The sequence below is a fragment of the Gymnoscopelus braueri genome (genome assembly GCF_963280865.1).
Source record: "Gymnoscopelus braueri genome assembly, chromosome: 1".
NCBI classification, from domain to species: domain Eukaryota; kingdom Metazoa; phylum Chordata; class Actinopteri; order Myctophiformes; family Myctophidae; genus Gymnoscopelus; species Gymnoscopelus braueri.
The window spans coordinates 38,896,424-38,968,512 of NC_137603.1; the positions used below are offsets into that span (position 1 = coordinate 38,896,424).

Sequence of the window (72,089 nt, forward strand, 5' to 3'; positions counted from 1 at the left end):
CCCTGACCATTATAAATTAATAGGAACCCAACCTAGTGGTGCTACCACAAAGTTTCAAGTGAGGGGAACTAGCGGAGGAACACGTTGTCTGACAGTTGGAGACAGCAAAGTGAAAGTGAGATAAAACAATTAAAATGACAATCACTCAATTAGTCTTGAGCAGGAAAACAAATGACAGATACATTTCTGCATCATATAATGACATCTTTGACTGCGGCCTACGTCAGAATGCTGACATCTGCCATCGTGCCTCCAGAGCATTTGAGGTGAGGAAACACGAAAGTGTTACAGAAAAAGACACAGAGAGAGAGACAGTGAAAGGGAGAGAAAGAGGGATTTTAAGGGGGTTCAGCAATGAGTATGTTTTCATTGAACACTTGCTGTGTTTATGAGCGTGAAAGTGCCATAGTGGAAAGGAGCGGCAGCCTGGTTCATCCAGCCATGCTTTATTCCCATGGTCAGTGGAGAGTGGTCGTGTTAATGGGCTTGCGGCTATTTTTCTCAGGAGCATGTCACTGCAGATCACAGAACAAGGTCACTTTTTGAGTAACAGGAGCTGTGGTTAGCTTGATGCACAAATGTCCTCTCTTATCATCGAAGATAATCTAAGAGATTTTTTTTTAAGAGACAGGAACTATGGTGGTAGCCTCAAATGCCATGCCAAATGAAGAAAAATTCAAAGGGAACAGAAACTTCTATTCAACCCCCCCCCCCCCCCCCAACACACACACACACACACACACACACACACACACACACACACACACACACACACACACACACACACACACACACACACACACACACACACACACACACACACACACACACACACACACACACACACACACACACACACACACACACACACACACACACACACACACACACACACACACACACACACACACACACACACACACTGCAGCCTCAGTTTCTCAGTACTCAGCTGCTGCTCCAGGTCTTGTTATGGGGCTGCCTAACCACTTCCTCATGCTGCTGGAAGAGAGGTCAAAGATCAGACAGGTCCTCTGACAGACAGAACAGCCTGCAATAACAAGACTGATGCAAGACTACAAACTGCATGCTCCACTCTCTCACAAATTCTGTCTGTAAAGAGTACATTGAAAACTGCATTCCCTACTCGCTCACATTCAGTCTCTGTAAAAGGTCATTACACACTGGGAGTATGACGAATAAACAATTCAAAAATGCGTCTGCAAATATTTCACATCAAACTATTAATTTGGTGAAGCCTCATTCATACAGGTTTATGCTTGTACTCATGTCACAAACAATTAATTACACGCAATAGTACATTGAAAACTGCATGCTCTCCCCTTTTTGATTGGATTGAATATTTTAGTAGGCAAAAAATGTAAAACAGCACAGTTACATTTAAAATACTTTGTCTAACAGGTCCGTTCATAAAAGTCCTTGTGGACTTGTTTCCAATGAGGGCCTTGGTATTCAATTCATAGGCATATATAGTGGCACCACAGTTCAAATATCATTACAAAATAAACAGCAAAAAAAAATAACACTATGTACAACAAAAAAATAAAAAAGAGGGGGAAAAAAAATATGTACAAGAACAGGGGGGGAGGGTCTGCTGTCTAACATTCACATTCTTTTTCTGTATCTACCGCTACTGCTGCTACTTCATCTACTACCGTCTCTCCTACTACTAGTAATGCAGCCTCTTCTAGTACTACTACTGTTGTCTCCCACTTGTAGGCTACTACAACTTTTACGAGTGTCTCTCTGACTACTATCCATCCTACTACTCACTATTAGCGTCTCTCTGACAACAACAACGACTACTACTACTACTACTGTCACTTCTACTGACCCACAACCCCTTACTTCCACATTCCATAAGCTATAGTTTCAGTGGATTTGTCTCAGAACTTCAGAAGTTTCATTGTGGTGGCAACCAAAAATACTGTACATCGCGAACATCAATTTAATGAAAATAGCATCATGGGTGAACGAAAGACATGTAGAATCTTCACTCCAAATTATCCCAAGTGTCACAGTTCTGGTTTCAAAACATCTTTCAGGAAAGAAGCTGGGCAAGTTGCACAATAATGACGACAAGAAAACTATTTAGGATTTAGGGCCTGCAGCAGTGCTGGTAGATGACTTCCTCTCGTCTTTCAGCAACCAGATCCAAGCACACCGCTGTCTGAAGGGGAGCAACACTAACACTGTCAGAGTAATTAGCTCACTCACTTGAATAGCAGATCTAAAAGCTCGGATCTGCTATTTTGGCCATGCAACACCATCATAGGATGGAGCATAAATCAGGCATTAGTGTGAATACCCCCCTTGCAGCAGACACAGGAGTCAGGACCAACAACAATGATACACGTCTGCCCTCTGCTGGCTAAAATGAAATGTGCAGGAATAAAAGGAGTAGTTCACCCAAATATTTTGTCATTATCTACTCATGCCAGTTGTGCAAGTGCCTTATTCCAGGTGAAAAATGTGCACAGTTTCTTTGGCCACACAAAACAAGGAGTTTGCCAGCAGACGTACAGTAGTAACAGCTTTGTCCAAAAAAGTTGAAGTCAATGGTGACCAGTGACCAGTGACCATTTAACCAGGTGACCATTTAACAAATGTAACCAAATGGACCTATGGAGACAGTAGCCTACATTTACACTGAGGATTTTACTGTATAGAGTTCATAAAATGTTTAATAAAATTACTCCTTGTGGAACATAGTCAAATTAATTCCGTTTGGCACACTTGCATCTAACCACTCATCTAACTATGTATGAAATCATTCAAGTAATCTCACAAAGACAGGTAACAAGAAATTAAATGTTTGAATAGTTTTATTCTATAAATGTAGCTTATTTTAGAAATTACTTATATTATTGAAGACATTTACTTTATGAAACCTTTTAAGGATTCAATTATGTTTGACTCGAAACATTCTGACATATTTATAACGTTAAAAACAGCTAAACTAGACTTTGTAGCACATTCTTGAATACTGATTCAATCCTAGTGAAAAGTGACTCAGCCTGTAATTGGCTAAGATGAGGTATGGGAGTGCTCGTTTTTCTTCATGTGATAAATGATTCCATACGCCATGGCTTACCACCTCGGACAGCACGCTTGTCAACACGTGAGGCCATCGGATGCTTGGCATGGGCACTCGCTCGCCTAGCAGCTCTGACACTCAGGGAGCCTCAAGGCCTCGCTGTCGGTACGTGTCAAGTGATTTAAGGAAGTGGAGTTAACCAAAACAAGCGCTCCTCATCCCCAGCCATCCTAGGAAAAATAATATAGCTTACAGCACTCAGTCCACGGCGAGACATGCCACTCGACCAGGTCAAAAACATCTCTAACAATAGAAGCACTGACACATATTATAAATAGTTGTACTGTGTACTACTGCGTTTACAACTTTACTGCAAAAGCCTGCAAGATTTACTCATATTGAGTCATCCACATTGAAAGCAGATGAGCCAAACATGCATTTGGCAAATTTTTACCCTGAAGTGATCTTGATTATAAGCAGTCCACTAAAGATTACCAAATGTTGCTCCCTTTCGAAAGAAAGGACAAAACGAATAAAGATGTCATCTCCATTTTATAGCCTGTTTACATCTTGAGAATTTCTAGCCAGGTAAAATTTTGGTTTTATGTCTTTAATTGGATAGTGTAACAACACAGCCTTGTATAACTCATTTCTAGTCTCAAAAAACAATCTCAACACACAAAATTGACTTTGGACTAGGAGAGAATCAGCTTCTATCCAATAACTTGACGAAATAAATAAAAACAACTTGGCTGAGATGGGGAAGAGTAAAAATCTGTATCCCTAGCATCCACACTACTCCAGCGTTTTTGAACCTCTAAAAAAGAAAAAAAAAGAAATGCTGAAGATCCCATTTTAGTTTGAAATGGAGACTTTTGAAATGATGACACCTGGAGTGGAGTGAGTTATTCATTTTAGAAAAAAGTAACCATATGGTTAACATGAAAATCATAGACGTGTCCCAAGAACAATTTCATTACAAGAATAATTTCTACAATAATGCATGCCCTTTTTAGGTGAACAACACATGGATCAACACATTTAGCAGTTTTCTAGAGATAATCAGCGGATACAGACGTGGCATAGACCGGATCACACTAGTCAATTCGGAATGAAAACCAGGCTTTCTGCCATTATGTGTGGAAAGCCTGGTGATGGGAGGTTAATCCAGCCCTCCATAGTTAAGCATCCATCCAAAGTTCACCTTAAATTTCTTTGTGGATTTCACCTCGACCTACCCAGTGTACATGAATGGTCATGTCATATGCGTTCTCAGGCGTGTTAGAGACTATTTCTGAAACAGTTTACAGATCTATAAAAAAAAATAAAGAATGAATGTATGTATGCTTTGGAAAATGGTCAGAAATAATGTAAAGTATACATGATTTGAACATGCAGGGTATTATTATCAGGCCTAAATTTACCCTTCAACTTCATGTTTATGCCCAAGATGACTGGCTATGCACAGGTTTTTGTAGCAATTGTAGAAATATTAGGCTTTAATGTCATTTAAAATGATTATATGTCACCCATTCTTGGGAATCGGGACAAAATCTTTGTTTTATTTTTTTATATATTCTTCAATTATGCCGGGGAAATATATTCTAAAAGATCAAAGTGTTGACTATTAAACCATGTAATGGGCCAACCTCCCAGTTTTTATTTTTTAGATGTCAACTCCATAATATGGCATCTGACGGAGTTGACATCTGACGGAGTCTGACGTTTTGTTTTTTTCATTCCACAGCACAGTCCTAATGAGTTGACAATATTTTTCAAAGTAGCTTAGGTTCTATCAATGCTAATAGAATTACTTTATTATTATTTTGTTGACATGTTATGGTTGGGACACACCAGATAGTAATATTATTTAGTGCATTTATCAAAAAATAGAAAGCTTACCAGAGCTTTTGCAGCTTTCCCTCCATTCTTTTTAATTTGTCCCAATTCTCATGAATGGGTGATGATGTTGGCCCTATTTATAAAATAAATGTAAATATAAAATAAAATATTTAAAAATATATATATATATATTCTCAGGTTCACAGCTTCAAGGTAACTCTTGCGGTTACCCTGAAACTGTGATAAAACAATTGTGTGTAAACGGAGAATATTTTTGTTGTAAAACGTACAAAAATGAAAATGTATTACTGTAGTGTGGAAGAGTCGCACAATCAAGATGAAGTCATTTTAAAAAGCCTATTTTATTGTGCCCTTTACTGAGTGTTAAGTGCTATGTCATTCTTCTCACCATGGCTGTACGCAGAAGTGCGTACAGCCTTCACACGGGTCAACATCCACAAGGCAGCCGGACCTGATGGGATTCCAGGCCGGGTCCTTAAGACATGTGCAGACCAGCTGGCGGGTGTCTTCGCTGACATCTTTAACCTCTCCCTCTCCCTGGCTGTGGTCCCTGCAGGGTTCAAAATGTCAACCATTGTGCCCATTCCCAAAAAGGCCAAAGTGACATGCCTGAACGACTGGAGACCTGTTGCTCTCACCCCGATCGTCAGCAAGTGTTTCGAGAAACTGGTGAGGGAATACATCAGCTCCACGCTACCTGCCTCGCTGGATCCGTGGCAGTATGCATACCGCAAAAACAGATCCACCGACGACGCTATTGCCATGGCTCTCCACACCGTCCTCTCGCACATGGACAACAAGCTGCTGAAGGACAAATATGTACGTATGCTGTTCGTGGACTACAGCTCAGCATTCAACACCATTGTCCCAGCAATACTTGACAAAAAGCTCAGAGACCTAGGGCTACACCCAAGCATGTGCGACTGGATACAGGACTTCTTGTCCAACCGACATCAGGTGGTGAGAATGGGCAGCATCACATCCGACCCCCTGACCCTCAACACCGGAGCACCCCAGGGATGCGTGCTGAGCCCCCTCCTCTACTCCCTGTACACGTATGACTGCATAGCCACACATGTCTCCAACACCATCATAAAGTACGCGGACGACACGACAGTGATAGGCCGAATCGTCAACAACGACGAGTCTGACTACAGAGAGGAGATCAAATCACTAGCACGCTGGTGCCGGGAGAACAACCTCTCTCTTAACGTCGACAAGACCAAAGAACTGATCGTGGACTTCAGGAGGCCGCGGAGAGACCATGCGCCCATCCTCATCGACGGTGCTGCAGTGGAAAGGGTCAGCGAGTTCAAGTTCCTCGGAGTACACATCGAGGAGGACCTCAAATGGGAGACGCACTCCACACACGTGAGGAAAAAGGCTCAGCAGCGACTGTACTGGCTCCGCCGCCTGAAGAAGCTCGGAGTAGGACGTCGCATCCTCAGGCTGTACTACAACAGTTCTGTCGAAGGCATCCTAACAGGCTGTGTCACGGCCTGGTACGGGAACTGCACTGCCCGAGAAAAGATCAGCCTACAACGAGTAGTGCGATCGGCAGAGCGGATAATGGGAATCGAGCTCCCAGCGCTCCAGGAACTGTACAAAAAGCGGTGCGTGCTCAAAGCCAAGCGCATCATCAAGGACAAGCACCACCCAAGTCACAGACTGTTCAACCCCCTACAACGACCGCGACCGGGCAAGGGGCTCTACCGCAGTATCAAGAGTTCCACCACCAGGTATTGGTGTAGTTTCAATCCGGCTGCTGTCAGAATGCTGAATGGGGAATAAGCCTGGATGAGGCATAGGCCTTGTTCAGCAGCCTTTTCTTTTCTGGCTCTTCCTGAACACACCTGTGGATTATACCAGGGACAATGACTTGGACTTTAGCCCCCCCTCGGACACACCTGTGGACTACACCAGGTACAAATGACTTTTTGTTGCACTCTCTCATGGAGCTACTTGCGGATTATACTAGGGTCAGTCCACTCTAGGTGGACACGCACTGACCTTTTGCACCTTAATCCCTTGTATAACGCACTGACTTTTTTTTGGTCTTTTTATTGTGCTCCTTTTCCTCTAAGCACCTTAACGTCCATTGTCTATCATGCACAGTATAAGTATAACATGCACAGTATACAATACATTGCTGCTATGCTCAGGCACCTTAGTTTAGTTTTTTTTAGTTTTTATTATCTCAGGTAATTTGTAAATATGTAGATAACTTGTCTGGCCTTCTGTTGCTCTCTTGTTTTGATCTCCTTCCCACTTACCCCCCACCCTCTTCTTCTCCCCCCCCCCTCTTCTTTCTATGGAAACTAACGTTGCGATGGGAACGATGTACAAAAAAGAATTTCACCCACTCTTTTACCTTGTAAACCTGTGATGTGACAATAAAACTGATTCTGATTCTGATTCTGATTCTGTCCTGTGTAACTCATTACACCCTCATTACAGCTAATTTCAAACAAAACAATGACACCATATGGCGTGACATAGTAGCAGCAATTAAACATGCACACCAGCTGCAATTTTCAGCAGTACTATAATATGGCCATCATATTCATATCTTGAATGCTCAGCCTTAGCTGTTATGCCAAATTAAACTCAATTGGCAACAGAATAAAGCCATCCTTAACTCTAAGTACAAAATGTTGAAGATATAATTATTAAGTAGGGCTACACCTTACATCGAACAAAGTGATTTGGGAAGTCTTCCCAACCACAATGACTGACAGCTGAGACATTTCATTCATGAATATTAGGCTAACCTCTACCAGTATTACAATAATACTCATACGTTATGAGGAAAATATGAACATTGATACGAACAAACGTATGATTGGAGTTTTGGGTCATAATTAGATGTTTGAATTTTCTGTGTTTTTTGGCTTTGATAAGATTGGAATAAAGTTAGATAACCAGTTAGATAAACCACAAAATATTTCCCAAAACATGAAAACTACTGCACAGTGGAACAATTGAAGTAATTATGCATTATATACAGTATTACTGTGTTCTCTCAGATTCCTGAAGTTTCTTTTTTATAAATTCAATATTTTGTGTAGAAACATAAATACAAAGTATGTGGATGCATTGTGAAACCGCACTGTTCTGTCCTCTACTCTTCCTCTTTTTTATATTTTGGGGGCTTTTCTGATTTATTTCGATAGGACAGTGAAGAGAGACAGGAAACAAATCCACCGAATCGAACCCAGGACACGCTGACAGGCATCAATGTCTATATGATATGCGCCCACTTGGCATTTGTGATTGGCCCAGGCAAATTCCTCTATCCAAATGGCTGCTGCAGGGTAAACCACCAACCACAACCATACTCAATCTCTCTATCTCTCTCTTTAACCACTAACCAGGTCACATCTCACATTATATGACATGGCAGCCACTGTGTCTTTTGCATTCAATTAAACAGCACCACAGCACAAGAGACACTGGTTGCACTGATTTCCCCCACCAACCTGCCATTCTAAGACGCCACATCAGATGGAGCGGCTCCCTAAAGTCAACACCGCACTTGATCTTCCATAGTCACAACTTTTCATCCAGTTCTCCTCCAGGAGTCACACACACAACCTTTTCCAACCACACTAACAAGCTCTTGCGAACACCCTCGGGCCAAACCCAATGTCTTAAAGATGGCTAAAACAGCCAGAGCTGGCTTCAGCTACATTTCCAAGAACCAGCAACCCAATGTTCAGCCCACAGTTTTATCCCATTAAACCACATATACAAGGCCTCATGTGTTGTGCCACGGGAAGACATGTGAAACAGCGGCAATTTTCCGTATGAGAGCGACAGATTATTATGGAAAAAAAGTACTGGGAAGGATGAGAGAGGGAAGAGGAGGGGGTTGGTGGTTTCGATGCATCTGTTTCTTGGTACATCTATGAAAGGGAATGAAAAAATTCAACTGTAGATACACTGAGCATTAGTGGTTAACCAAGTACTAATGAGGTAAAAAGGAAAACATTGAGCTCAGATGAAACCGTTTAGCATTGTGTTTCAAGGAAAGAAGGCCAACACTCACGTAAACCCCCTTGGGTAATTACCAAAAGGATGAGGGGAGGAGGGGGTTGGACCTGTTTCCAATCTGTGTGTGTGTGTGTGTGTGTGTGTGTGTGTGTGTGTGTGTGTGTGTGTGTGTGTGTGTGTGTGTGTGTGTGTGTGTGTGTGTGTGTGTGTGTGTGTGTGTGTGTGTGTGTGTGTGTGTGTGCGCACATGTGCGTTTTTGGGCAGTGGACTGAAACCACTTTAAAGTGTGCATATCTGTTTTAAAGCATGTATTCCATCTACGCAGTTCCACACCTTTGATACAGCAAACGTTTGGGCCACTCGATGGAGTGCAGCCCACAGTGTACTCTTGGCACGTAAAGGTTGAGTGCCTTGACGGGGTTTAGGCTCGAGGGCTTTCAATCCTCTGATCATTTCTTCCCTCATCTACCCACCCCCACTACCACCACAACCACAACCGCCGCCACCCCCAACCCCACCCCCTTGCCCTAAAGCTCTGGAATAAATCTTGAGAAATGAGAAGGCCTTCCGCCCTCGCTCTTCTACTCGAGTCCCAGGTGTGTAAATCCCAGGTCAACCTGGGATCAGACAGTTACTGCCAAAGTGTTAGAAAGAGGAAGAATGAAATGATGGCAGAGAAAGATGGGGGAGGGAGTAAAAGAAAAACAAGAAGGAAGGGAGACTGGAGAGAGAGAGAAAGAAAAACGAGTGGAGAGAGAGAGAAAGATAGAGATAGAGAGACAGAGAAAGAGAGAGAGAGCTCAGATAAAAACAGCTGAATTGGGAAAGTGAGCCATGCTGAATCCATCCAAGTCAAATCAGCACCATGTGTCCTCCAGAGCCTTATTATCCCATAAATGAACTTTATTGAGGCAACAAAGTGTTTTGGAACTCTGCAAAAACATTAAAGGGGCCAGCCTGGGGCCAAGAGTAGTACAAGCCCTCCAGGGACTAATGAAAGAGAGGGGCCCCTGGCCTCATGTTCACTACCCCCAATGTAGCCCTCACAAGCTGGCTGTCTGGCCGGGCTGCCTGAGTAATGGCCTATTAGTGACGGGGAAGTGGGTAGCAATTACAGCGGGGAAACAAAGATGGCAAAGACTTCTTGACCGGATTAGCCAGAGAGGCAAAGAGGAAGGGAGGATGGGAAGGAGACAAAGAAAGAGTGGTTACGGTTAGTAATAACAGACAAACAGACAAAACCAGTAAAGAGATAGTAAGACAAGACAAGAGGACAGAGAGAAAGAAGAAGAAGCTAAAAGGAGTCCAGAATATGGCATCTGGCCTGAGTGAGATAACAAATTGGTGTATTTGTGTGTGTATGTGTCTTTTGAACAAGAGGTATGGTATGTGGGGCAATGGCGGTGAGGTTGTTGCAATGTTAGTAAAGTCGGCTGACCTACTGGGTATTTGGGATTTTAAAGAGGTGGGATACTGGGGTGGGTGGGTTGGTTGCGGTACCAGTTGAGCATTGATAGCAAACCTAATGGCCACAGAAGTATTCTGTATGCGGTACTGATTATGGGCCTGGAAATGAGATTAAAGAAGGATCTCCCAGCAGATTGAATTGTATTTGCCATAATTGCTGAGAACAGCTTATTCAGTGCAGACCACAAATAATAGCTCCATAAAACCAAAGGAAGAAGGGGGGAGAGGGCCTGTCACTTGAAACCAGTGGGCTTTTCTTAGAGCAATCAAATCCAGGACAAGTCTTGCATCAATTAGAGGATGCATTATAGGATGTGTGTGTGTGTGTGTGCGCGTGTGTGTGTGTGTGTGTGTGTGTGTGTGTGTGTGTGTGTGTGTGTGTGTGTGTGTGTGTGTGTGTGTGTGTGTGTGTGTGTGTGTGTGTGTGTGTGTGTGTGTACAGAGGTTGCGGTAAGATACGTATAACCTTGAAGCATTCTCAGCACACAAAAATAGTGTGCATTCACAACTTCACGTCATGCATTCATTTACTGAGTTGCATTCTATTGTTTTAATGGAATATTGTTCTGTATTCCACTACTGTGCACGCCCTGAAGACCAGAGTCCAAGATGGCCTAGACCTCTCTGTCATGGGAGAAACATCTCTCAGCATCCGGTTACAAAGAGCTTTAATGAAAAATAAACCTTGAATAGGAATCAAAAAGGCAACAGACAAATGAATTAAGGCAATGGCTCAAAGATAAAAGTGAGGACAGTGTGCCAAAGAGGCTCTCACTCTCATTCCTGGGTTGATTGTACTTAAAGTGAAACCACATGAACTAGCCTATGCTGTTTCCTCTTAAAACAGAGATGGGAGAAGGGGACAGAAGGAAGAACTATTAAAGTGTAAACGGTTTTTCACCCACAATCAAAATGCATTAGACCAAAATATTTTACCAAAATATGATACCACAGAACAATATTTATATAGACGTCAAAAAGGCAACATAACCAACTTAGGCTTTCGCTTAGTGCAGCATGAAATTGTGTAATGATATTAAAACAGTACAGATGTAACCTAAGAATACAGTAATAAATTAAACACATTTTGACACGGTTACAAACTTTTTGTTGTAACTTCATCGGCCAATGGTTTTAAAAGTGGGGTCCAGGGACCCTCAGGTTCCTTGAGGGGGTTCTTAATGGACCCTTACAGGTCCATAACCCCTGAGTGTTACATTTGTACACTCTCAGTGTCCTTTTTTTTATTAATTGTTTTAACTACTGGTATAAGGAATGAAACAACAGAACAGTGGTACACAAGAGAGAAATGTTGGCCTAACTGAGATTAGAACAAGGTTCCCGCACATTTTTACCAATGAATTTTCAAAACTTTTCCATAACTTTTCTAAAGTATTTCCACCCATTCCTAGGCCTGTAGCACTCATATGGTGCAATAATGGCTCTTACTTCAGTGTGCTATGCCCCAAGAAAGGCTCGACCTGCAAGCTCACATATCATAACAACAGTGCATGTTGTTAGCTTGTTGATCTATTCTTTTTGTCACGTGATGTCCTGTCACGTGACAGGCCACTCTCACGCGTGATTATGGATCCCACCAACGCTCCAGGATATAGACCCGCCTTACCTGTCTGATTGGCTCCCTGGCAGGCATAGTTTTACTGAGGTTAGGGTTTGGGTTAAGGTTAGGTTTAGGCATAGTCTTAGTGAGGTTAGGGTTAGGCATAGTTTTAGGCATAGTTTTACTGAGGTTATGGTTAGGGTTAAGGTTAGGTTTAGGCATAGTTGCAAAAATGAGAAATGTCAATCAGAGCGACTACTGACCAATCACAGCGGGGTTTGCCAAGAGCTGGCGTGGGATCCATAATAACGCCTCTCTCACAGCTCGTGCAGCACAGCACTAAATTTTACCATATTACATATTTCACGTAATGTTAGCCATGCTTTGGGACATGTTTTTCTGAAAATAAGTAGCCAACATTTTCCAAAACATTTGATTAATTCCAAACCTTTTCCAGGCCTGGAAAACAAGTTTTCCTAATTTAAAAATATTTCCAGAAATGTCATGACCGTGGGAACCCTGTTAAAATGGCAAATTTTGCCATAGGCAACAGAATGTAGGGAAAACAGTATCTCAGCCTACTGTATGCATTTTTGTTTGATCTTGCCTACTAGGCAATTGAATATGGCCCCAGTATCCAGAACCTGTATATTCTACTTAATATACAGCTCCATCTTGTGGACAGTTTGAATCATTACATTTTCTATGAAAAAATAATGCAACATTAGGTGACCCTAAGTAAAATTGTTTTAATCGTTAAGCTTTATCCACGTGAATCTGAGTTAAGAATAATGGCTCATTGACTAATGATGTAGCCTACATCCCTATTTGGCATTTATGGAAGTTGAGCAAAAAGTTTTCTCAGATAATCATAATACTAATATGTACACAGTTTATACAGTAGGCTACTAGTACTTTAATTCACGCTTACAAGAATGAAAGTATTTTTGTTATCTAAACATCTGACCTCTTTTTTCACGTTTTTCCCCCCGGGTAGGCCAACTTTACTTCTACTCCTCTACATCTCAGAGGCAAATGTTGTACTTTTACTCCACTACAATTATTTGAACATTTTAGTTACTTTGTGGATTTTGATTATTATACAAAACATGCAGTAACTACTTCACGCTTTACATTTCGGCCAGTTGAAAATAGCCGATCTACAAGCGCACAATGCATTGTGAACTTTATTAACAGTTTGCAAAGACAAGCACAGGGAAATACAGTTCAATACAAGGTCTGTTAAGAGGATTTTAAACACAAGAAAGCATTATGGCTTGTTTCCATTGTGGTCCTTTGTATTCAATTCATCGAAACATTTAATGACAGACAAATATACACTACTATGCAAAAATATCATATAAACGGGTAGAAATGGAAAATAAAATATGTACAGTAAACAGGAAGGGTAGGCTTTGACGTTTTACAGGGGCCAGATCCGAATTGCAGCCACCTGTAAAGTGCTCTTTTAGAGCGGTTTTGAAGGATAGTAAGGATTCACATGTTTTTATAACGGTTGGGCATTCCACATTTTTGTGGCATAGCAGTAGAACGAATGTAACCCCTTGTTTGAGCCAAATCTGGGTTGAATGTATTTGTGGAGCTCCCTCTGGTGTTGTGATTGTGGATGTCATTGACGTTTGTGAAAGTAGTTTGACAGATACATGGGTGTCTTTGTCGTGTAGTGTATCTTGTAGACCAGGCCCATTGCAAGTTGCTGTACTCTGTCCTCTACCCTGAGCCATCCCACCATAGCAAAGTGAGCAGTTAAAGTTAAAGTTAAACTAGAAAAAGTGCTCCTCGGAGCACAGGTCTCCGCCAGGTCCGTTACGTCAGGTACGTTATTGTGGCCTCCTGGTGGCGCTATAACAGGCCAATGTGAAAAAGGGTGGCATTTCTTCCTTGGCCTAGTGGGAATGTGTTTGTGAAATTTCACGGAAATCGCAAGCTGCGTTCATGATTTGAGGCATTTTGTCAAAACGGACTAATCCTGCAAATTTTGGAAGCGAACCTTAGCCAATGAGGATCGAATATGGGGAATGGGACAGATCCGTGTTGATCACATGACTATAGAGATACTGTGTACCGATTTGCATGACGTTTGGATAAAATCTGTAGGACACTGCCAAAGGCACCGAGAGCTGCCAGCCAGCAAACTGGTGCTGTGGGAACCAACACATGGGCACCGGTCAAGAGGACGCCCCACACCAACATATGTGGACACGCTCAAGAAGGATGCAGGAGCCCATAGCACCAATGAGCTGGCCAGATGTATGGAGAGTCGGGATGACTGGAAGCAACGATGGAGGGCTCGTCTGAGGACGACCTAGAGAGTGTAGTAGGAGTAATGTAAAAAAAATGGGTTTTGAACAAATCGGCCTCCAGGTGGCGCTATAACAGACCCATGTGAAAAATTTGAGGCAGAGGTTCTGAATTGGCATCCAGGGAGTGTGTGTGCACATTTTCGGAGCGACCGGGCCAACGGTGCCGGAGATTTGGTGCTAACACACAGACAGGACACACTGACGGACACACGGACACACGGACGGACGGACAGGGGCGAAAACATACTCTCTCGCCATGCCTTCGGCCTGGCGGAGACAATGAGTTGTAGATGTAAGGCCAAGCAGTAGCCTGACCAGTTTAATTTGGAATGTCTGGAGCCTTGTTTTTAACGCCTTTGTGGTGCTATGGTACCATGCGGTGCATGCATAGTCGAAGTAACATTGGATGAGTGCTCCTGTTGGAGTCGGCAATGTATTCTTACTGACTAGTGAGGAGATCCTGTACAAAAGTCATGTTCTTTGGTTGACTTTTTTTCACTGGAAAGATTTGCCTCTAAAATGCAACCCAGGTAGTTAATTTGTTTCCACTTTCTTGTGATATTGGTGGCAGGCTTTGATTGATTGATTGAATAATTTATTTAGAAATTTGCAGAAAAAAAAGCACATGAAAGTACAGTTTAAATACAAGGTCAACTAAATAGGATTGAAAAGCCCATGAAAGCCTAATGACTTGTTTCAAATGGGGTCCCCCCCGTACTCAATTCATAGTGACATTAAATGACAGACAGATATACACTACTGTTCGAGGGGGCGAAAAAGGGGGGGGGGTTAGGTTATGACTTTTACAGGGGCCAGTTTTGAATGGCAGCCACCTGAAGGTACTCTTTTAGGGCAGTTTTGAAGGAGATTATGGTTTTACTCTCTCTTTCACTGCTTTTGGTAGGGCATTCCACATTTTTGTTGCATAGCAGGAGATACTTTTTTTGTCTTGAATTGTCAGAAGAGAAGGCACCAGTGGTGTAAAGTAACAAGTACATGTGCTCAAGTACTGTACTTAAAGGGATTGTAGGCAATTCAGAGATAAACAAAGAAAAAAACTCTTTCATGACAAATTGACCACATATATGAAGTTAAACAACTAAATTCTATCCAAACGCTATCTGAAAAGTAAATTATGTGCCTCAAAAACGAAGTTTGAGAGCGTTTTCAAACCGAAAGTAAAAAGTTCACACGGGCACGGACGCGCACGGATGCGCACATGCGTGCGTTAATTTACGGCCTGACGCACACATAAACAGTAGGGAAAATACGATTTCAGAAAGAGGACTGTGTTTCAATGCAGGAAAACACCCCAGCATCATTATATAGTGGCTGATAGAGGGGAAAAAATGCAAAATATATATATATATAGATATTTTTCAAATGTAGGCTTAATGTTGCCAACAATCCCTTTAAGTACAATGTTTAGGTACTTTTACTTTACTGGAGTATTTCCAATTTGATTTAGATACTTTTACTTCTACTCAGAGGCAAATGTTGTGCTTTTACTCTACTACAGTTATTTGAAAACTTGAGTTACTCGATACTTTGAAGATTTTGATAATTATTGCAAAACATACATCAACCACTTCAGCCCTATTTAAAACAAGCTCACAATGCGTCGCTTACCCAGAAAAGTCTTCTGACCAAATCTACTGCCTCCACACTCCAGCCCACTTGGTGGCGATAATGCACCTATAAGTGGTTTGCTAACCGCCAATAAACAACAGAGAATATGAAGCAGATTTTCGCTCCATACTAGTACCACGGCAGGTTGTGATCAGTGTGGAAACATTCAGGTAACTGGATTTTACTCACATTTATTATTCAATCGTCTGTTTTGCCGACTCATTCTTGTGATGTCATCTAGCACCGTTGTGATACGGCATCTTCAGTCAAGAGTAGCAAGTACTTGCTCTGTATACTTACAGTGTATGTGGAATTTGACGAAGTTGGGTTGCTAGTAGCAAGATTAGCAATTGGCTACATTAGCTGCTCCATGGTTGACATGTCGCTAAACACAAGCAAACTATTGTTAGCTGCTGTTGCCATCCAGGTTCAAGCTATTAGCCATGTCATTTTACTGTCTACGGTAACTTGTCTTGATTACCAGCGCTGAAAAAGCTTGCCCAGAGGGCTAAATGTTTGGTTAGCTTCAGGCGGATGGGAACATGCAGGACGAAGATGTCAAGGATAGGACAGTTTCGTCACAAAAGATCCGGAAGTTGTGTAAGCTAGTGGCGCGGTTTTGCTGTGCACTTCCTGTATGATGGTGACGTCATGGACGGATCCCTGGTGTGTTTGTTCTGGGATGAAGTGCTGCTCAGAATGCTCGTAACAAACATGTTTCCTCCTACCTTGCTCCTACGCAAAACTTAGTTCATAATGGTTAACTAACTATAACTTTGTTTGGTTTGATGGGAGCCGTCGTAGTCTAGAATTAAATTCACGAAGTCAAATGACGTCTTTAAAGTCCTAACAGTAATTTGGCTTAGCTCGATAAAAACGTGTTAAGGCTTCGCACGAGCGTAATTATCCCTCCACAAAATGACGTAGTTTACATTCAAGTACAGCAAACGTTTAACAACTTATTTGTTTACCAGCCCAAAACACAAAGTGTCAGTTCCATTTCAGTGAGTGTGGAAGCGAGTTTGCTTTTACATAGTATTAGTTTCTGTTCTAACATTATCCAGCTAAACACTGGGAGCAAGTTGCTGAAGGGTTAATGATTGGTTGCGCGACACCTGCGTGCACCGAAAATAGCAAATCTACAAGCTTTCTTCACTGAGCATGCGCAACAAGAATGACAGTGATATAAGTCCATGTTGGTAACATTTGCAGGCATGAGCATTGTTCTGTTGGATTCTTTCATCGTCTGAAATGAAAAATGTTCCCACCACACTTTATTTACTTTTATACTATCAGTTATTCATATACATAATACAGTTTTTGTTTCTAATAAAATAGAACATTCAATAAAAACTAAAAGCAATGTTGTTTATTTAGAGTAGAGATGAGAGGAAAAACCCTTACATTCTGGTTAAATCACTAAGTCCGAAAAAACGTGTTTCTTACTATCTGTCCTTTTGTGACAAAAGGAATCATCTATGTTTTAACGAAACCTCCTCCTTTTCATGTTAAAATATAGCTCGGTACCAGTACCACTACCAATGGCGGAAACTGGTGTGTGCGAGATAGATGTGGCAACAAGAAGAATTGTTGGAGGTAGCGAGTCGCCATCTGAGCTGGACAGCCCTTGTCAGGTAGGCAGCATTAAAATGTTCTGTCTTGACTTGTGATATTCTTGTGACGTATATATGAGGGGCCGTGTCCACAGAATGCGTTGAGTAGAGGAGTGCTTTGAATATCATATCCAGAGCGCTCCCATGAAGTGTTTGACACCCACAACGTTCGAACCTATCACCGTTGCTGTGCTCAAACGTTGTCATCTGCATTATTAGCACAAATAGCCTAGCTGAGAGACACAGACGAGAGGATCAAATAAGTGGCGCTCATCTCCACGCCCAGGGCGCTCTGGCAGAAAATGCTGAACGCAGAGAGTGCTGAAGCACAATGCTCAGCCGCTTGGGAAGAGGAGCGCTCTAGTGCGTCTTTGACATGGAAATGCATGGAAGCCACTGGCAGCTAAAAAAAAACGCTTTCTGTGGACACGGCCCCTAACACAGCATCAAGTCTTTGTCACGTGCAGTATCTTATTCTCTTGTTAACAGAGTAAACAGACCACTACTTTCTTCACCTAAAGTGGCAAAGGAAATGTCTATTAACACATTTGGCTTTATGTCTCTACAACTAAACTGCTGTGGTGAGGTAGTAATCCTATCGTAACACAGGCAGGTTCATGCTTGTTCCAGCTGAGTTTTCCTCAGGGAAATGTGAAGATTTTTTTTCTATACGTTTGCGCTGACAGGAGGATGTGGGTGACTTCAGACTGGGGGTGTGCTGCTCTGAGGATGTAAGGGGAGAGACACCAGGCAGGGAAGACAGTCCCAGCGACCTTGGAGAGGTAGAGCTGGACCCTGGAGGAGGTGTCAAGACGGGGGACGACAAAGCCTTTGGTAGGATTGCTTGATAGCTACAACCGGTTCTCTTAAATTATTTGTGAGCAATATGTGGACACTACCTCTTCAACAGGAGATATGATATATTTGAAAAGAATAAAATGCAAACGGCTGACTTCTTGATGTTTACAAAATCCTTTAGGACTGTAATAAAGTCCTTTGCCTATGAGTCAGAATGCCTCAATCAATCATGTAACATATGACATGCTAAATCGCCCTACTGTCATGTTTGTGCCCCAGGGAAAGAGGTGGTTCTACTGATGCAGGCCCTGAACACCCTAGCCACTCCAGAGGAGAAACTAGCTGCCCTTTGCAAGAAGTATGCAGACCTGGTAAGGACTGTCTCTGGAAAAAGACATGTACATACACGTAGAGCCTTAGTGCAGAATGAAATGGGGTTCATTATATTGCTTGGTAATGGTGTCTTTGGACTGCTTTTGTTCATGCCCACTGTGTCTAGCTGGAAGACAGCCGTTACATGCAGAAGCAGGTGAAGGTACTGCAAAAGAAGCAGTCCCAGATTGTCAAGGAGAAGATTCATCTGCAAGGGGAACACAGCAAGGCCATCCTGGCCCGCAGCAAGTTGGAGAGCCTGTGCAGGGAGCTACAGAGGCACAACAAAACATTGAAGGTATGCCATCTAAAAGGTGACTGAGGCAGTGCAATTAAATTGAATAATAGAATAAAGTTGAATAAAAAATATATGCATTCTAGTTTAGTGGTAACCTTGGTTTCAGTGAGCAATGAAAAGATGAGGAGAAGGGCAGGACAATGTAGCTTTGAAATGAACATAACAGAGGGACACCGACACAGTGAAAGTGATGATCTTCAGATGAACCACAGTCATCATCAGTGTTTTCTTAGCTGTGGCTTACGGTTGAATTAAAGTGGAAACAAAACAAGCACAACTCAGTCCATTCAAAACACACTTTGCCGTGTGCACGGCTCAACAAGACTCGATGTATAAAACAAAGAAAAGCCAGCATTCCGAAGTCCTTCTGGTACTTTAATGAGAATTAAGGCACAGGCTTGAGGACGCGTTTTGGCGTAAAACCTTCTTCAGCATGAGTCATTCACGCTGAAGAAGGCTTGACGTGGGAGTGTGCTGGCTTTTCTTTGTTTTATACATAACAGTTGAATTGACACATTCAAAAATCCCGTCCTCAAAAAGAATATTTTTATTTATATTGATAACAAGTGAAAACTGCTTTCCTAGATGCTCACTCTTGGCTGGTTGCAGACATACGTATACACAATGAAAGAAACAACACCTCAGTTGGTATTAACGTCAAACCGTGGAAACCAATAAATAACTGTTGCATATCCTTTCAAGCACCGGTAGTTGTGTTGTTAAAAATATATATCGTTTTTCGATAAGAATTGATCCTGAAAATGTTAAACGGTTTCAATATGAATCTTCCAAAGTATCGATATACAGTATCGGTACGCTCTCGCATCTCTCTGTGCAGTCAGTGTGGGTTCACATAGGAAATACTTGATGCTACACAGAGCAGTGCTGAAGGGCTAACAACAAATGTATGCTATAGAACGGATGTCACTGGTCACAATGTGGAATAGAAACGAGGCTTGGTCAGAAGTAAATCAACTTAGATGCTGTCGTGCTTACACACACACACACCATCAAACTCCCTAGTAATTGAGACACACACACACACACACACGGTACAATTAACTTTAATTTCCGAGACGTGTTAATTTTTATTTTTTTTAAAGGCCTGATCTGAAGAGAAAAATAAAAGTTAGAAATTCCAGTATCGTGACCACACTAGCCGGTAGGAGTTTAAATTCATACTATGTGTAGCTATAAGCAAGTGTTGGGAATCAAAAAGAAATGTCGATATTCAAACAAGAAGTTTGAGTGTCTGATAAGCACTCACTCATTACTCTGGTTTAGGTTTTACGTTTTTCACTGGAAAATAGTACACTGGCTTTGCCAGAAAGACGTTATTAGCTCATTGCAACGCGTTGTGAGCTTGTAGATCTGCAATTTATTGCTAATGTTCCCCCCCAGAATATCGATGCTGGGGTGTAAGTGGTTAACAAAAGTTCAGTTTTAAGCATATTTTGACTATCGCGATATCGTTAATCGCAATTATTTTGTCCACAATAATCGTGACATGAAATTCTCATATAGTCCCATCCCTAGAAGTTGTCTAGGGATGATCATGATCAACATGATCTGTTGCTCTACCTTTAACAATGGAGAAGAAACTACAGTAATGCAAAGTGGGTCACACCCCTCATTTTATTTAAATGTATCCTTTATTTTACCCAGAGTTATTTCAATCATTTGCAAGCTCTGGCCAAAAAGGCAGCATACAGCAGCAGTTTACAGATTACAAAAGCATAAAAGGCTAAATAACACAGAAATTTACAAAAATGGCACATACTAATAATGAATAAAAAGGTGTATGAAAGGCCATTCTTGTATGTTGTGAATCTGGCTTCTTGGATAAATAAAACATTTGCAGTAGGTTAATTGTCATTTGTCTGAGCTCACAAGTTGTGGTGATGGAGGGCGATCCTCACAAACAAGACAAGAATTTCACAACCCAACTCGCCTCTTACTGCTGTCTTAACTCATTCACTGCCTAGAACGACTAAAACGACTTTTGTCCTTTAAGCCCCCACTGCCAAGAACGACTAAAACGACTTTTTTTTTTCTTCTTTTTTTTCTTTATTTATTTAATTTTTAACCTAAAGACCAAGGAGATATGATTTGTTGAAGATCTAGACTCCAATCCACTTCCTTGTTAACTTAAAACTTAAACATTTTGTATCTTGGCTCCTGAGTACTTTCTTTTTCTATGAAAAATCTCTGGCAGTTTGTCAAACGCAAAAATAAAAAGGTTCTGGCAGTGAATGAGTTAATGTTCTTCATCCTTGCTGGCCTCACCACACGTCTCTTCCACAGGATGAGAACGGCCAGCGGTCCAGGGAGTATGAGGAGCAGCGTAAAGAGGCAATGCTTCACTTCCAGATGACGCTGAGTGACATCGAGGTGCAGATGGAGCAGCACAGCTCCCACAACACCAAGCTGCGTCAGGAGAACATGGAGCTGGCCGAGAAGCTCAAGAAGCTCATTGAGCAGTATGAACTACGAGAGGAGGTACCAACCATCACCCTCGCTCCCCAAGCTCTGGTCACATTAATCGCGATACCCCTCGCTCTTCCTTGTTAAACACTTACACTACATGTACTTAGTTGACCGGGGTCCCCCAGGGATATATATATATATATAGATAGATAGATAGATAGATAGATAGATAGTAGTAAGCCTCCACCTTTTTCCCTTTCCGGGACGCTAAGCTTCATTTGGTTATGTTAAACCTGATGTTTTGGTACAGTTGTAAAGCAGGGTAAAAGGCCATTTAATAGTGTGATACATATTATTTTGCCTTATGTGATTTCATAATGCCCCTCTCCTGCCATTCAGTTGGTTACACGCCACTAGAGATGTTGGACATTACCGTAATACTTTGTTGCATGTTCATGTTTCTTTGTTATAACTAGGGGTGTGCGATATGATGTATTGTTCTGTAACTTTCAAAATAGTCTTAAAAACCAACATGGAAAAACAACCGTGATTGAAAACAAATTCTGATATTGTGATTTTCGCCCAGCCTACTCCTATAACATAATTCTCAACCAGAGAAAGTGATCGACCTTCAGCCGCGCTTTTTCAGTTGGAAATAGATGTTTTTGTAGTACGACTTAACTCATTCACTGCCAGAACCTTTTTTTTTTGCGTTTGCCGACTGCCAGAGATTTTTCATTGAAAAAAAAAAGTACTCAGGAGCCGAGATACAAAATGTTTAAGTTTTAAGTTAACAAGGAAGTGGATGGGAGTCTAGATCTTAGATAAATCTAAATGAAAAAAAAGTCGTTTTAGTCGTTCTTGGCAGACAGGGCTTAAAGGACAGAAGTCGTTTTAGTCGTTCTAGGCAGGGAATGAGTTAATAGATATAGTTAATAGATGAACGTCATGTGACACTGGTTTTGTGAGGCGATACATACATTATATTGTGATTTGTTTGCTTGACATGGGGATATCAATCACTCCGGATGCAGCCCAGAACTGTCTAAATGGGGGCGCATGCTTCCATTTTCAGTGATCACCCTCTCACGCGGTGGTTTGAAAACTACAACATGATGTCACTGAGCCGCGGTCATAAGCGACTCACTGCTCAACCCAACACATCTCTCTGTTTTTACTGACTGACATGAGCGACTAGTATCATAATCACCTTTTTTAGGTGAAAACGTTTTCACCTAAAAGGTGAAAGGGTGATCACCTAAAATGGTAGTATGCAGCCACCTTTAGCCAGGCTAGTCATATGTGGACCCTACAGATAAACGAGTGTAACTGACAGCAAGCAACTGTATTGAAAAAACAACTAGTCCAGGGTCTTTGCTTCCTCTTCTGGTGTAGCTGAATACGTTCATAATGGTCTAATAAACACACAACTGAAGCGGCTAGCTTTAGCTAGAATGCTAACGGCACTGTGTACTGGGGCTGGAAACTTGCAGCTAGCACATCTTAAGAATGTATTTCACAGTTAATCACTTGCATTCAACAGTTGTCTTTATAGTGCCACCTTCTCAGTAATATGCCATTACACTGGAATCTATAAAACTGTTTTCTTTGATAGGACTTCACACATGTTTTTACAGTCGTACTCTTGCCTGTTCTTTCCCCCTCCGGTAGCACATAGACCAGGTGTTCAAGCACAAGGAGCTGCAACAACAGCTGATGGACGCCAAACTGCAGAGAATTGCCGAGATGATGAGGGAGGTGGAGGAGAAGCAGCAGAGGGAGAGAGACTTTGTGAGTTAACCTTCTGTTCTTCCTTCTCTCATTAATGCGGACTCATGCATAGTGGTGAAAAGCGCAGGATTGACGTACAGCAGTAGATTTACAAATTTCCTGTCGAGATTCTTGCCGTTAACTGTTGAACATCAAGGTCTATGGAATATAGTGAGTAACTGTTTCATGATTTCTGCTGTAGAGCCTGACTGATACTGATTTTAGAGAGGGAAACTTCACAGATTACCTACATGACAGCCAGTATAGTGAACATTTGAGTTGGAATGACAATAGACTTTTCTCTATGGTTTGTGTGCACCAGTTTTGTACTTGGATGACTATGCAAAGGTACTTGGAAGCTTTCAATTAACACGTATAATTACTGACATAAATAGTATCAACCAATCTTCAAAATGAACACAAGCCAAAAAAAATAAGCTAAAAACAATGTAACATTAGTACTGTATGTTGAGTATCGGTCAATTACCAAACGATTCATGTATGATTTTTGTGATCATGTTCACTGTAAATGCAAGTACAATATAGTTCACAAGGTAGCATAGAGTGTGTATTGATTGACTGTATTGTATTGGTACAGCTATTGAAGGATGCCACAGAGTCCAGGCACAAGTGTGAGCTGATGAAGGAGCAGGAGACACAACTCAAGCAACAGGTACCTGGGAAGAGCAACGCTCAGTTCCTTGTTTGTTAAGAGGAATTTGTTTATTTTATCATAAGTCCTTAATGTATTAAAAAGTATGAACTATGTTATGAAATATGTGGTGTTGATTTTGGTTTTTAGTGTACTCTTCTCCATTATGCAAGGTTACCAAAACAAAATGTCATTGGAATAGTCGCATTAACTCTTTGAAATTGGTTGAATGTGGCTTGGTTTTGCCAAAAACAGAAAGCAGAGAAAAATGGACTTTTAGAAATCCTATAATTCTACATGAAACCAGCTTCAGTTTGTTGTGATCATGTGAATTCTGGGTAAGGCTGAACGATTAATCGTTTTCAAACCGAAATCGCGATTTGAAACCACGCGATTAGCTAATCGCAAAGGCCGCGATTTTTTTATTTTTTATTTTATCATAATAAATCATTTTAATATTCATATTAATCCCAGAGCACCCGCGGGACTTGTCTCCTTCTCTCCAGAGTGGCTGCCTGCCTCTCTCTACAGGGAGCGAGAGGGCAGCGAGCCCCCCCCCCCTCTCTCTCTCTCTCTCGCTCTGTCCCTCTCATAGAGTTAGGTCTCCGTCGGCTACGAGTATTTAAAGTTTGTCGAACGGCCGTGTTGCGCAAATCCCTGATGCCGCGCGTAGCGGTAAAACATTATTTTCGGTGCGACACAAGTAGTGTAGTAGTAGTGTTGCTCCTATCTATGTTTGTTTCTGTAAGTGTAACTTGTATTTTTCCCATCATTATTAAACTATTACTGTTGGATGCTGTGATATGTAAACAATACGATGGAAAGCACTTCCTGGTCAGTGTTGCCAGGTTTTGTGAGAGAAATAAGCAACCCTGTCTATGAAAACAAGCCCAAAAGAAGCGACTATGAACTATATCTTTGTCACTTATGTTATGTACAGTGGTGGAAAAAGTACTCAAATGTTGTACTTAAGTAAAAGTATCAATACTGCAATGTAGAAGTACTCTGTTACAAGTAAAAATTCAAAATGTACTTGAATAAAAGTACAAAAGTATTGGTATCAAAATGTACTTAAAGTACCAAAAGTAAAAGTACTAATGTTTGAAAATAGCAGATCTACAAGCTCACAACGCTTCGTAACACGGCGCGTTGTGAGCTTGTAGATCTGCTATTTTCAAATAACCTAGGTATAAAATAGGGCCAAAGTGGTTAATGTAGGTTTTACAATATTATAATTTGTATCTGAAAAGTAACTAGTCACTAAAGTTTTCAAATAATTGTAGTGGAGTAAAAGTACAATATTTGCCTCTGAGATGTAGTGGAGTAGAAGTTAAAGTATTGGAAATTAGAAATACTCAAGTAAAGTACAAATACAGTACTTAAGTAAATGTACTTAGTTACTTTCCACCACTGCGTTATGTATTCTGAGTTTTTCACTTCCAAGGAGTAGTAGTAGTACAATGTACAGTAGGAGAGGACTTTGCCTTGTGAGACAAAAAAGTGTTACATTTTAGTTGAATGTTAATCTACATAAGCTAAATACTGGATATCAGTAAATATGCTTCTTTAGCCATAAGTGAAATACCTACTTATTTCACTGCTGTGAATTGTTTACACAAAAAGGTAATTATTTGTTTAATTTTATTTTTATTTATTGAACTTCATTTCAGAAAAAGCTTCTCTTCTTGAGCCATAAGTTAATGACTTAACAAGTTCAATGTTGGGTTGTTTACAAAAATAAGCTATTTCTATTCCAGCTAAATGTTTAAATATATACATGGGGAAAAAAAAGTACTTGGAAGATACATGTTGGAAGCAATGAAGCAATTCATATCTTTTCTCATCCTTATTTATTAGAAACAGTAAATAAATGGTATGCCATTTGGTAATGTTCCATTACTTCCAATTACTTTTTAAACGTACACAGTGAATACTAAACTGAAGCTTGAAAAAATTTAAAGATTTTCTTTTTTTTTTAAGAACATTTTAAAATCGCAATCAAATCGCAATCGCAATATCAGTCAGGAAAATCGCAATTAGATTTTTTCCCAAAATCGTTCAGCCCTAATTCTGGGTGTACTCTTCTTTGGTGATCCTGGGATCCTTCACAGGCTGCGGAACAGCACCCCCCCCCCCCCCAAAAGAGTTAACGCAACACATGTGAACATTTGAATGGTTATTGATATGCATGGAAAGACATTGTCATTGTTACTCTGTGTTTGGTTTCTTGTGCATGTCCTAGCTGTCTCTATACATGGACAAGTTTGAGGAGTTCCAGAGCACTCTGGCCAAAAGCAATGAGGTCTTCACCACCTTCAGACAAGAGATGGAGAAGGTGAGGGACTGCAATTATGCAATAAATCTGATAAAGAACAGCCCATTAGCCATGATTTGTCAGTGTTTTGATGGCTTACCTTTCATCATCAGATGACCAAGAAGATCAAGAAGCTGGAGAGGGAGACGACTCAGTGGAGGACCAAATGGGAGAGCAACAACCAGGCTCTGCTACAGATGGCTGAGGAGGTGACTTTTGCATCCCTGTTTTCCTCTCACTTCCTCTTTGCTTTTTGTCTTGTTTTGGGGTTGACTTGAGTTAATAATCCAGCCAGACATTTTTACCAATATCACATATATATATATACTCAAAGGCCACTTTAGTAGGCACACTTGTCCAACTGCATATTAACACAAATTTCATCAGCCAATTACATGGCAGAAACTCAATGCATTTAGGCATGCACACATTGTCAAAACAATCTGCTGCAGTTCAAACCAAGCATCAAAATGTAGAAGAAATGTGATTTAAGTGACTTAAAACGGGCTGATCTGACTATTTCAGAAACTAGCAATCTACTGGGATTTTCACACACAACCAGTTCTGGGGTTTACAGAGAAAAGGATCAAATATCCAGTGAGCAGCAGTTATGTGGGCAAAATGCCTTGTTGATGTCAGAGGAGAATGGGCAGATTGGTTTGAGCTGATACAAAGTCAACAAGTAACTCAACCAAGGTATGCAGAAGAGCATCTTTGAACGCACAACACGTCGAACCTTGTGGCAGATGGGCTACAGCAGCAGAAGACCACAGCGGGTGCCACTCCTGTTGGCTAAGAACAGTAAACTGAGGCTACAATTTGGCTCACAAATATTGGACATTAGAAGATTAGAAAAACATTTCCTTGTCTGATAAGTCACGATTTCTGCTGCAACATTCAGATGGTAGGGTCAGAATTTGGCATCTACAACATTAAAGGATGGATCCATCCTGCCTTGTATCAACGGTTCAGGCCACTGTTCAGTCACATTTCTTCCCCATACTGATGCTCGGGTTGAACTGCAGCAGATCGTGTTGACCATGTGTGCATGCCTGAATGCATTGAGTTGCGGCCATTTAATTGACTTATTAGGAATTTGCGTTAATGTGCAGTTGGATTGCGCCTACTAAAGTTGCCTGTGAGAATATATTCTGACAAGAACTTACTTCTGGCAGCATGTTGATGATACAGGGTTTGGGATCCCTGATACTGCTGGTATTCCATCCCACAAGGACTTTTTGCATTGCATTCACCTGGTGTCCATTCTAGCTGTCTACTCAGGGACTAGTTAGACCTGGTAGGAAAGAAAAGCAAGCAGCAACGCCCAACAGTCCAGAGGCCTGGTGTTTGGAACCACAATAGACACTGCATAACTATAGTTCCCTTTTCAGGAAGGTGGCTTTTTTTTTTCCTGTTCCGGGTCAGTTTCCCGTAGCTTTGTTTTTATTGGCTCGGCAGCAGATTTGAACTGGAAACGTAACACCTTTTTTATTGTGTTAACTAGTTCAAATCTGCTGATGAGCCAACAAATGAAGCTATGAGAGACGCGGAACAGGAAATGGGTATGCCACCTTCTGGAAAATGGAACTACAGTCATGCACAGAGCCGATTGTTCCACATCATCATTCATGACCCACCAAAAATATTTGACATGTTCAGCATAATCGTAACTCATTCTGGACCAGAATTCTAAACCCGATGCATGTGGGGATTTTGTGTAGACCTTGATCTTTTCTCAGATGTGTTGCCTTAGGCTGGGTATCATAATAATTGTGTGTGTTAGAAAATTACATTACACATGTCTAATGTACATTTAAGAAATATTACACGAGAGGGTGTGCTTTACCGTGATGACGGTAAATATAAATAACCACAGTAAAGCCACCCTGAAATGTTGTGATTATACAACAGTTTCCATAAAAAATAAAACAAAGTATTCATATTGCTGGGCATTTCTCCCTCAAAATAACAGTGTCATCTGTGTTATCCTGGAAATACATAGGGTCCATCTGACAGAGACAGAGTCCCTGTTTACTCAGCCATGATAGACAACTTTTCCCAAACTGAAAAAAAAAGAAAAGAAATGTATGCCAGATTTAGCAAGTCTGCAAACTTCTCATGCAAACTGCTAGCTTAGCCACTAAGCCGGCTCTGCTCTGCCAAAACTCCTGTCTGATAAGCACAGCTGATTTCTATATTTTGATTAGGTGTGCTGTCATGCTAATTTGAGCACGGGTAGAGAGCCTATTTCAACCAATCAGATTGCTTGGTCAGAACTACCTGTTGTATAATAGACATTAACATTACACATGAACTATTTACTGTTTATCCATGTCTTACTATAAATCTCTGCTGTCCAGCGTGAACCTGCTAACTCCAAAACGCTCATTGTTCAGGAAACGAAAAAACAAAATATACGTTTTTCAGGAAATGAAGAAAACCTTATATTTTTTAAACAAAGCAATACTGCCTCATCAAAGTTGGTATAGTGACTTTATATATTGTCAGATACTTGCATGTGTCATTATATTATCAACACTTTACCCAAATCGTGGGTAAATCAACACTTTACCCAGCGCAAGTGGAGTTAGTAGTTTCAGACGAGCAGAAATCAAGCTGAAATGGAGTTAGGTGTCCAACAACAATAGCTCCACTCGCTGCTGAGGGAGAGGTTTCAAAAGGGTACAAATTCCCAAAAGCTAACAATGGATCTCCAAGCTCACAAAGCATCACAACAATGTGTAAATTAATGCCCTGATGCTTCATGACACTTATTATATAGGCCTACAATAATAAACAGGACTTTAAATATTACAATAACTTCTGCAAAGAGGTAGTAGAACTAGCACGGCAGAAATGCTATGAACGCCTTTCTTCTTGTCACATTGCTCTCCTCATTAAACACTTCATAGATTTTAGAAATATAATTACTTGTTTTCATAACATTAGCGTCAGTGCTAAGTTTGATAAACAGGTACACTGCATAGTTTTAACAGACTACGGGGAGTTTGTTTACGTGATCCTCCTCCTCGTTCACTGCGCAGCGCGCTCTACTCATGCTGTGAAAAGGCAGCACTGGAGAGGAGAGGGGGGAGTTGTTTGTTTTTGACGGACAGTTTGAGGATCCAATGGAGTTGGGAGTTTTCGTCAGAGGCGCTTTTTAATACTTTTCATTGGTTCAAATGTTTTGATTTTTTACACAGACGTAAAGCGTGTTCAATAGCGTTGATTTTATGAAAAAAAATAAAAAGATGAAAATGGAGTTAGCTGGTTCGTCCTGGACACCGACGAAATGATTTCTATGGTCTCTAAAGGACTAATCTGTAGAAGACACACTCCTGTCAGTCCCTAACCTTATTTTCCTGTGGAAGCGTTTTAGTTAATTCTCACTTTTCTTAACTCATTCTCTGCCAGACTTATTTCTGGCTGCGTTTGCCCACTGCTAGTGATTTAGTGTTTTTTATCACTTTTAAAAATTCAAATTATTTATTTCATTATGATCGCAAGTCCAATCGTTTATAAACGCACCGGCGATACGTGCACGTCGCTCAGACAACAGACATTCCGATCGGGGCGGAGTCTCTGTCCACCAGCCCAGCGTAAAAACACCATGTTTCGCCATGTGAACGGAAAACTCACTTACTTTTTCACCTCGCCACAGACCTCGCTAAATCCCTTATGATCGTGTGTTCAACTGTTTGTAGACACACAGGGTAGTTGTGTGAGTGGCCCAGAGAAGACATTTTCAATCGGCGACATTCCATTTTGCAGTAGCAGTTTCTAAACAGCGTTTCTAAACAGCGTTCCACGGCGGAGAAAGACAAAGCCGAGATAATGCCGTTTTAGAGGGGGACTTAAACAGGAAGCAGGCGTAAACGAAAATCTTTGATTTTTCTATATTCGGGTGTGCTACAATGAAATGTGTCACTGCGAGAGATGAAGGACGGTGAGATCTTTTAAAAGTTTTTTTTTCAAAATTACGTTTTTTACGTCCTAGGCAGAATTGGTAATTGGAAATGTTTACGTTCTTGGCAGGGAATGAGTTAACCATAGAGAATGATGTTGCCTCCCAATAAAAGAACATGCGCTGCCTGTCTTGTTTCATTTACAGAAACAATTGCGTGACGGCCACTTCAAGGCCCTGCAAGGGAAGCTGGAACTCCTGGAGAGGCTGTGTAGGGCTCTCCAGAAGGAGAGAAACGACCTCAACAACCGGCTCAGCCTCCTCCAGGAGCAAGATGTGGAGGAAGAAGGGGCTGCAAACCCCCTGGAACCCCAGCCGACAGAGCCCTCGGCTGAGGAGGGCGATGATTCGTCGGGTGATAGGCCCAAGACCGAGGCGGAGGGGATCCACCAGGCCTCCAGGCCCCCTGAACTGGAGGAGGAGTCATCGGCTGCTACTGATCTAACTACTACTGCTAGCGCCACTACCACCACCAGCCTGTCTCCAGCCCCTGCCCCAACAGCACAGCCCCAGGACTGATTTAGGCCTGTGCAGCCTCTGAGTATAGAAGGCAGGGTCCAATAGGATTTGGGTCTCTAGACTTACAGCCTAGTTTAATAACTAGACCGATCAAAAGCATCTTCAATGGAGATCGTGATTTTAACGTCTAGGACTTGCCTATCTGGATCTCACAAAGGGCGACCCGACCCTGTCTTTGTGTGTGTGTGTGTGTGTGTGTGTGAGTGAGAGAGATAGTTTATTAAGAGTAAAATGATTGTCTGTCTCGATAATTCTATTCTAGTACTTCACCCACGTTGTACATTCGTTGTAATAATTGGCTTTGTGGCGAGCACTTCGTACTCCCTGTTTTCTACCATAATTGTATTTTCATAGGAAATTTAACATGCAGTTAAATCAAAGCTGTGTTTTCTGAGTCTGACTCAAGTTAGCCTTTTTTTTTTCTTCCCGCGCGCCTCTCTGTCGGTCTGCAGCATATCTCTCCTGTTAAAAAAAATAATCTAATTTAGGCTTCATAATGGTGAAAACTGAGTATATCGGATGCATATTGTCAGAGATGCTTACTTATGTAGTCTTGTTATAATGCTACATCCGGTTATGGGATTCCAATTTAGATTCTAAGAGCAAATGCATGAAATGTTCCATTCCTTAAGGCCAAACCGCACCAATGCAACTAGTCGCAACTCCGTGCAACAAAACCGTTTGAAGGCCATGTCACAGTGTCACACCAATGCAACTCCTTGCAACTGCCATTGGAGATGATGGTTGCGAGTAGTTGCAAGTAGTTGCAAGTAGTTGCATGTTGCAAGGAGTTGCAAAGAGTTGCATTGGTGTGGACTGGCCTTTAAAGCAGAGCTGTGTTGTTTTTAAGTGTGGAGTGGCTACAGGGTATCTGTTTTTATGTCCCACTAACTCCCGGTGTCCCCCCTCTCAGTTGTTAATCAGGTTGATTAAAAACAGTTGCATAGGGAGTCGACAGCCTTACCACTGAAAAGTGTTCAGTGTTGGCCAAGCCACCTCTGGACTGGCTGAAGTGCTAGGCTTAAAGATGACCTTTCATCCACCGAAATGCAGTTGAATTGAAAATAACTAGTCTGAGAATGGTAGCACTACCGCTTCCCTGAATATGGTTTCAGGCTTATTGCCTCAAGAGGTGAAATGCCTTCTGTATGCCTGTTTAAATTAGTCTAAAAAGGGCTAAAGTAAAACTGACCATGGCTGTTGTGAATGCTCAGCCACAGCGCCTGGTGTTTCCATAGCAGTCTAGGGACTGACACACATTGTCCGCTGAATGCAATTGCAGGCCTTTGCACTCAGTGATTGTTTTGGGGTTTCGGAAAGTGACTCACTTTTGCTGACTATTCCGGGTTGAGTCCCTGAATGGTTAGTGACTCTGCTGGCACTGCTGTGTGGTTATTCAGATTAATGTTCGGTTGTTAGGCTATCTGGGGTTACATACTGCGCACAGGTCAGCACTCGACAACAGTTCTCTTATTAATTTCACTTGGTCCCTCAGCTCGCATCTGCAGCCATGTTGTGACCCTCCAAGTAGGCCTGTCCCCGACTAAGGATTTGTTTAGTCGGATCTAATTGGCGACTAATTGCCAATAGTCGACTGGCAGTCGACTAATGCAATTTTTTTTTTTGCATCATTTGACTGAGATTGGCAGTCGAATCAATCTGATTCGACTGTTATGCAATAGAGGAACATTCCATTTGGGCTGTAGGGGTGCTTAGTGTCTGATTTAACATACCATTGGTTTCTCCCAATAAATCATGATGTATATCCTATTTTTGGCAAACTATTAGTTCATTAATATAACAAACTATAACAAATTCTCTGTCGGAAAAAAATAAATAAAAATCGCGACTAGATTCAACTAAGAGACGCGCAGTCGACTCGGACCCCCCGCGACTAATTAGTCGACTATTCGACTAGTCGAGGTCAGGCCTACCTCCAAGTAAGCAACTTAATTCATGTAGGAAAGCAAAATTATCAGCAACAACAAAAAAGGCTAAAACTAACACATTTTGAATACTTGTTTTCCCTCCTCGCTAGATGGGACTAAAATACACTAAGTGGGGAAATGTACTATAAAGGTACTGAAAGTGCGGTGCAAAGAAACTGCAGTATTTAGATGTGTGCTGGTTGTCTGGTTTAACCATATGAACCCTAGGATCCATATTCTGGGCATGCAGTTATAGGCGAAACGAGACAAATATTTGGCAAAAATAACGGATCTAGCAGCAGCCAAATTGGCAATTTCTGTGACTTGTCTTTTCGTGCTGACTTGGTCAGTTAATACATTTGTCCAGATGAGGAAAAGGAAGTACCCGATGACAAAGATTGTTTAAAATAAACATTTAGTTTTATGTTAAAAGGGGGAGCCTTCTTATACTTAATATTGAAAACTGAATGTGATTAGCTTTTTTAACCGCTTTGTTTCTCCTCAATGTTGCACTCTTTGATGCATATGAATAGAAACAATGTCATTCCAGCAGTAATAAACGCTGCAGTCCATATATGTAAAGGAACTCTGTCAGTGAAGAACTACATGGGTCCGCCTGATCGTGTGATTGTAGGAAATGACTCTACTAAATGTCACCAATTACAGGTCAAATCATGCAATTGTCTGATTTTGTCTGGCACAATTAAACAAATAGAAATGTTCCATAAGTCCAACCCTCCCACGATCTTGCACTCCAGATAGACCAAAGGCAAAGGCCTAGTTATTCAATGCATTTCATCTAATGACTGACCTGTCTGCAAGGGGAAGATATTTCTTCCTTACCAACGTGTACATGGACATAAAATCACTATCCTGATTCTTTTAGCCTTTGCACAACTCTACATAAAACCAGCCTGGTTGGCTCTGGCAGCTACACCAAGTGCACCTGATTGCTGCTTGCTATGTTATTATTGGCATAGCTATATTCTCTTACAGCCCACTGTTGGACTCCATTCCACAAACCATTACCATGTCAGTTGATACAGGGTTTCAAACTATTGTTGACACAGGTAGAAATATGCACTTGCCCATATGGCCACACAAGAACCTTATACCCTGCCTTTGATGTTCCTGTTTATTCACTGAACTGTGCACCCACCTGTTAACTCACTTTGAATTTAAACTTTTAAGTTGGAATTGTTCCTAAGCACTGAACTTGGGTCGGCTTACTCGCCTCAGTCTCATAGTGGTGGAGTTGCTTAACTGGCCAATTACCTTTGGGCTACTTGGTTCTCCTTGGAACTTCTAGTTTCTGTGCATTATGCAAGGGCAAGAAGAAAAGGGCAGTTATATGATTTGTTGATCACGGTAGACACCTGCAGTTGTGGTCATCATGTTCTGTCGTGTATTCATTAATTCAGCTATTCCAAATCATGAGTATTTTCCATATTGTAAGTAATTGGGAATGATTGTTGCCAAATTGACATTTTGATTGTTGCTTGAACTGTATTCAGCCCAATTATGTCACAGTCCAGATTGACAGATTGACCAGATTGATCCACTCAGTACTGCTGGGCTAGGTGAAATTGAAAAGTTATGTTCAAGTTGACCACTGAACGGTACAGAAATGGGGAAGAATCATGTCAAAGTTCTTGCGGTCTGATTATTCCTTTATAGAATAGTTAATTTATAATTTGGCTAGTAAAATTAACTTCAAAAGACCAGTAAAGTATGTGCTTCACTAACATTTTAGGAGGTAAAGTACTCCTGTATAGTGTCTTGCTATGTTAGACTACCAGTTGGATGAAAGACGGGCTTAATGGGAAAGTGGTAAATTTGGTTCATGTTCAAATCTGATTGAATTTGTTCTACGTCTTTTGGCCATCTCAAAATGCTCATAGTTTTGCCAGGATTTGTTGCTGTTAAAGCTTTTCTTGAAATGTGCATTGTCTTCTATCCCTCACGGTTTTAGAACCACTGCATCGATTTGTAAGCACATCCTTTTTGTTTTTCTACCTGTATGGGGTATAAATCAGATTTCAAAGTCATAATTCATACTTTGTTGCACAAGTGTTAATGTTTTTCACTTGAAAATCGGTTATTAGTTGGTTACGCTCTACAACGAAGTATAAATTAGGCCTTAGTCAAGGGAAGGTTTTCAGCATGTATTAACTCTTTTCTTTGGCGTTGCCCCAGATTAACTCTCAGGTAATGTCAGAATCTACCTCTGCAGGTGAGACCAACTGTGAAAGAGGGACGAGTCACCGCGGCTTCCAGAAAGCTGTATTTTTATTAAAAATGAGCCCACATTCCCCCTTGAGATTGTACAATGTTCTTATAGTCCTGTCTTGCTTTTCAATAAACATTTTGTAGAATTTTCTAACTTGTGAATTTCTTCCATAATTGTGTCATCTAGTGTAACAATCATACAATGACAGGCCATGCCTGGGCATTGCAAACATTTGACGCTGAGCGCATGACCCTGTATTTTACTTAAGTCTAACTAATAGCATTATAGTTTACAATTATGAAATTGAGTTAATCTAAAAATAAATTGTGTACTGAGGTGTCCTCTTAGTAATTAAATTGTCCATTGTGCTCCAGACTTATTACAGCATTGCTATTAGGCGAGCTATCAAGAAATGGGTCTCTCTCCAGGGCTAGTCTGGATGAGTGCTTCCAGTGGGCCAAGGAAGTACCTCCACACATTTCTTATCACAAGTTTTAGATTTTTGAAATATTTACTTTTATGGATGATCAGACCGGGCTGAAACCTTGGCCAGATAGGGAGCCATACGTCAGCTGCCGCCAGGCTGGTCTCATGATTTCAAAGATCCACATGAAGCTACATTGTTATTCGACCCAGTCTTGTTTATTGATTGCTAGCCTTAAACCCAATTTTTTTGAATGACGAACCTCAGCCCAGATATGCACATACTCAGCCTCAAACACTACAAGCTCTTGAAAAACACTTCTCCAGTGTATGCAGTACTGATCTTGTGCTGCTTGGTCACCATATTCATGTACTAAACGCAGACTATCATTAGAAAAGTGTTTTAGATGAGTACAGCAGTGACTGGTATAAACTGCGTGTGCAATATGATGACTGCATTGGGTTTTAAAATTTTACGTAAGTTACTGTAATTTTGACAATTTGCCCCGTTTTCAAAACCATGCATAAGCAAAAAACTACAAATAAGTCAACTTTTAAAATTTAGAAAAGTTTTATTGCAATAATTGCCAGGTCATGGGTTTGAGCAGAGAAAAAAAACTCCATGAGACTTGCATGTTGCATTAGTCACACAAAACCAACAAGAGGAGAAAAATAAACAGACATGCATTTACCTGAAGTGCACTAGTTTAGTCTGGCGCTCTCCACACACTCTTTTTTGTAGGTTTGTTTTTACTTAGCTGTATAAGACATTTTTCATGTCCATGTACCTGAAAACACCTGCAAGTTCATCAGCTGGAGGCAAAAGAAATACTGGGAATGTTTTTTTTCCCCCAAAGGGACGCCTATTAAATGTGGGTAATGTGTGAATAGGATAACACTACTTAAGAGGGAAAGAGTGAAAATGTACACAATGAGTTCAAAGTCATTATAGGGTGAAAAGAATGAGTGTATAAGTGCAACGTGTCACATCAACAGAAACTCTTCTCATCATCAATCCCTGATGCTTACAATTCTCAAAAACATCTAGGGTAAAATTTCCCAAAACCATCTTAGTTCTCAGATAATCTTGGTTCCCTTGTCCATTGGAATGAGAATTTTATTTTTTTTATAAAGTACTTGCATGAGTCACATTTTTATTCCAATTAAAGGGACCATCACAAATTCCAACATAAAAAATAGCAGTATTCTGCCTCTCTGAAACATGGCTGAAGTTGTGCTGAAAAGTTTACCCAGTGAAAGGGTAAACTTTACATTGTGGTTTGTTTTTTGCCGCTAACCACGGTGGTCCTTGTTTGAAGTTTATGGTAAAACAGTAATCTTGACAATCAGAACTGTTAGCCAAAAGGGGAATTGTCTCTGTTAATATGGATTTACATATTGTTTTCTGTAGACTATGACAACCGTCAACAATTAACTGAAATGCAAATCAAATCGGTGACAGTGTCCCTTTAAGGCATTTAGAATCAGTCGCATCAGCCTTATTTATCCACATTAAGGATATGTGCCGTACAAAGTCTCCACCTACCCAAGTCCCTCAAGAGAAAACCATGTAAACCAATGGCCAAACTTATCGTAGTTCCTAAGATACATTTGGGAAACAGGGCAATGGAAAAGTTCAAGCAAGATGACTCCATCTTCCTTTAAAATCGCCAGGTGAAGTATTGACTATGTTGCTTATACCTCTCCAGTTCATTCAGACTGGATCTATAAAGACAATGAAGATGGACCAGAATCGCAGATGGGCTGGGCTGAAGGTCCTGGGGACTGGGACCAGTGGGTATAGACTTATGGATAATGCCTGGATGATGGCTGCTCCAGAAGGGCAACATCTAGGTTATGATCCCTGGCCCTCAAGCTCTGAAGCAGGTGTGTCTGGTTCCTCGTCATTGTAGATATTTTCCGCCTGCCAGAGGAACACATATTCACACCTGAGAACACAACTGATGTACAGATTTTTTTTTTCCCTTTTAAAAATATGTCTCAAACTGTGACTGCATGCTTACTTTGTTTTCATATTCCAGTAAATAGGAAAGATTGTTCACAGACAGGGTGAGGTTGTCCAATTGTAACACTGCTTAAGAGGCCGATTCTTAATGCCTTCTATAGCAGTAGTTCTTTTCAAGATTGTACTACTATCTGGATGATCTCTTGGAAGGACATTTAACTTTTCTCTTAACAATCGGTGACCCATCATTTAGACTAAATAATGGGTCTAAATTTTAGAGCACTTCCTGCCTGGATAAAAAGCTAACATTACAGTGTTTAACATATTGATAGCATTATGCAAAACAGCCAAATGTAGCACTTGCATTTTGAATCTTCAAGATGGGCTATAAGGTATGAGTAAAGAATCAAATAGTAATCAAGCAACTATAGAGGTGTACTAACGTTTGGTCTAGATGTACACTCACAAACACAACACTCACCATCTGCCAAACTTGCATGATGTTATCCTCTGACACAGAGCAGATTACCCATGGTTCATTGGGGTTCCAGGAGAAGTCAGAGATCTTGGCTGTGTGACCACCGTGGATGAACTGAGGGGAGGAAGAGGTCAGTAGAGCAGACAGCCATTACAGGCCAGTCACATTCAGATGAGTAACATATACCATCAAAGTTTCAGTGTGGGGAAATTTACTTTTGAGTGTTGACCCCACTATAGTGTAATATCTAGGACAAGGCTGAGGCCAGCTGACATGGTGTTGGATCTAGGGGGTTAAGTTTGACACATGACTGAAGCCTCCTGGCACAGGGGAAGTTTGGTTTGGGACTGGGCCGGGTGTTGTGAACACTGAACAGCAGTGCTATATTCGCTAAGGGATGGTGGCCAGTAACTCACCAGCAGCTCAGGAGGGCCATCTTCAGCATCCTCGGCTGACTGCTCCTCTCCGATTTTACTGAAAAGGAAAAGAATGTTAAGTACAATGAAGACTTGTTAGTCATGGTTTGGCAGTATGATTTGAACAAATATTGAATACGTATATGGAATGTTGGGTATTTTAGTTTTCACCTGAGATCCCAGACATTGAGGCGTCTGTCAGTGCCGCTGGAGGCCAAGATAGTCTCATTATGAGGGGACCATTGCACCTAATCAAGGTCATTAAGAAGGTCAGTTTAATAAACTCAATTTTGACCACTATTGTATGGTTATGGTTTCTGGCCAACAATCTGAATACATTTTAATTTTCTCACTTAGCCTATATCCACACTATTACGTTTTGGTTTTAAAACGCAGAACCTTTGCCATGTTCAATATCTTAACTCCCAGTCTATGTTTTCCGCCAAGTTGATCATTGCCTTATCATCTAGTCGTGAAACTTGTATTATGTATTAGAATAGAAAGTAGCCAATCTACAAGCTCATAGTGCGTCACATCGCGGCATGTTGTGAGCTTGTAGATCTGCTATTGTCTCTCTTTTTTTAACACATTGATTGCCAAGATCGCATTGATGCGTTCTGTCAAATCCATCACTTGATGGCCAAGATCGCATTGATGCGTTCTTTCATTTTTGGGGGAAAATTCCACAAGGGGCGACCTAACACAGCTTTGGAATGATCGATCGTCACTCAAAGAAGTAGAATGTGGATGTGACGTCGTTCCAAAACACCAGGAAGCCATCCGCTTCCTGTTTGGGATTTTCAGAAAAACAGCTGTAACTCAGTTTATTTTTTTCGCATTGAAAACCACTAGTTTTCAGCGGGCCGAAGCCCCAAAATGGAGGATCGCGGTTGGAACGTTGTCGTTCCTATGGATACACGGATCCCTCCGCTAACCCACGGGGACTATTTTGTTTGTGTTTTTGGGACACAATGTCGGTTCCACAGCGTTTCAAATATCAACGGATTGAGGTAATTATACGCTGGCAAGGGGATAGAAAACTATGTTTAATATATTGGCAATAAATGTGTTAAATAATCATAATCGAGGCAAAACTTTGAAATAATAGTGATATAGATTTGAAGTCATATCACCCAGCCCTAATGGCATGTGTAAAAGCAAGCCAAGTTTCAGTCCTAAGAGGAGTTTCTGACAACAGGCGTTTAGAAAGGAGGCAGAAGAAACTGCGGCATGCACATATAGGTCATGTCAATTACATTTTTATACAGCATATTTTTTCCAGGCTTTATGACAATCAAAAGTTGTCTCACAATGCAGCTCTTAAGGTATACAGTGGACAGAATGTATGAGTAAATATTAGATACAGAAGGGTATGATGTCATTTTACCTGGAAGATTTCATCCTTGTGTGACTCAAACGAATGAAGCTTTAATTTAAGGTTCCTGAGGTCCCACAATGCAACAGTCTTTGTGAGAATGAAAAAAAAAAAAATGGGGAGAGAGAAGTCTGCATTTATACAAATACAATACATAACAGATTTTTTTCATAACAGTAGTTTTCAAGATATATTGTTTGGGAACAAAGTGTTGGACGGTCCTAGGCTAAAAGAAAACTCATCAAGATCCTTTGTTAAACCAACATTAGATTTCAGACGCATTAACACAAGTATCAGATGCTTTGAAAAATCCCAGAGTGCCACTTTCCTCCCTCAGTCTTACCTTGTCAGCAGAACCGGTGGCCAGGATGAACTCACTGTAAGGGTTGAAGGACAGACAGTTGACTTCGGCAGTGTGAGCGTCCACCGAGTGACTGGGCTTGGATGTGTTGTTGGAACGAGTGTCCCATCTGGCCGAGAGATATCCAGGGTTGGGAGTTGGACCCAGAGAAGAGAATTGTAAATAAGAATTGTGAGCATTATGAGTGCATTGTGATTATGATGCGTCTCATTCAGGCTTAAAGGCAAGGCAAGTTTATTTGTATAGCATATTTCATACACTAAGGCCATTCTAAATGCTTTACACTAGGCATAAAAATGCAGTTCTAAAACAGCTAGCCCCATTCCTTGATTCTGATTGTCTGGTTTCCGTTTAGCAGACATGATAAAACAGACTATAATCTACTCCTTAAATCAGCTTATATCAATCCCAGGTGCATTATGTGTTTATACTATGATCCAGCATATCTGTAGCTGAAGGGGGAGCGCTTATTTTCCTTACAAGCTCTGGTCGTGCGGGGCATCTAAGCGCCGCTCGTGTGGGACAGCGAGGGACTTCTGGTGGAAACAAGCGCTCCCCAGCACTCGAAAACCATCTGTGCTGGATTCTTGGCTGCAAGGCTAAGTAGCTAGGCTAGCAGTTTACACGGGAAGTTCATAGACGTTATAGTAGAACGTAAATCTGGCTTAAAAAATTTATGAATTTCTATTAAATATCTTAGTTACAATGAGATTGAGCTAACAGTTAAGTTTTGATTCTCTATGCGTTTGTTTGGGAAAAGTTGACGTCTAACACAGCTGGCTGGACTGGCAGAGTAAACAGGCACTAGTCAGGCGGAAGTTGCTCTTCTTGGTAGCCGGGAACTACCTTCTTGTAGAAGTTGTAGTGAATTATTAAGAACTGTTTTAATTGGGACGCGTCTTATGATTTTCATGTCGCCATAGTTGTAACCGTTTCAGAAAAGCAATAAGCCACGGAAGGTCTCAGTTTACCTTCATTTTATAATGGCTGGTGCGTCGATTATAAAATACTCGGTAAACTGCGACCTCTTGTGGCTTATTGCTTTATCAATGGCAGAAGGCATTTTAAAATAAATACAGAATAACAGAAATAAAATATGTTAGTTCTGTCTTTTTAAATTCTGGCCCAACCAATCAATCATTTGACCAATACACTGTCTCAGTGAATCGGTGGGACTATAGTCAGTAAAGTAAAGTTGAGTGTCAGCAGCAACATTTTGGTCAGCCTGCAATTTGGGTGGGGGGGGGGGGGGGGTCTATATAATTTGGTAATGAAATGGTTGAATGGTAGAGGTCCAAGGATTGAACCTTGGGGAACTCCACGTCATTGTATCATGGTTAAAAATCGGTGATTAGAACCGGCCACTCACATCATGAGCTTCTGGTCGTCAGCTACCGACCCAAACAAAGACTCATGCAGCAGATGCCAGGATACATCCTCCACCACTGCTGTGTGGCCTGTGAAAATGGTCTTGGCATCAACGATCTTCCCTTCCTTTGGCCCTGCACCAATGTCCCACAGACAGATAGTCTGGAGAGAAGGGGTGGAGTGGGGGTTTGCGATGTTCAGCACAGACAAAGAAAAAGAGTTGGAAGTAAATATATAAATAAAAATGTACAAAAATATTTGTTATATTGTATGTTTTTTTTGTATTAATAATAATTCTACAATCATAATTATATAATTAGTGAATGAACACCTTTTAAAATATTGCAGTGGTACTCACATGGTCATCAGAGGCGCTAAGCAGGTTGCCGCTGAGGTTGGGGTTCCAGGACAGGCCATAGCCCTCCTTCTGATGACCTCTCAGCCGCAGGTCTGGACTACATTCTCCACTGGGGTCTGGAAACGTCCAAATAAACACACAAAAATCAAGTTGACACAGAAAGTAAAGACAAAAAAATCTCAAACAAACACATGCTATTGACCATATTTACACAGGGGGAGGGTTTCCAACTCCCCAAATATATGGCACAAGAGCATCAAGAGCCTTACCTGGCTTAGATGGGTGCTTGGTGTAGTCAAACACCAGAACGTCAGAGGTGGGGGTTTTAGTGGCGATAATGCAGGGGTTCTGGGGCATGTAGCGGGCTCTGTTGACCTCTCCCTCATGGTTGATCTTAATCTCTATCTCAATTTTGCCACTGACTGAACCAAAGCCACCAAACTCTGAGGAGAGAATAAAGTCACATCTTATTCCACCGAGAGTGGGGATATTAACACCATCTGAAAGATAGATGATACGGCTGTGGTTTTAATGTTTGAAACTCTACCAACCATATAAGCGTCTACACAATCATTTTTCCTAATAATTTCCTCAAGAATTAATAACTGTGCAGAATCAAGGAGGTTTATTTTTTGTCACTATTCATGTGGTAAGGTCAGCAATACTGCGCAACATCAACACATCCCAAACCTCTTCTCTGTCAAAACTATAAGTCTTCTAAATCTAGTCAACCAATACTGACCTTTGTATGCACTGAATCAGGCTTCAACTGTACCTTCAAATTCTTCAGTTGACTTACAAACCCACAAACATTTACTACCACTATCACCCCAACAAAGGAACAGTGAGCCTCCTGGACCCTTGCCCACAGCTGGATACCCCTCAACATACCTGCTGGAAGGCAGAACAAGAACATTTCAGTACCAAGTAGGAACAAAGCATGCCACTGTTCCAGTTGAATTCTCAAACTTGTTCAAAAGGTCTACAGCCCACTACAGTATGGTTATGGTTTCTAGCCAACAATCTGAATACATTTTAATATTTTCTCAGTTAGCCTACATCCACACTATTACTTTTTCGTTTTAAAACACAGAACCTTTGCCATGTTCAATATGTTTAACTCCCAGTCTATGTTTTCCGCCACGTTGACCGCCTTACTATCTAGTGGTGGAACTTGTATTACAGTATGTATTATAATAGAAGTTCCAAGACTAGGTGGAAGCCCGTTATTTTTAGCTCGTCTGTTAGCACAGTCGGCGGAGTATGTCATACCAATATTTCACTGAACCCACTTGTATGCGTGAGTGACAAATACAGTTCTTGAATTGCCGATCCAAGCAAATAAATATTCTTAGTAGTAGTCTATAAATCTTAATTTTCACCACAATCTACTTCCGGTTACACCAACATGCACATTAGTGTATGAATGGTCATGTGATATGTGTGTGTTTTCAGGCGTGTCTGAAGCGGTGGTAAACGCTTGTGTGGGCAGAAGTTGTTTTAGTTTTAAAAAGTGTATTAAAATGGGCGACCCTATGGCCGAGTGGTTAGGACGTGTATTACATGGACTCTACTATCTGATAAGAGTCTCTGGTTTGATTCCCAGCCAGCCGGACCATTTGCTTGCATGTCACTCCCTACTCTGTCTCTGTGTTTCCCGTCTCTCTTCACTGTACCTGTCCAACAAAGGCTCAGAAAAGCCCCAAAAAGGAAAAGCAGTTTTAAAATGAAAAGGTATTAATGTGGACATAGCCTTAGAGCCAACTACATCAAACTTTTTAATTATTAAATCTCATAATAGTGACACAAATACAAGACACTCACTGCGGTCACGTTTAAACACAAAAGTAGATAAGGGGAAAACATTCCTACACTTTTTTTAAGCACAAATTAATAAAGCTTGACAGATTTATGCCTGCATCAGATAGGACCCAGCCAAGCTCAATGTGTTTAGTTGGGCTGAATGTATCATCTCTGGGCATTCTTATTTACCACATACCCTTGCGAATATTCATCCATCTTTTCGCCAATTATCACATGCTCAAAATCGGTACTAGTAGTGTTCAAGTGGTTATGGTTGTTCTTGTCCATTTACCTCCTTTTTCGCTGTCGTAGTGGGAGGCGTCAAACTGGGCATCGTCGTTGGGTACCTGGACACTGGCGATGACCAGGTGGTTCTGCTCATCTGATGTGTGGGTCCCCAGAACCAGTCTGTGGACAGCATAGTCCTTCCCTTCCGGTCTGCACAATATAAAATAAATAAAACCCAATAACATAACACGTGTGTGTCTGTGCGTTGTGGTGGTCAGCTTATGGACATGGACTTTAACTTTCTATTAGGCTGGATTTTAAGGTTACGTTGACAAGAGAGAGGAACAAAGTAGTAACATGTAAGCAATGAGCATAACCCTAATGTAAGACAAGTAGTTATAATGTGCTTCTTTTACATTTTCTCAAGGATTCTCACAGTGAAGGGCTAGCTAGCATAATAAATGTAATCTGCTGTTGCATAATAACTTACACTGGACATAAATAGTTTCCCTGAAGTTGGCATTGCACTGTATTCACTCATTCCAATTTGTGTAGACCAGGGGTCTTCAACAGGGGGTCCACAGAGACACGGCAGGGGGGCCGCCATATCTTTGAGTGTTAGGGACTTTATTTATTTTTTTAACCACCTGAAGCCTCTCATCCCTGTTCTGGGGGGAACATAAGACGAAAATAGCCGCGTTGTGAGCTTGTAGATCGGCTATTTTCAGTGAAGAGGTTTGGTGTAGAAGGAAAAAAGAACAGACCAAGTACCGAGCCAGGGGTCAAGTTTACAAAGTAATGAGGTGTTTAAGTGGTTAAATGTCCGAAAACACACTTTTAACATGCATCCACTATGTAGTGGGGGTCCTTGCTTCATCTCTCTCAGCTAAGGGGTCCTTGGCCTGAAAAACTTTGAAGACCCCTGGTGTAGACTATGATTCATGTATGTTCTGTTACATGAGTGCGTGTGCACATACCTGTTGACATCAGGTAACCACTGCACGGTGAGGCTGGGCCACTCCAGCGCATGTGTCATCACCAGGTCATAGAGGAAAGGCGTGTTCTTCTTCCAGATCTTATACTCCTCGTTGATGACCCTCTCCTCCACAGCATCATCATACACTGCGTCAGGAAGGAATACATGCGGTTAGTCGGTTTTAAACTAGCTGATGTTATTCCGTCAATGTCAGCAGGAACAAAAGGACCAAAACAACAAAAACTCAAATCCAAGGCCAAGGCCAAAGGGGAAGGTAAATATCACTTCCCCCCCCCCTTCCCTTTTGTTTCCTCTCTACTCTGCACATATTGTGTTTTATATTTGTGATGATATTGTATTTTGGTGTTATTTGTTATGCTATGTTGATGAATTGAATACATAGGACCTCAATGGAAACGAGTCCACAGGACTTTTGTGTGTTATCCTTTTAGACTTTTACACTGTACTCCTGCTGTTTGCATTTCTGTCTAATAAAGTATTCAAACAAACTTGCTAAAAATAAAAAAAAGAAGTAGAAAAGAATAGCCAACATCCAAATTTGAGCATTTCACTAACCACTGAAGTAGACTCAAAAAGCCTTGAACACTGAACAGTAGTTGCAAGGAGCAGAGCAGTCTGAATAAATGTAAATAGCTCTGGTCCAGTCCAGAGCGTTAGCGAGTTCTCTCTAACGCTCTGTCAGTCGAGCTGCTATTCACATAGACCGAAAGGCCGAGGTCTCCAACTTTAGTTAAACATAACAGAACTATTTCGCTACTCACCGAAACGAGGCAGTTTTGTGTTGCTGAAAGTCTATTCTCCAGGGTGGGAAGCCTCTCAGGACCCCACCTTCTCTGTTTAATACACTTTTTGAGCAGAAAATAAAATATGTCCACCAGACGGAAATGATGTTATTTACTCCTATAGATCAGGTCAATATAAATTACCATTGACCAGATCTGTAGAGGGCGCAGTGGAGTAAATAAAGTAATTTCCGTCTGGCGGAACATATTTTATTTTCTGCCCAAAATGTGTATTATACAGAGAAGGTGGGGTCCTGAGAAAAATCCCATCCTGGAGAATAGACTTTCAACAACACAAAACTGCCTTTGTTTCGGTGAGTAGCGAAATAGTTTTGTTTATTTTCACTAAAGTTGGAGACCTCCCACGGCAGTGCCATTTTCGGTCTGAGTCTGAGAACTCACTAACGCTCTGGACCAGGGCTAAAATGTGACTAGCATGCGATGCTAATAACCATCACAGCACAGTCGCACACAAAGCAGCATGCATGGAAACTGGGCCACCAAAGCTCTAGCTCTATCCTACCTTCTTTATCAGCCATGTTCCAGGTTCAGCGTCTGCTCCTGTTGTTAGGCCACGATGCCCGAGAGCAAAGCCACTAGAAGTTGGGACGGTTAATACTGTTATTGCTGTTTATTCTGTTGATCGTACCGTTCACTGAACAAACTCGTATCCTTCCTTTTTCAGCGCGGATTTCATCCATTCGTACGGCGCATGCGCAGTGTTGCCATATTGTGGGAGAGAAAAGCAGCGAGGTCTATGAAAACTAACCTCGCGTCACCAGCCTTTCTAATGAAAACAAGCCCAAAAGAAGCGAGCCCTTGCTTTTAACATTATGATACTGTACATTGGCTATTTGAAAATAGCAGTTCTACAAGATCTAGATCTGCTATTTTCAACAACAACAAAAATCTTGAAGACATTTAAAGATAAAAGTCGAATATCTTTGAAACATGTTTTACAACACAAATCTTGTATGAGGGTTCCTGTGTGCATATATTTTCAGATGGGGTGTCCGCAGACAAATACATTTTAATTTGGGGGACCTTGAAAAATTTTGGAGAAACACTCGTTAAACAATATTAGGAAAAAAGCCTCAAATAATCAGCTACACTTTAGAACAAGCCCAAAAAAACACAACCCGCAACTAACCAATATTTACAAGCAACTTTAAACTTTAAAACAAGCCCAAAGTCGCTTATAATAAGCCGACATGGCAACTCTAGCGCATGCGTGTACTGTCAGTGTCAAACTAGTAAGCTTCACGGCTGCATAGAACTGCGCAGACAAGAAAAGATGCATTAAATTAAATTTGAGTTCATTATGATGCTCTTGAAATACATTCTTACATACTAATGTGTACATATCTTTAAACAAGATAATCTAAAATTGTGCCAGGGAGAATTCATAGCCGGTTTTATGTCCCTAGCCTAGGCAAATTAATTCTTTAAATATTTGTCGATTATTTTTAGTATTTATAACACTCAGGAGGTTAAATGCATTCCAATGAGTTTATTCTGTAAAAGTCTTGTCCATAAACAGCAAAAACAGTTTACAGTAAACTACAAACCTTGAAAATGTAAAAGATGTTCCAAATACAAGCATAACAAAGATTAAAAGTTAGGGAAATAAAAATGCACAAGCTTACATACAGACAGTGTATAATCAACTATCATCAAAAAATAAATAGGCTATATTTCATGAAGACAATTATGGAAGCCAAAAAAGGCAACTGGCACATAGATAAAGACTGAGCGGCGTGGATTCATTTTCAACTAGTCAAATCTAAATCAGCATGTCTGCAGTGATGATCATTAAATTGAATTTGGCAATTTCGATTGGCATTGTCATATCATAGTGCTGCTGCACCATCATTGCAGTTTATGATGAAATTCATCCTCAGTTCGTCCTCCTGAAAGTAATATGGTACAGTTTCTATGTACACCATAAAATCCTAGTGTTATTTATCCGCCAGTAACGAGAGTGTACAAACGTAAACTTGGTTACATTTGTACATTCTCAGAGTTACTTTAACTCTGAGGATGTTACTTTATATTTGGATATGGTGCATCCAATCATGGCTGTGTGCAGCTCCCCACAACCCCAATGCACCGCACAAAGACAAACATCCAATTTAAAATCAAAGGTCAAATGACACCTTAATAAAATAACTGATTTTAAGTACAACAGTTGAGCATGCCACTATAAAAAGCTTTGAAATATACAGTGACCCATTCCACAGATACACAGAAGAACAGATATATCACTTTTTTTCCATAAAAAGATGAGCTGTTATCTAGAGCAGTCCAAGTAGAACAGTGGTTCTATATTCTACAACAAAGGTAAAATATACAGATATAGTTTATATTGAGCTACAATGTGTAACCCACTTGTGCACAACACTTCATACATTTATCTATGTACGTCCATTCTTCTTTTTTTTGTGGTTACATAAAAGAGTAACGTATGGTGTGATGGATAATGACCGACAGTTACTGTATTCCACAAGCCCCTCCCCCTTGTGGGAAAATGATTTCAACTACAGTTAAGAGTGATCAGTACACTGCAATACCAACATGTAATGACTGTAACAGAGTATATATACTGCACATGGAGGTCTTAACAAACATGTTTGTACACGGTGACAGGTAATCATGGTTGAGTCAATTCATATAGGTAGACAATGGGTCAGTATAAATATTGATTGATGGCTATCTTACACTGTGGTTTCGGTTATGAAGTGACGCTGTCCCCCAACCCTCCACCCCCCCACCCCCCCGACCCTACGGTCTGTTTTGGCTGGCCTAAGCCCAAAGAGGATAAGGATATGGTAAATATACAGTGTGTTACAATGTGCATGGAACAGGGATACACTGACAGCATTTCTTCGTGGCCATGCCAAAACTGATTTTTGCACGAATAAAATGAAGTATATGTTGAAAACGTACATTACTCGGATTCATTTGTTTTGCTGAACAATAATAGACGGCAAGTCTGCGATCAATAGAAAAAAAAAATTAGGTATAACTCCATTAGAGAGATCTAACATATTTGAATATGTGGAGGATTGGAAATGTGGAGAACTGAAATTTGAGTCCCTTTGCTTTATATATGACATGATACATAAGCTTTTGGTATCAGATTTTAGTACTGTAGGAATTCTGTCATTTAATGCACAATTTCATCCTGCTATCAGCATGAAATCCAATGCCAGTCAGCATCAGTGCATCCCTTATACAAAGACACAAGTCCAACAGATGTGATAGTGACAATGGTGGCCAGTAGATGGTGCTGATGAACAATCATGTTGTAATTTCACCATTCCAATTTCACAGCTACAAAGAATGACTTCCCTTCGATGTCCTCAGGACTTAATGTTCTTCCCTGAGCAGCTGGTTCTGGGGAGAAGAATACACATACAATCAATCACTTATTTAATAAACTATTAAAGGGTCTACACCATGAAAATCACTTTTTTCTTGTTTTTTTGTATTTTTTGGGGTCCCCTGTGTCTTTTTTTTTAAATTCAGTCATTCCTTCTCATTTCATGGATTTCCAGAATGGGCGTGTCTGAACAGGCGATCTCAGAATGGAAATGTTTATGATGTCACAAACATTATTGATGGCAAACCAAGTTAAATGAAAAGTGCCCGAATCGCTCCGAAACTTTTTCTACCCCCCCTAAGTGGGGGTCTACGAACAAATACTTCGGGCTCGGATTTTGGCTCCGCCCCCCGGAAGTGGGTGAAACAGGCACCTCAAACACTTGGTGGAATTGTTCAAAAATGTTCAAAGTGTTTTTTTTTCGATTTTGTATTTTTCTTAGATGCTTCTTTTTATGCAGAATGTTTCCATTTTTTTAAAATATTTTTTTAAAATATTTTTTTGTATTAACAGACAGAATTGCTCAGTAGCCCCCCCCTGCCCAAGAGGACGTTTTGGTATTGCAGCTGAAAGCGCTGTATAAGCCAGAGACAATTGACTTGGGATGAGTATATCTGAGAGATGATTTAGGCTCAAACCTTTTGAAAAAGGTTTGAGGGACATACACCATATGATATTAAATATCAAATATTTTTTTTAAATTCATGGTGTAGCTCCTTTAAGCAAATGTGATGAAGATCAATCAAGGCTACTATAGGGAAGGTTATGGTGAAAAATCCTATTCACATTGGAAACCAAACCTGGAGGCTGGCTATTTGATTTTATCCTTATGTACAAACTGGGAGCAGTGCAAACTGCATTTGTATCAGAGTAAGGAGGACCTAATCTGCCTGAAATCAAGGAGGGGCTAGAATATGGAAAGTGGACTCAACCTCTGATAATTTTCAGCAACCCTGTCACTGTGATAATATCATATACTATACTAAGTTAAGGTTAATGTACTGATGGTTATGAAGCCCACCTTATTGTCAGTGGTGTTTTCAATTATGTCATTGTCAGGATCTCCTCCCTCAGACCCACTCTTCTGATCCTCATCCTTCCCGTCTTTCTCCAGGTCCTCTTCCCCAGATGAGATCCTCGACAGCTTGGATGACTTCTGGCGCACGCGCACGCACGCACGCGCGCGCGCACGCACGCACGCGCGCGCACACACACACACACACACACACACACACACACACACACACACACACACACACACACACACACACACACACACACACACACACACACACACACACACACACACACACACACACACACACACACACACACACAGAACATCTGTTGTGCATCCAAAAGTTTCATTTCCACCACATTTGGCAATACAAATTGTCTCCCTAGTCCCCAACACAAATATAGCACTAAATATGTGACTAAGAGCAGAGTAGCACCTACAACGTAGGTGGCCACTGTTTTCACTTTGTAGGTCCTAAAATGCTGCGATTCTCCTTTTTCGTACCCTTCCCTTAATGCACGAGGGAGGATAATGCACAAGCAAATGATTGTTTCCACTAACATTTCCGTAAAATAACAAAATAATGTAATTTTAACCTCTAGGACCCCCCCCCACCCACCCCCCGGCAATTCAGAGATGTGACAGGATTGTCTTGGATCAGCACATGGCTCTCCACGATTGCTACATTCCTTCGGATGCACCACATGTGCTGTGCGTAATGGAGCCCAGTTGCTAGGCAACAGTGGTTGCTAAGCGAGGAGTGGGATGTGGGTGACTTTTTCAACCTGCTTCCATTTACAGTGGTATTAGCTAACACACTACGGCAGTCCCTAGCTCTGCACTGCTCCATTCATTTTAAAATCATATAGCCTTTAATCCAGAATTAGGGCATGGTTAAACAGAGGGGGGCATTGTGTGTGTATATATATATATATATATATATACACACATATATATATATATACATACACACACACACATATATATATATACACATACAAACACACATGCTGTTTCTGTGTGGATGACCGAAGTATAGGTAGACAGAGGCACACAATGGGTGCATCGGCCACCTCTCGGAGGGGCCATGCTGCAAACATTGTTCCATAATTTGATAATTGACTTGAAGATGGTGAATCCACTTTTATTGGTGTCATCATTAAGCCTTGATTTCCAGGCTCTTCACGATGGCAGAGATAAGGAGGGAGTCATGTCCCATCACTTTATCTTAATCAATGCTCCCGTTAATGCACCCACCATTCTAGTGAGTGCCCTTGTTGCTGTGTCCCCATGTTATGAGTTTGAGTCGTGTACCTTTGAGGAGGCCGTCTTTTTTCGTTTGGACCCGGTCTTGTCTCCCTTCACTTTCTCCTTGTCGTCCACCTCCTCTATTAAATCACCTTCCTCCCCCTCGCTGCTGCCATCGGCCGCGTTGCCCCCTTCTTCTGTCTCCAACGAGCTCTGTTGCTTGATGGCCTGTGTGTGTGAGAGCATGCATGGCATGTATAGCATTCATTGTGGATGTGTCCAAATGACTGAAGTTTCATTCAAGAGTGTAGTTGTTGCCTTTCAAACACTTCTGGCTGGACTTGTTATAAATGTGTCTATTCCCATGTTCCGCAGTTGTAAACACAATCTGATTAACCTGTAAACAAAGCTGAGTGAACTGATTCAGCCTGAACAATGATAACAAACACTGTGCTCCATCATATTGTAGTAATGCCAGTAATACATTGTAGGCTGATGAAAAGTGGCAAACATGGAATAATTGATTATTCACCCATAGCAACTACAGAATAAAGGACTACAGGAATCTGGAGTCTCTTCCACTAAAACACATACTACTAATGAGTGCGGGTCCTGGCAGGACTGCATTCAAGGCCAGCAGGCATGTGTGTGTGTGTGTGTGTGTGTGTGTGTGTGTGTGTGTGTGTGTGTGTGCGCGTGCGCGTGCGTGCGTGCGTGCGTGCGTGCGTGTGTGTGTGTGAGAATGAGTCCTGTCCGTTTCAATCCCTGGCTCCTCCAGGCTTCGTTTTCCGATGAGCAGGTTGGTGCCTTGCCTCCACCGGCAGGGTGTGAATGTGTGTGTGAATGGGTGAATGTAACGAACATTGCGTCCAAGGGCTTTGGATAAAGGCGCAATAGAAATGAAGACCATTTACCTATAGAAATGCAGACCATTTACCATATCTCTGCCTGGCACTGAATAGCCATTTTACTGAAAGCTAATAAAGCCCTATTCACTGTGATTCCATATCAGATCTAGTGAGACCTCTGGCCCCATGATGAATTTTAATGACTTTACCATTACTAGAAGCCTTGCAAGAGGTAAGCTGAGGATACATGCATTACATAGCCTAATGCAGTGTGCAATTGATGTTATTTTTTGTTTAACTTGTGCAGTTAGTACTGAATTGCATTTTAGGCTAAAGATTATCATATTGCAACTGACTGCATAAATCCTCAAATGCAGTCATGTGCACACATAGACATCAAAGGGGGCTTGAGCCCCTGCCCTTTTTATTCCTGTCTGTAAAAGTGCCCTCTCCAGTCCATGAATATAGCACTTACTACTATGAAAGAAATTAAAATGCCCCCTTTCCATGCCATATACTATACTGAACGCAGCATTCAAAAGAATTGCCTTTTCCAAACTCTCCTGAACTTGAACGCAGCATTTTATGCTGAAATAATTGCATCTCAAGTATTGGCTTGAATCTTGAGTATACTTAGTTGAGTGCGGAATCACGCACCGGAAATAGCCGATCTCCAAGCTCACAACGCGTCGCAGTGAGTGCGACGCGTTGTGAGCTTGGAGATCGGCTATTTTCGATATTTTCACCAAAAGTGTCCTTTTTAGAAATCTCAGCCCCTGCCCCTCTAACATTCTCTGCACGTCCCTGCTCAAATGTATGATGTGTAGTGCAAGGCAACAATAATGATACCTTCTATCTAATTACCCTTCTGCTTTGAAGAACCCCTCTGAATTATTATTATTGGTTTTGGCAAGGCAATAATGGAGCTTTGTTTATGTCAATCCACACATTAAAATGCACTACACATTTTAAAATGCCTCAAGCATTCAAGTCTCTGCAGGTTTATTTTCATACTGTACTGAAATGAATGGAATCTTAATAGTCAAACAAGCCATGGTGTTCTTTGGGAAATAGTCAGCAGTAATACTGTAATCTGCAAGTATACATAGTAAAACACTCATTTAACTCTGAGAGAGTACAAATGTAATCAAATGGCCCTGTAGGTGTCCATTTGGTAAATTAAGAAAGGAGTTTCCTATGTACCATAGTCATAGTAAATTACCTATACCTATCAGAACACCATTATGGTCCTTTAACTGTGTAGCAAGTCTGGCATCCTAGTTAACCCCCTGGTAACTGGTACTACTACTCCCCGAAGCCATAGACACAATGGACTGCCAACTGACCTGATAGCCTGTGAACTTGACTCCAGGGTTGTTCTCAATCTCCCAAAGGCCCTCATTGAAGCCTTTTCTCTTGTTGGACTTGCCAAACTTGTCTTTGTACTCCTTGTATGGAAGCAGATCCTTAGTTCCCAGAAATGCACTAAGGAAGAAAGAACTACTGTGATGCATATCAAATAATTAAAACCGTTCCCTTGAAAATGTTTTTATGAACAGATTCACATAACAGCAAACATTTGTAATCAATTCCAGAAGCTTCCCGTGCTGTTTGTAAAGCATATTGATAATATTGTCCAGCCGTCCATCCCAACATAACTCTACAGTACTACTTGAGAGTGAGAATATGTTGTCTGGGCATGTCATAATAGGCGAACATTCGGCAAAAATAGCATATCTGCAAGCTCACATAGATCAGCTATTTTTTAAGAGATTTGGTGTTGAGGTAAATAAGGAGGGGGCAAAGTACCGACCCCTGGGGGACCCCGGTCAAAGAAGTATAATGGAGTTTAAATATTCAACTGCGCATCACAGGTCCAGGAAGAAGCTTGCCTACGTTTCATGGGTCCCATAGAAGAAGATTGGATACTTGTTGGCAGGCGGCTTGACAGCCCCTTCTGGAAGTTCATCAATCTAATAATAGGCAGGGGAGAGAGAGAGAGAGAGAGAGAGAGAGAGAGAGAGAGAGAGAGAGAGAGAGAGAGAGAGAGAGAGAAAAAGAGAGAGAGAGAGAGAGAGAGAGAGAGAGAGAAAGAAAGAAAGAAAGAGAGAGATAGATGCTTATTGTGATTTAACATGGCATTTGAGGGAATGCTGTTAAGACTTCTCTAGTCTTTGAATGTTTGCAAATGTAACCTTAAAAATCTAATTTCACAAATTACAGTACGTGCAGGCAGCATTGATTTGACATTTTGACAAAACGTCTATATATGCTGCAAAACATCGTGGTTTGTGGGAAAATGTCAACATATGTTGCAGATACTGGCACAGCGGGTTACTTGAGGTCAACGCCATGGTCGTTTGTTCAGTCAGTGAAACAAGCCAATATAATGCGGGGAAAAAGCAAGTAATAGTTACCTGTTTCTTTTAATCAAAGATAAGCTAATGAGCTCCTCGCCAAATGAAGGGGAAACAAACAGTATACACTTGAAGTAGCCATGGATACACGACGGTCTTCTATCACGACCGTCATGGCGAAACCTCAACCTGTTTTTTGCACTTTCTCCCTTTTTGGCCCCTACATCTACATTTACGTTCAGATTTCAAATATAAATTGCATACTCAATGGTTACGGATGTTACAATCATGTACGGGCCCTCAGTGGTACCTGTATCTTCCGTATTGTTCAATAAAAAGCATTTTAATCCGATCGGTGGTCATTTTCTCATAGATACATATAATGTATCAGAGTGCAGTACACCTCCCAACCGATAGGGTCCCGTGGTTGACAGCCTATGGAGAAAGTGCAAAGATAATGGCCACCAATCGGATTAAAATGCTTTTTATTGAACAATACGGAACATACGGGAACTCCCGAGGGCCCGTACATAATTGTAACATCCGTGGCCATGGGGTAAGCACTTTATATTTGAAATCTGAACGTTTAGGAAGATGTACGGGCCAAAAAGGGAGAAAGTGCAAACACCAGGTTGAAGTTCATCCATGACTGTCATGATATGATAGTCATGTATGTATCAGGGCTAACACTTGAAGGAGCCTAAACTGTTGTGATCAGCAATTCAACACGAGCACAATTTCTCTCAGTCTCACGGCGAATAAAAGCGTTTATGAACGCTCTTTATTCATCGTGAGAGACTATAGTCGCCTAATTTGTTGAAAAACAACCATGCACGCATCCATGCTCCAGAAGCATCGGCTGTATTGTCTCAGTTCAACCCCGCCTCCCTTCCTTTCAGCTCGGCTGCATCACAGACTCACCCTCGCCGGCCAGTGCGGGTATCCCTTCATTTTAGCAAAAACCAGATCTCCAGCCTTGTATTCCCGCGGCCGTGGTCGAGCCATGTCTCCGTAAGATAAATGCGAAGTTTAAACTGTATCTAGGTTATTTTCAGTACTCCTCGGCCCTCAACACAGGGGTAAATTATCGACCATCAATGTTTTTTTATATCTAGACTGCAGTTTATACACCGAAATAAATAATTAAAACGCGGAAAAAGGCCTGGAAAAAAGGCTATCCTCCTGCGCACAAAAATGTGTGTAAAAATGAATGGAGAATGGCCGTAGCCTTAGAATCGATGGCGCTGAGGGGGTAACAGTAGCTTAAACAGTAGTACTCTCAGAATAAAAAGGAAAATTCTTAATACTTTACCCCCGGGACTATACTGTCCATTAGAAAGGTAATAATGATATTATAATACATCTATTTTAATGCAATGTAATGTTGTAGTGTAGGCCACAATAGCGCACATACATATATTATGTGAAAAAATATTTGAAGAAAAAAAATAACGTTACTTTAACGCATGAGACGTGTACAGTTAATCTTAATTTGGAATTAAATAGTCAGAATTAGTCTTCAAATATTATATATACATATATACATAAAAATTATGAATCTTTTGGACACACGTGGTGTCTCTGAAGCTGGCGAAACAAAGCTTCAGATTGGGTCATCATGGAGCAAGTTGGGCGACCATGTGATTAAGACGTTTTTGCACTGTAGTAATAACATTTATATAATCTAATTAGGCTACGTGGGAAAAGTACTCAATTTTCTCAAAAGTAAAAGTATCAATACCACAATGTAGAAATACTCTGTTACAATTAAGTAAAAGTCTAAAGGTATTCAGAATGTATACTTTAATAAAAGTACAAAAGTATTGGCATCACAATATAATTTAAGTACCAAAAGCAAAAGTACATTATGCAGAATGTCCAATTTGAAGTTTTCAAAATGTATAAAAATCTTTTGAAAATAGCAGATCTACAGATCGGCTATTTTCATATAGCCGAAATATATATAGAGCTTAAAGGGCTTTTTCACTTTCAAAAAATGCTTGGGTCATTAATCGTCTACTCAGGCTTTTGGGAGCACCCCAGATAGTTTTTAAGTTGCTTGATTCAGTATTTAGATATTTGATATTCATTTTAACAGACACGCCCCCTTCCTATACAAACCCATTGTAACTTCCATTTTAACCATAATTCATCGGAAACACCCTTCCTTGGTTCTGGTGACATATTATATTGTCCTTCTTCTAATACACGAGGAGACTATGTTTTTTCAATTAATATTCTTTTGGGAAAATGAAAGAAATTAAATACAATAAAAAATAAATAAATGAAAAATGTAATCGAAAAAACACGGGCCCCTCACGTATTAGGAGGGCAGGATGAGTCGCCAGAACCAAGGACGGGTGTTTTTGATGAATCTAACATGTTAAAAATGGAGTTTGAAGTTATAATGGGTTTGTATAGGAAGGGGGCGTGTCTGTTAAAATGAATATCAAATATCTAAATACTGAATCAAGCAACTTAAAAACTGTCTGGGGGGCTCAGATAAGCCTGAGTAGACTTTTTAAGTGAAATATGCCTTTATGTGGTTAATGTATGTTTAGTAATACAAATCTAAATCTAAAAAATAACTAGTAACTAGAAGTTTTCAAATAATTGTAGTGGAGTAAAAGTACAATATTTGCCTCTGAGATGTAGTGGGGTAGAAGTAAAAGTATTGCAAATTCAAAAGTAACTCAAAATTGTACTTAAGTACTTACTACTTAGTTACTTGTCTTTCCACCACTGCTACTATGTATGTATAGATGGGTTTCCCGTTGGTAAACATGAGAGGATGATGCGCGCGCAGTGGAGGGAAGAGCCTGTAGAGGGCGCTATTACCCGCAGCAGCTCTGCCCATTGTACATTGATAAAATAAATGGTCTTCACCGGGTTTAATGAAAGTAGATTAAATGATGCAGTTTGTAATATCTTCTTTACTCAATAAAAATGATTTGTCGGAAGTTGTATCTGTCTGTATATAATAGCAGCATTATGCCTATTATGCCTATAATAGCAGCATTATGCCTATCTAAATCCCGAAAATAACAATAGAGTGAATGGCACTTCCGGGTCGTTCTACCTCCCGCATGCGCAGATTGCACACTCTGCTCTGTGATGACGTCGCGCGGAAACCCATCTATAGTGGAAGGCATTAGGCGCTATACAACATGTGGACACAATGTAGCCTACAACATATATTTCTACAAGGTGAATTGATCACAAATGCAACATGGTTAACAACAGGTGATGTCATGATGATTAATTGGTGTCTCTTATTATTGTTATGCCGTAATTGCTTACTTTACTATGTGTTTTACAGGTTCTTCCAGTAGATGGCACTGAAAGCACACTAATTAATTTCTGCATTCATGGAAACTGTAAATGTAATGACACCTCAGTCTGAGCTGTGACAAGTGGCATTGTCTAATCTTATAATCGACTATTCAAAGGCAATGATAATTAGATCCTTTACAGTGGTGGAAAAAGTACTATATTTGTTTTTACTTAAGTAAAAGTATCAATACTGCAATGTAGAAATACTCTGTTACAAGTGAAAGTCCGGAATTCTAAGTTTACTAAAAGTATTGGTATCAAAATGTACTTAAAGTACCAAAAGTAGAAAGTACTCATTATGCAGAATGTCCCATTTTCACAAGTTTTCAAATGTATAAAATGTACACAAATCCTTTGAAAATAGCAGATCTACAAGCTCACAATGCGCAATATTGAGAGCTTGTAGATCGGCTATTTTCAAATGGCCTAAATGTATTTAGGGCTGAATTGTTTAATGTATGTTTTGTAATAATAATTTGAATCTACAAAGTAACTTGTAGTGTAGTAAAAGTACAATATTCGCCTCTGAGATGTAGTGGAGTAGAAGTATAGAAAAATGGAAATACTCAAGAAGCTACTGTAAAAAATAAAATAAAAACTTAAAATTGTACTAGAGTACAGTACTTAGATTTACTTAGATACTTTACACTACCGGTCCTTTATGGCAACAGAGACTATTGTTATCTAATGCATGATATTGTATCTACCAGACAGTCCAGTACTAGAAGATTGGTAGTCCAGTCCAACAGTACCCAGCTCATACTGTGGGTGGCAGCAGAGTCAAGGATTGTTGTCTGATTTATACTTAGTTGTACAGCGGTGTCATTCGCTGAAAATAGACAGTCCAGTGCAATGAGTGCATAGTGCATTATAAGCTTGTAGATCTGCCATTTTCGGAGAGTGCAGTCTTATGACGGAGTATAAATTTAGCATAGGCTATTGTTGCTGTCCGGCAGAAACCAGCTAACTCCATTTTGACGCTTTTGCATTTTTTCCATAAATCAGGGGGGGCCATGGAACACCCTTTACGTCTGTGTGTTGGTAAAAAAATATTGAACCAATGAAAAGCATTAAAAAGCCCTTCTGACAAAACCAGCTAAACCAGCGAAGTCCACCGGAGTTGGCTGGTTTTGCTGACTTCAGGCTCCACCACCTTTTGACCTCCAACCTCATTGTGAGCTTGGAGGTCCATTCAGCTGTTCTTATCAATGATGAACAAAAACTCCACTTTTTTTCATTTCCTTTTTAAAGGTATTATATTTTAAAGGTATATCAAAGTACATTTTAAGGTATTTGTACTTTACTTGAGTATTTTCAATTTCCAATACTTTTACTTCTACTCCACTACATCTCAGAGGCAAATATTGTACTTTTACTCCACTACAATTATTTGAAAACTTTAGTTACTAGTTACTTTTCAGATATACATTTTTATATTATAAAACATACATTAACCACTTTAGCCTTATTTTATACCTAGGCTATTTGAAATAAAATAGCCGATCTACAAGCTCACAACGCGTCGCATCGTGACACGTTGTGAGCTTGTAGATCTGCTATTTTCAAATATTTTAGTACTTTTACTTTTGGTACTTTAAGTACATTTTGATGCCAATACTTTTGCACTTTTACTCAAGTAAATTTTGAATTCCAGACTTTTACTTGTAACGGAGTACTTCTACATTGCAGTATTGTTACTTTTACTCAAGTAAAGCAATTGAGTACTTTTTCCACCACTGGGGTAATGCTACTAATGCATTTGTAGACTGGTGGTCAAGATGTTGCAGAGTTTTCCACGTGGGAGACCAGAGTTTGGATTCCGGGCGTTATAATAATAATAATAATTAAAACATGGTCGAAACATGGTTACAAAGTGTACACAGTGGCAATAAAATGCAGTACACCAAGAACGATTAAACGTAATACTTTTTTGGGGTGTTTACGAAATTACGCTGAAGCAATTCAGCTTAAAGACAGGTGGTACAATAAAATCATTACAGCAATAAACAAAACAATAAAAACAAAAACAATGGTGGCGTGACCCGGTTCGGGTTTCCCGGTGGGGGAGGTCAAAAGGGGGGCGAGTGTAGTGGTAGTGGCTCAGACAGAGCCTCTGCCTGATGACCAAAAGCCTGATATCTCCACCGACCAAGGGAGAATTACCCTTTAGGCTAGTGGTTAAGATGTTGGCTTTCCATGTGGGAGACCCGGTATCGAATCCCGGCATTAAACATTGACAATATTATAGGTATTCTGCTGAGAAGAAAAGGAAGTAGGCAGCCTTGAATGCTGTAATACATTCGTTCAGGCTTTTTAGCTCACGCCTTTGGCCCTGGCCTGGGTCACCATTTATTATGTCCTTGGAGTTCTGTCCTATGTGGAACTACTCAAACTGCCTCTGGAACTTTGTGTTTTCCCCTCACACAGTGACTGCTGTTCATTGGTGCACAAAATGCAGATAAATCTGGTTTCTATGGCTGCCAGTGGTGTACTGTCAACTCCCATGATGCTAAACAGCCACAGTCATAACAACACACACGTCCAGCAGCCACAGTGTTTCACAGCCATAAAGCCTCCCCCCGGCACGGTCAATTTATCATACATTTTGCAGTTTCACACTGTTCACTGTTGGACCTTCAGGTGACATTAGTGTTAGTCTACAAAGAGGCCCTTTGATACCTGATGCACCTTGCACTGCCTGTGTTCATCTCTGACCTGAAACGGGAGGCGAGAGAGGAGCCCTGCACACAAATGAGGGCAATTTGGTTTGCCTCTGACACCCCGGTGCTCTGAATAAATGATCTAAATGCTCGCCAGAGATTGTTTTGCCACTGCCGCCCCTCAGCAATGACACGGGGGTGCAACGCACCCCCTGTGGCCCAGTGATGGCCAGCCAGGACGAATGTGGAGAAATGAGGCAGACAGCCAGTAAATAGTAGTTGCCATTGTGCCCCTCAGCAGCGGCAGGGCTGGGGGGGGGGGGGGGGTACTTGTGGAGCTCTATGTGATATGCCAGGGTCTGACATGGCACCCAGACCCAGAGCTGTCACCCCTGCGGAAACATCACCCTCGCCTCCACAATTTGTGCACTTAACACTTCACTTGGCACATGACAGGTGCTTATTTCCCCCGCACTGGCCTTTTCCCCCTCACAGGGATGTCTCTGAGCCCAGGGCACAAGCGGCATCTGGTATGGGTGTCTGTCCACCATGCTCCTCGTTTCCTCGTGTGTGTGACTACACCAGTGATACGTTTCACATCCGCTCCCACCATGTTTACAGCCCAGTGAGCATGGCTACAATAGACAGTGCGTGCACATATGCCGCTCACGCGCACACACACACACACACACACACACACACACACACACACACACACACACACACACACACACACACACACACACACACACACACACCACCAGGGCCGGTGTGTTTGTGTGTTTGTTTGTGTTTGCAAGGGACAGGAGGGTGTCTCGGCCACACAGACATTAAGGGGATCGCATTGCACTGACATATATAGCTCTAGTACACAAAGTTGGCCTTGTTGTCCCAAAGGGCATTTCTGCTTTGCAGCAATTACATGAGACACTTCACACAAACAAAAAGAACAGCCTTTGACACATATCCAGCTACTGTTCTATAGTATAGAGGATAAAATTGTCCTAACTTATCCAAATTGGTGTGACATAATGTAAAGTATACATGATGTGAACATGCACGGTACATCATTATCAGACTTAATTTTATCCTTCAACTTCTACTTCATGCCCCAAAATGACTGGATATACAGGTTTTGTAGCAATTTGTAGCAATTGTAGAAATATTTGACCCTAATTATCGAATGTTTAAGCATGTCCTAATCATGTATACTTTACTTTACTAGGTGTCGCACTTTCCCAATTATACAAAATGTAAATATTGGAAAGTAATCCGCCAGTCTTGACTATAGCTCCTTTAAAGGACGACTTCACCCATTTTTAACCTATCTTCGTATAATTGGTCCTCACTAATGCTCATGATAATATGGTATGATTTTTGTCTACTTGGTCTGTGTCTCATAGGAGGGCAGTGGACAGTCCAGAAACCCGCCTAGCAGTGACATCATCGATGGGGAATCCATCCTAATAGAAACTGCAGGCTTTCTATTCCTGGAAAGTTAGCTATAATGGAAGCCATAGTTATCACGTTAATAAAATTCAAAATTAAAAAAATTAAATCTTGTTTGAGAAAACAAATTTGCCTAACGATGATGTCACTGGTAGGCGGTTTTCTGATGTGTCCACAGCCCTCCTCTGAGACACAGACATGTTTTTAGGATTTAGGATTTTCTTTTACCATTATCATGACTATTAGTGAGGACCTATTATATGAAGATAGTTTGAAAATGGGTGAAGTCGTCCTTTAAGACAATTTTTTAAATATTAAATATTTTAACATTTTGTACAAAAGAGCCAATTTTGCATCGAGGTGGAAAAAGAGAAACCTTAATATGCCTTTGCTGTGGTGATGGATCTTTGCTATTTCTCCTCGGTATCGTTAGAGTGTGAGTACAGGGTTCACACTGCGCTCTGGAATCAGCCACTAGACGGAACAGATCCACAGCATAGGTGTCCCTTATTGAAATATACGCAAGCAGGCCTAGTGTGTTTCAGCAATGGGTCTATAGCAGGGAAAAAGAAAAAGCAAACCTGAAATACAATCTGAATAAAACAGAATTTAGAATAAAAAGAAAATAGCCTATTCATTACTGGAGGACAATGTAAAATGTATAATCTAGGGAAGCTAAACATTCTAAGCCGGGTAAGCCCAGTCAAAGTAAAGTGTGTACACTTTATATATTAGTTGCAAATATGGATGGTAATGATTTATAGATAAGCCATAAGGAGTTTGACCGACTAACTTTAAAAAGCCTAACAAGTTCATACCTTTGCGCATGACATGCGTGGAATATATGAAAAAAACAGACTTATCAGGAGGGGAAATTGTGGTGCACCACCAACAAAATGATGTAACTTAGCTTTTGTATTTAAATAGAGCAGGGCAAAAAGCAACTGTGTTTCTGTTCAGAAATAAATTTGAGAAAACCTGTAGACATTAAAAAGGGCACTTTCTCTTAATAGACATGTGACCGGGCACCGGTTGACTCCTATGTGTGCGTGTGCCTGATCTATTAGGCAACATGTGGTGTTTCCCTTAAACACAAGCACAAAGGTACAAAGGGGCCTTAAGTGATATTTTTGGTTATGTTAAAGCTATATTCTGATCATTGTAATAATAGAATGTTTTGTTCATGAACAGGGGTCTCTCCGTCTCTCCAGCTTTAAAGAAAAACAGAAAATAAATGTTCAAGTGGGTCACCAGTTTCTTCCAATCAGGAGAGAGAACTTGTCAGCTTAAATTGTATAGTGTTCTAATAAAAAAATGGTCAGTAATGTAATTAAAGTTATGTATTATTATTATTATTATTATTATTACTAGGCCTTTTTTTAAATATATATATATATTTCTATCACTTCCAATTTCACTTGGTTGTCCTGTATTTTGCGTATGAGTTATGCTGATTGGATAAAATTGGTATCCTGACCCCAAAATATATGTTCTGTTTACTAAAGAGCTGGAGAGATATAGAGCTATTTAACACTTATTTAAAAAAAAACGTACACCCCCTTTAAGCTCTATTTTATATTTTGTCATATGATGGTGTTGACGAAAATATCATGTTTTTTTCTGTTTTCTGTCCCTGATTTTCAAGGGGGATCTTTAAAGCTGCTTGTACATTTATCATTATCACTGATTGTATAATGTGTTAATTTAACTTCATGGATAGAGGGAGGGGTCATGATGGTGCAGGCCAGGAGTATGTGTGGTATTGTTGTGTATATTTGTTCTTTAACCGCTGCCCTTATTGAGGATGCACTGTAACGCTGAGCCTACAGTACGTACGTACCCACAGAACAGTCCACCTCAGCAGCTACTGCCACGGTTATTCTTAGTACTTTAGCAAAAACTAAAATCTGAATCAGAATCAATTTTATGGTCACATCACACATGAATGAAATTATTTATTTGTGCAAGCTCTCAACATTGTAGTTATAGGAAGAGTTAGAATAGGAAACAAAGAAATAGAGAGGCAAGGAATACAGGACAGGTCAAAATACAGGAGGAAGACACAGTCAAATCAAATATACAAAGTCAAATACATAAGACATAATAATTATAAGCGTAATGATCAACCCTAAACCAAACCCCAAAGTAGCATCTGCATTCACTCCCTCAATAGCTGCTAAACAAAACTTCTATTTCATTGTCTTGTTCTCAAAAAGAGAAAGGTACATGCCTTAACCTTTGTAATTGATAATAGTTCACAGGTCTCCTACGAGAGCCATATCACCTTATAACAAATAATTGATTGATTCATTGATACATAAATATACTGGTGCCCACAGGGAAACTCGCTGATGGGCAAACTTCAAAGAGCTGGAATTAAGTTAAACAGAGTTGAATAGCTTGTCAGTTATTTCCTTCAAATTAAACCAGTTTATTCCAAACAGTGATTCTAGTGTTGCTTAAGTGTAAAGATACTGCCCTTGGAAAGACTGTAAGGTGTTTGGCCTTGAAAGTAGCTGGCACACTCTCCCTGGTGTTATAAATAATTGAATGTCCTGTTCAGATTGTCTCTTACCGTGGCGCCCTAAATGACTCTCCTAGATATTGTAATCACACTTGTCATGCTTAAGTCCTTTACCTCTTGTAGTCAAAGTCACGGTTTCATCCTTCACTCTCAAATCCCATGGCTGTGGTTGACAATTCAAAAACAGAAATGGGATTACTCTCTTTTTGTCCTTGTCAATCACAAGGAGCCTGATGCTTTTTTTCCCAGGGCCACTGTCAAGACTGCTGGGAACGATTGTCAGGTGGCATTACTGTCCCACAAACGTTGCTAAAAGCCAACTTTTTTACATAACAAAAAAGAAAGCTGATGCATTATTGAACACATAGATCAGGTGCAATTTCTACAAAGATCTTGAGTTCTAAAATGGCGGTTTCAGACAAGACTCTTGGGTGTTTGCAGGCCTGCTGTGAGATACTATGACGGGAATTACTACACACTGGCCCTGGCATTAATAAACCATGGCGGACATAGGCTTTGGCTGCGCATCTTATGAGCTCTCCAGCCTTGTACACACAGCATTCTGAGGGGCCCAGCCCTGACAGGTAAGGCGGAGAGGCCAGCTGTGAACGCTAGCCAGGTGGTCCCAGTCCCAGACCCTTCCGCGTGGCTGCCACTGCATCAGTCCACCGCTGGCCTGATTGGCATTAATTGGCAGCCAGTTCTTTCACCCCACCCCAAGAGAGGGGGGTGTAGGGTTGAAGAGGAGAAAGAAATGGGAGAGCAAAGAGCTGGATGTGTGCCACCTGTCAGGAACCTCCTCTGATTGGCTAACTCTCCCTAACCTTGGGAACTCCCCACCACTGTCCCCCAGATCAAGGGGGGTGACGATAATAAAGTGAAAGATCCATCTATCGCTCTATGTCTCTCTAATGGTAGCATCTGATGTGTTTCTTATGAGAACAGAACAATCTATAAGGGGAAAACACTTTTCGTAATGGAATAGAACTCCCCACATATTTACTATGTTGCTATCAGTCCTACAAATCACTTACTTACGCAGTGCAGCTTTCGATATACCATACAGGAGATACACAAAGACGTTATTTTCTTGTGTGCATGCATGTGCATTAGAAGGAACCTTCAAAGTAAAATGGAGGTACACTAAATTGTACCTCTATAGGTAAACAGAGGCAGCATGGACCCATGGGGTGCAGCAGTTTAGCTTCAAACAGAGAGTGGGGTCACACAGCCATCGGCCTCCTGCTGACCATCGACCAATGCGTGACAGGGATCAATACAGAGCCTGGTACAGCACGGCAGGTTTATGAAGCAGATGTACTCACCTCTGAAGTTCATCACAGCTTTTAGGATAAATCCTCACAGCCCTGCTCTAAAGATAAACATAACCCCCATGACACCTGGCCATTTTCAGACAAACTGATTGAATGCGTCAAAAGTGTTTCCCTGTCACTCCAGTGACAGTTACTTTGGAGCGACTGAAAAACATGTTTTTTTCTGTCTCAGAAACCTTTTCTTCTTATTTTTTCCCCGTTTCTCTTGGCTGAACCTGAGTGACTCCATCTTTTCTTCCCTCCAGGCTAAATTGATGGCAGTGCAGGAGTTAATTGTTCAGGCATGTGTTTGGCTTCCTGATGGAGAGTGGATGTGGAGCAGGGCAGGGTCAGGGTTCACAGTGACATGTTTTTTTTTCTGGGCGCTGGAGATGGAGGAAAGGCCGCGGGAGAGTGTTGAACACAGGGATGAATAGGAGCTCCGCCAAGGCACTTAAACCTGTCTCAATACAGCAGCCAACAAAAGAGAATACATTGGAGACGATAGACACATCCACATGAGATGCCGATGCGGCAGCATAGAACTTCACAGATGGCACTTTTTATTTTATTCTGGACCCACAAAAAGGTTCCATCATTTTTCTACAAAAAACTGTTGTGAGAGTAAAATAGAGTAAAATACCCATAATGCAGTTGGCTATGGAAAGTGTGATTCTATCAAAACTTTATTTTGATTAGAATTTCAGATTGAACTAGTTTGATTGCCTTCCTTTAAAATGTATTTATGTTGGTAGGAGGTGTTAGGTAGGAGTTTGGAAGGTCCGCTGTCTGAAGTATCTGACAATGGTTTAAGAAAAAACAGGATATACAGTATATGAAACAGTGTAACGCTGCATAGCGGCCCAAACCTCTAGAGTTCAGGACGCTATGCGGCCCTCACACCTACGTCGCACCACCAATCCGACAATCCTTGTCCCTTTTAAGCGCATGTAACCCAGGTCCAGAAAATGGGTTAAAATAGACTGAATCACCCTTTACAATAAATAGATAAATCAAATGAGTTAAAATTGGTTAAATCATCCTTCAATATAAATAAATAAATAACTGTTAAAAAGTCATCAAGTGACAATTAATTAATTCAGTCATATTCCCTCACTACCATAAAAGATACACTGAAAACCTCTCAGATCAGTTCATCCAACCATTTCATTATATCAGCTTGATTGAACAAGGGCCTGTTGCCTGTGTGTGCAGAGACAGCAGGTGGAACAGATCTTTATTTTGATTAGAATTTCAGATTTAACTAGTTTGATTGCCTCCCTTTAAAATGTATTTATGTTTGTGTTAGGTAGGAGTTTGGAAGGTCCGCTGTCTGAAGTATCTGACAATGGTTTAAGAAAAACCAGGATATACAGTATATGAAACACTGTAACGCTGCATAGCGGCCCAAACCTCTAGAGTTCAGGACGCTATGCGGCCCTCACACCTACGTCGCACCACCAATCCGACCAATCTGTCTGAGTCATAGTGTCGGGGGCTTTGTCAGAGTACCAGTTACCTGTCTGTCTAACTGTGTCCCTTTTGTGCACAAATATGGAGATGTCTGTATCTGTCAGTCCTTGACCCTTTTACCCAGGTCCAGAAAATGGGTTAAAATAGACTGAATCACCCTTTACAATAAATAGATAAACCAAATGAGTTAAATGGGTTAAATCATCCTTCAATATAAATAAATAAATAAATAACTGTTAAAAAGTCATCAAGTGACAATTAATTAATTCAGTCATATTCCCTCACTACCATAAAAGATACACTGAAAACCTCTCAGATCAGTTCATCCAACCATTTCATTATATCAGCTTGATTGAACAAGGGCCTGTTGCCTGTGTGTGCAGAGACAGCAGGTGGAACGAATTCCAATCAATCAGAGTGAGACCAGAGGGGAGCCACTTCAGCAAACATTAACTTGTGAACCCTCTCCTTTTCTCTTGCACCAGAAAACTTCAGCTTAAGAAAACTGTAGAATAATAAATGTCAGTTGTGTACAACACAACATTAATGACTTTAACCTGTTGTGAAGCAACATCGAGTCATCTAGACAGCACTGATGTGCTGATGCTGATTTAATTTGCAAACCTTGTGTCTCACTCGCATGGTATTTTGCTGGACCCTGCCATTACTAATTTGAGTGTAAGGGATACACCACCATCGGTCAGGTTTTTTGTTTGGATGCATTTGTTCTGATTCAGCCCGACTCTGGTCGACCAAAGATGGCGAGCTAACCCGTGAAGATTGGAAGAACCCAGACCGTGATAGATATCTCCTTGGACAGACCCAGAGCTGTAGTCCTTGTCCTCAGTGTGGTAGGAAATGATCACACACACGAGCAGTGCAGTATTGGACGGTGATGCACACATGCAGAACCACACACACTATCTTCTGCCCTGCCAGCAGTGCAGAACTGGACATTGACACACTCATTCTCACTACACCCTCTGCCCTGTGAGGAACGGTGCAGGACTGGACAATTAGCACCAACACACACACAACTCTCTGCCCTGCAAGGAGCAGTGCAGGACTTGACAGTGGACACTTATACACACACACTAAGGTTCAGATGCTTTGTGTCTTTGGGACCACTCTGTAGCCACTTAGTGGTGTATGGGTTTATTGTCAGTGAATGTGTTTTTGATTTATTGTCCTGGTTTATTTTGTGAGTGTTATTTTTGGATTCAAATCCTGATTGAGTATTTGATTGTGAAATTCATTGAATACTAAACTGTACTGGTTTAAATACTGCAACTAAGTTGCATACAGGTATAGAGCGTGCCAAAAATCCCGAAGGGGGCGTCAACAAGCGTCTTTTGGTAGCAGCGGACATCTTTGAGGGGTATAAACCAGGTTGACTTAACATTGCCCACCGCGCCCCCCGTGGTGACGACGCGTTGGCACGCTCTATTAGTCAGTCAGAATAGTTGGGTGCACCCTTAGCCCTGAAACATGACTGTCATACCATGACAGTCATGGTGCCGAGTCCCCCTGGTCTAAAGTTGTGTTCACATTTTTTCACATTGCCATCTCTCACATAAACATAAACGTTCAGATTTCAAATATAAAGTGCTTACCACCGAGCCACGGATGTTACAAGGCGATGCGGACCGCGATGAGTACCCGTATCTCCCGTATTGTTCAATAAAAAGCATTTTAATCCCATCGCCGGCCATTTTTTTTTTTTTTTTTTTTTTTTTGTAATGTATCAGAGTGCAATACACCTCCCAACCATTAGTGTCGCATGGTTGAAAGTATCGGAGACAATTTGGAGAAAATGGCCGGCGATGGGATTAAAATGCTTTTTATTGAACAATACGGGAGATACGGGTACTCATCGCGGTCCGCATCGCCTTGTAACATCCGCGGCTCGGTGGTAAGCACTTTATATTTGAAATCTGAACGTTTATGTTTCTGTGAGAGATGGCAATGTGAAAAAATCGAACACAACTTTAGACCAGGGGGACTCGGCACCATCTGTGGATCTGGACAACTGGATCTCTATCAGCCTTTGTCCCTTTTATGCCCATATATGGAGATATCTGATGTCATCAGTATATGCCCATATATGGGTATGCCCCCTTTTATGCCCATATATGGAGCTGACTGATTTGTTTGCGCCTGATGTCATGACGACACATTGCGGTTAGACAACACACTCCATATTTGGGCGTAATGGCATTGGGAACTCCTTATATGGTTATAGCTGAGTCATAGTGACATGAGCGTGACAACGTGGTCCACCAGCCGCCCACCGCCGGCCGGTCCTCCCTTAAGCCATTTTTGGGCGGTGTAGCCGCCCCTATAAGTGGGGTTGGGACACCTCATTAGCTGTATTGTGATTGGCTCATTAGTACACCCCTAGCTGTACTGTGATTGGCTGACTCTATTGGCTGACTCTATTCAGCACTGTGATTGGCTAGCGAGACACATGATGACATTAATAACCTATAAATAGGATTATGCACTTCCAAAAATGCTTTTTTTTTTGGAAGTGAGCTTCCATCACTATGATGACCACTGTGATGACCACACCGCCCACTTCACACTGGGTGTGACATTTATGTAGATACACTGCATGTGCAGGTAGTCGGTACAGTGGGCTTTTTTATTTTTATTTTTATAAATGGGGGCCAAATACATATAATAATTTGTTAATGACATTTAAGGCCTAATATTTCTACAATTGTTACAAATTGCTAAAAACCCGTGCATAGTCATTTTGGGCATAAACAAGAAGTTGAAGGGTAAAGTTAGGTCTGATAATGTTGTACAGTGCATGTTCAAATCATGTATACTTTGCATTATATCCAAAAAATATTTGGGAAAAAAAAACAATTTAACATCGAGGTGCCCACAATGTTTGATGCCCACTCGACCTGTATCCCATGTGCAATACAAATACATGTAATTAACACATTTTGACTTGATATGATTTGCCTTGGATAAATATATAAATATAGACAGCGTAAAGGGTTAATTACTGTAAAAAGTTAAAATTACAATTCTTAAAAAATAAGCTGTATGTCTCAAAAATATTATATTTCAATTTCTGTGTGTAGGTGTGCGTGTGTGCGTGCGTGTGTGCGTGTGCATTTGTTACATTTTTGAATCACTGCCTAATACAGACCACTGTTTACAAAACGTTTGTTGACGATTTAGCTAAATAAAGAAATATGGCATAACAGGTATATTTCAAATCTAAATGTGTGCGTGCGTGCGTATGCACGACGGTGTCAATCCAGATCCAGCCAGGACAGACTGTGGTTTAATGAACGAAATGCAACCCCCTCTACACACACACACACACACACACACACACACACACACACACACACACACACACACACACACACACACACACACACACACACACACACACACACACACACACACACACATGCGCGTGAGTGAGCGTGCACACACCTTCCTCCCCCTCATGTGGGCCAGTAAATCTTGTGGTTAGTGTGGAAATGCACCCAGTCATCCCCAGATAGCCCTAATCATCAGACCCCTGGCTGATTGTGGGACGGCCCATAAGTCCGACACTCGTGGCATTACTTCAGCCAGCTTAAGCCATCTTAAGGCACCAAATTGCACTGTAGCCGGACAATGATTCGAGGTTATTTGTCTCGGCGGTGGTTGTTTAGTTCCTTTAACTTTGTTCACCATCAGTGCGGGGTGAGTGGACTCTGGAAATCGCCGGGGTATTTAACAAGGCTTGTGTAATTGATTGTGGCAGATCCTGCCAGTGAACAGCAGGTCCACGGCCCCTTTCACTGAGCCCAGTGGAGGGCTTGCATTGATGTGGATAAGGGAATTATCTCTACTCTGGTGACTTGGACTGGAGGACACTGGAAATTCAATTAAACCAATCTATGTTCTCAATATATATATATCCTGTGTTTTTACTGTAAAGGCTGAGTTCTGATGCATATGGAGGCCTGTGTGGGTCAAAAGTGGATGAAAGGTGATGCAACACTTCAAACCGGAAGAAAAGCAGTGAACATATTTTTGGGAGTAAATTAAAACGTTTCAAGTAATCTGTACTATTCATTTCAAGGATATTTTTCTTCTTGAAGAATATGCTAAACCTATGTATAGTTTCAGTATAAATAATTAAAATACACTTTAAATAATTTATCTTACATATATCTAGCTCACAACGCCTTGCATTGTAGATAGGCTATTTTCACAATTTTACGGTTTTGGACATACAAGGTTTCCACCCGACAGCGACGATATAATCCTGTGTATTTTCATCTCACTGATTCTCTTTGCGTGGTTGAAGTTGTGAGTGACCTGTGCACCTGCGTCCTGACTCAGTGTGTGGGAGGATTCCGTGGTCCGTTGATACAGTACGTTGTGCACAATATTACCATTTATCTCATGAGTGAGTAGGAGTGAGATTTGTAAAGTGTTAACAATTCAGCTTTGGCTGCGACACTGCAGAGCTGAGAGAAGTTAACCACGAGACAATCAGGTGGCGTTCCCTACTTTGTACTGTTATGAGAATAGCAGAAAGGAGCAAAGATGTTCATGCTATTTGAACCGTTGCACTTTCAGGAGCAGAAAATACTCTTTAAAAGAAGTGAAGAAAAATTATTGAAATTGTAATGGCAAGAATTATATTAATAGAAATAAATAAAAGATTTAGTTAGTATAGGATCTATTTGGACTGCTTCTAAGTGGATGGTTGAACATAATAAAGACGGATTGATTTCTTTCTGTGTATCATTATGCAACACTTAGATACTGTTGAAGCAAACAAAAGCAGTGGTGTGAGGGTTAGTTTTTATTGGGGAAATTGAGGTGTGGATAAATTTGTTTCACCTGAAAGAGCCTCTCTGCTCCACATGCCTTTGTCATCTCTCCTTCTGTGGCTCCTTTCATGCTTTCCCCAAATGAGCACTCAAAATTCTGTCCTCTCCTAGGTTTTCTGGGATTTTGAATGTTAGCTTGAATGCTACTGAACTCTGCTGCCTTGTTTTCCTTTAGTGTAACAACAGCGTACACACACGTAAATGAAGACATGACGATGTGCACGCAGACACAAAAGCTGCTCAATAATTCAACTGAGGAAATATCACATTGCGTGTCTGGGTGATACTTTAAA

At 41.0% G+C, this 72,089-nt stretch overlaps 3 protein-coding genes across 5 annotated transcripts; 1 reads left to right on the plus strand and 2 right to left on the minus strand.

Annotated features, from left to right (window-relative positions):
* Positions 1 to 16,008: 16,008 nt before the first annotated feature.
* Positions 16,009 to 32,117, plus strand: txlng (taxilin gamma). Its single transcript, XM_080440911.1, has 11 exons — positions 16,009 to 16,062; positions 17,412 to 17,526; positions 18,192 to 18,339; positions 18,583 to 18,674; positions 18,803 to 18,973; positions 21,278 to 21,472; positions 23,072 to 23,191; positions 23,769 to 23,843; positions 26,065 to 26,157; positions 26,250 to 26,345; positions 30,248 to 32,117. The coding sequence occupies exons 2-11, from the start codon at positions 17,434 to 17,436 to the stop codon at positions 30,617 to 30,619; spliced, it is 1,455 nt and encodes a 484-aa protein (XP_080297037.1). The 5' UTR covers positions 16,009 to 16,062; positions 17,412 to 17,433; the 3' UTR covers positions 30,620 to 32,117.
* A 3,937-nt stretch (positions 32,118 to 36,054) lies between these two features.
* LOC308083216 (histone-binding protein RBBP7) lies at positions 36,055 to 46,023 on the minus strand. Of its 2 annotated transcripts, none has more exons than XM_080425455.1 (12): positions 45,856 to 46,023; positions 44,531 to 44,675; positions 43,618 to 43,763; positions 41,792 to 41,965; positions 41,523 to 41,638; positions 41,166 to 41,326; positions 39,779 to 39,905; positions 39,448 to 39,525; positions 38,232 to 38,308; positions 38,061 to 38,118; positions 37,648 to 37,758; positions 36,055 to 37,124 (listed from the first exon to the last, which is right to left on the minus strand). In XM_080425455.1, exons 1-12 carry the CDS (start codon positions 45,869 to 45,871, stop codon positions 37,056 to 37,058), a joined length of 1,278 nt encoding a protein of 425 aa, XP_080281581.1. In that variant the 5' UTR covers positions 45,872 to 46,023; the 3' UTR covers positions 36,055 to 37,055. The 2 variants fall into 2 exon arrangements, with proteins under 2 accessions (XP_080281581.1, XP_080281580.1); XM_080425454.1 differs by having other exon boundaries at positions 41,792 to 41,968.
* Positions 46,024 to 48,120: 2,097 nt separating this feature from the next.
* Positions 48,121 to 55,376, minus strand: hdgfl3 (HDGF like 3). Of its 2 annotated transcripts, none has more exons than XM_080424011.1 (6): positions 55,107 to 55,376; positions 53,725 to 53,801; positions 53,175 to 53,313; positions 51,047 to 51,208; positions 49,736 to 49,867; positions 48,121 to 48,728 (listed from the first exon to the last, which is right to left on the minus strand). In XM_080424011.1, exons 1-6 carry the CDS (start codon positions 55,188 to 55,190, stop codon positions 48,702 to 48,704), a joined length of 621 nt encoding a protein of 206 aa, XP_080280137.1. In that variant the 5' UTR covers positions 55,191 to 55,376; the 3' UTR covers positions 48,121 to 48,701. The 2 variants fall into 2 exon arrangements, with proteins under 2 accessions (XP_080280137.1, XP_080280136.1); XM_080424010.1 differs by having other exon boundaries at positions 49,736 to 49,870.
* Positions 55,377 to 72,089: the final 16,713 nt, after the last annotated feature.

Coding starts and splice junctions, on each gene's coding strand:
- txlng (XM_080440911.1), top strand. CDS start 17,434: ATGGCGGAAACTGGTGTGTGCGAGATAGATGTGGCAACAAGAAGAATT. Junction 18,340..18,582: donor GGGGGACGACAAAGCCTTTG/GTAGGATTGCTT, acceptor TTTGTGCCCCAG/GGAAAGAGGTGGTTCTACTG. Junction 23,192..23,768: donor AGCAGAGGGAGAGAGACTTT/GTGAGTTAACCT, acceptor GTATTGGTACAG/CTATTGAAGGATGCCACAGA.
- hdgfl3 (XM_080424010.1), bottom strand. CDS start 55,190: ATGGCTCGACCACGGCCGCGGGAATACAAGGCTGGAGATCTGGTTTTT. Junction 49,871..51,046: donor AAAAGACGGCCTCCTCAAAG/GTACACGACTCA, acceptor CGCGTGCGCCAG/AAGTCATCCAAGCTGTCGAG. Junction 48,729..49,735: donor AAAACACCACTGACAATAAG/GTGGGCTTCATA, acceptor TCTTCTCCCCAG/AACCAGCTGCTCAGGGAAGA.
- LOC308083216 (XM_080425454.1), bottom strand. Junction 41,327..41,522: donor TTAGCGCCTCTGATGACCAT/GTGAGTACCACT, acceptor CCTTCTCTCCAG/ACTATCTGTCTGTGGGACAT. Junction 39,526..39,778: donor CCACCGGTTCTGCTGACAAG/GTAAGACTGAGG, acceptor ATTCTCACAAAG/ACTGTTGCATTGTGGGACCT.